Genomic DNA, 72,089 nt, shown 5'->3' on the forward strand with positions numbered 1-72,089 from the left:
GCCAGGTTCCCAAGCACAGTGTCCCCCACTAGTCATGCCTAACAAGGAGTGATGAGAACTTAGTGTAACAGGAGTATGCCACGGGCAGTCTTGCTAAATCATTGGCCTTCTTTTTTGATGTCTCTTTAAGATAGTTATACCCAAAGTCAAGCAACAGCCCTCTGGTTGCATTCTTGACCTGGTGACTGTGACCCTGATGTATTCTTTGCCCTAAAACCTTCTTCTCTTCCCCTCCTTCTCTCTTCTGCCCCCCATCATTTTCTTGGATCTCACACTTTGGGCTTTGTCCCTTACCTTCTACGAAGCAGTTGACTCTGGTTTATTTGGACACAGTCTAATCCTTTAGCAGGGCTATCAGTGGGTTCCTTTGGAGTCAAAGACAACTTGTCATTGAGGACGTATGTATTGTTTGGTAATTGATCTCTAGCCACATTGAAATTTTCCACTTGATAATATTAAAGTGAAAAGAAAAAGCTACAGGACTAGAGTTGTTTTTGGTTTGAAAAGAGAGAGCAGTCTAGGCTTCTGGAAGCCGCTGATGTGCACCGGCATTTTATATCAGAGAATTATGTAGCAAACTGAAAAAAAAATCAATATGCGAGTGTGAAAATGTAACAACTCCGTCTGGAAAATTGCTGTCAACATGAAGTCAGAGATGCATGAGGGCAGTTTAAAGTGGCAGGTTCTCTCTTAGGAGTAAAATTACTGCATATAAGTGACTCCTGTCATTGCTAATGGGCTAGTAAACAGAAGCTCCTTATTTTCTCTCCCAAACTGGAGAAAGCCTGCTAAATACACTTTTTTCCTCAGCATTCTATGAATGCTTTTTTTCTATTAGTCCAGTTTTCATTTGATATCAGATTTTAGTACATATAGCAACACATGCCTACACATTCCTTCCAAACAAAGAAGTCAATAGTCATCCCCCTTGAAACATCATCTAATGACTTGGAATAGTGCATCTTCATTTCCTTGAAGCAGAGAGAATGAATGGCCTGCAGGTCCCCAATACCATTATTGGTGATTGCTATGAATTCCCTTCCCATCATAAGGCTAGCAAGGTGGGGCTTTACTTTAAATCATCCTCAGGACAGTCTTTGACAGCGTAAGCAGAAAAGATTGGGAAAAATGAAATGAATGTAAACAGATATCTTGTTACTGAATTACCAAATAAATTCTAGCACCAAATGATGTTTTCAAGGGAAAAATGTAATTTATTTATCCATCATCACTGGGTGGGAGATAAGACATTGTACATTAGTCAATTTCCCAGCTAACTGAGATTTACCCATTCAAGTGTCAAAAATTATATTTGTTTGAACTATTCTTAAAATAGGAACCATGTGGAAAAGAAAATGAGATTTGGAGACAGATGATCCAGTTTCCAATCCTGGCTTTGCCAACTTATTTCTTGTCATGGTTCTAGAAAATCAATTAAATTCTTTAGGCCTCAGTTTCCTCATGAGGGATGGGGGGGGGGCGGTGTTGAACTCACTGGTCCATTTCAGCTCCAAATCTATTGTCCTATGATTCTTACTTTCTTAAAAGAAGAATGTGATTTAAGCTTTTGTTGGTGACTCAGAGTAGTCATATGAACATGCTTTGTGTCAGGAGGTTTGACCTGTATATGCCCAGATCACCTGAGATGGATGTCCCCTGCTGTCCTGAGTTCCCTTAACAAGTGGCTGTGGGGAGCCTCCTTTGACTGACTGCTCATAACAGGCTGCATCTTTAAAACTGGCCCAACAAGGTAGTTGTTTTCTTTCTTGCTCCTTTCTTGTTGCATCAGAGAGTGAAGGTCGCACACCACACAGGGTACCATAAACTGAACAGGGAGGGGAGAATGGCCTTTCCACCCTTTCTTGTTTTGCCCTTGGTTCTGAGAAATGGGCTTGGAAGTGTTTATTTTGAGCCATAGCAACCTTAGAGTCAAGATTCCAAGCAGGATGGGGCAGCCAGCCAGCCCAACAGGGAATCCTGGAGAAGCCAGGGGTCTGGGACTTGAGTCTGAAGCAGAGGCTGTTTTGGACTTGGAACCAGGGTCATGTACTCTGTAGGAATTGAGCTAAGCTATGAGCTGAATCCCCTTCCCTCTTCTCCCTGACATGCCTCATTCTCAGCCTTCCATTTCTCTTTTGGAATTAATAGACTCACACCAATGACCTCTATCTAAGAAAACACCTTCTCACAGAACCTAATGATGATAAAGCGTGGGGGTTACATGGATCATATTCCCACTTGGGAATAGAAGCAGTTTAACCTCATTAAGTACCTCATGCTTTCTCATTCATATTTACCTTTCTATGCCTCTCTTGAGTCTAAGTTTTCTATTTAACTCTGGTCTTTTCTTCAGGAATGTCTGAAAGTCTTCTATTTTATTAAATATCCATTCCATCTCTGCCCCTGCTCCCCCTCCCCCTCATTGTACTCAGAGCAGCTAGTTTGGTGAAGTGGATCAAGCTCTGGCCCTGGAGTCAGGAAGACTGAGTTCAAATCTGGCCCCAGGCACTTACTAGCTGCATCATAACCCTGGGCAAGCCACTTCACCCTGTTTGCCTCAGTTTCCTTATCTGTAAAATGAACTAGAGAAAGAAATGGCAAATCAGTCCTTGCCAAGAAAACCTCAAATGCAGTCATAAAGAGTCAGACACAACTGAAAACAACAAAAACTTGTACTCAGTCTTGCTGGATTGTAATCTTAGCTCCTTTACTTTCTGGAATATAAGCATACTTTGTTTTCTTGCACTTCATTTTGTTGCACTTTGCAGATATTGCGTTTTGCTTTTAAAGAAATTGAAGGTTTGGGGCAATCCAGCGTAGAGCAATCCTATCATTGCTGTTTTTCCAACACCACACGCTCACGCTGTATCTCTGTGTCACATTTTGGTAATTCTCACAATATTTCACCTTTTTGAAGTACCAATATATCTTTTATGGTGATCTGTGATGTTATAATTGTAATTTTTTAGGCCACATAGATTCCCAAAGTGAGCAATAGCACCGCGGGGGAGAAGCCAGAAGTATCCACTGGTAGCCTCAGATGCAGCTGGGGGCACTAAATAAAAATAAAGGGGGTGGGGACAAACCATAAGGAAAGAAGAGAATTTTGAAAAACCATTCACACATTTCATCTGTTGTTTAACTGAATTAGTCATAGTGATTACATTACTTTCCAAATAAACACACAGAATGCAAGTTATTACTGATCTGTAATCAAGTCTGCCAACAGGTCTTAAATGGCAAGTGTTGGCAAGTCCAGCATGCATTGGCAAGAAAATGTGTGTGTAATGACTTGTTCATGATATGACACTATATGGTTACATGACACAATACTGCCTCATCAAAATTTCAATGCAGGAAAAATCCCACAAATTTACAAGAAATTATTAAATTCAAGCTGTGTTCTTTTTGAAAAAATATTTTTTGAAATGATGCAAGTTTCAAAAAACCTGTTAAAGGGTTAAAGAAAGATTCTGAGGGGTTGCTGAGTAATTTTTATAAAAGGGGGGGCAGTAGACTAAGTAAGTTTGGGAACCTCTGATTTAGGGATACCACAAACTGTACCCACATAAGATGACAAGCTTAATAAATGTTGTGTATTCTGATTGCCCCAGAGACTGGCCTTTCCCCCTCTCTCTCTCCTCATTTTCATGTATTTCTCAAAACACACTGAAATTAGACCAGTTAAGAATCAATCAATGACCACAAACGTCACTGTCGTCTTATTTTAATAATTCAATAATTAGCCACCCTAATCTTCAGCACCTCCCCCCACCAACATCAAGGCAAGACTCTCCACCAGCGGCAAATGAGGACCAGCTGACGGATGAGGGCTAGCATTTTCTAACAATAAAAGACCTTTAAGGCACGTACGGGCTTTCTTCAGACGTAACACGGCTGCGTACTTGACAGACCGCCCCCTAGCGAACCCCGCCCTGTACACGGACTGGGAGATCCACAGTCTGCTTGGCTCTCTTCGCTGGGCCGTCTCCAAGGCGTGCCTGGTCACATTCCCAGTTCTCCCTCCCTGTACGGCGCGGCTAACTCTTACAGGGCCCTGGCAGTGCCTCCAAGGTGGCTGGAGGGTCTCTCCATCCGCTTGGCCGGGAGCGCTGGACTCTGGCTCTACCACCCCTGGCAGCCCTCTGCTTTAGGACGTCTCCCCGGCCTCCCTTTGGGATTCCTTAAACGGTGACGTCGGAAGTTCCGCAACCCTTGGATCCGCTGATGAAGGCTTCCCGGCGGCTCTAACTCTTGGGGAGTCTCTCCCGCATCAGGGGCCACGCCCTTCTCCAGGGTCCCGGCTCACAGAGGGGCACTGAGGCGTAAAGGGCGGCTGGCGTCGCCCCTGGGGCCTGGTCGGATCTCCCATCCTGGGCGCTGCCCACCGCGTGCTCGCGGCCAGACCGACCTTCCTAAGCTCAGGCCCCAGGCTGGGCGGCGCCCCCGACCGCCGGGGCTCCCCGGCCCTTACGGGCGCTGCGTGGCAGGAGGGCGCCAGCGGCTCCGCGAACCCGGCCCTCGCCCCTCGTCTCCGCAGGTCCCTTCCCAGGCTTCCTTCAGGACTTTTCAAGGCGTGGTGATCCTTCACCCTCAATGCCTCAGTTTCCTCATCTGTCAGGAGGAAGGCCAAGGCGAGCCACTCGCGTATCTCCGCCAAGAAAACCCTCGTGGGGTCACGGCACTTTACCGGGAGGGCCCCCCAGGCGCGCGCTCTCCAGCCTCTGGGCATTCGGGAGTGCGGACTCCATTTCCCAGGAGGCCTTGGGAAGGGAACAAGGCGGTTCCTCTACGTCACTTCCGCTCCGTTTCCCCCTCCTTTTTCACCGGCGGCTTCGGGCGGCTTGGGGCTGGCGGCCTGTCGGGCTCTTCGTGGCCTGCCCGAGCTGCACCCCGGGGCGCTGCGGGGCCTCCCCGGGGGCTGGGGCTGATCTGGGGGCAGGAGAAGGGGGCAGCTCTGGGCACCCCGGACCCCACCCCGGGGGAGGGGAAGGAGAACGCAGAAGCCTCAGGCCGCGCGCCTGCGCACTAGTATCCTCCCTTATTGCGTCCCTGCGGGGAGGAGGAGCCAATCAGAGGCTCTGACACCGGCCGGCCCCGCCCCCAGCGTCTGCCCTGGAGCCCCGTGGTCTCCTTCCTCTCCTGCCTACCTCGATGTTCCGGGAATGGGCGCGCTTCCTCAGTGTACCCCCTGGTAAGCCGCGCCTTGGGCCCTTCCGGGCCGCCCTCCAGGAGCACGGCCGTCCCTTCTCCCCAGGAGAGGCCACTGCCCGGCCAGAGGGGCGGAAGAGCGGGTTGGAAGCCATGGCTTCCCAGGTGAGTGGGACCCTGGTCCGGGAGTGCCGGGCCCTCCCCTCGGTGCTGGTCTCGGCGTTCCAGGCCCCGGGGCCATCGCGAGACATGGGCCGGCAGCCGAGGGGCCGCGTCCGGGGTGACTCGGGGGACAGGCCCTGGGACTTCCTGGGGAGGAGAGCGCCTCCTCGGAGCAGGGTCAGGATCTGAACCCAGGGCTGAGAACCCTGCGAGGGCAGCGCTCCCTCCCCCTGCTCCTCCTCCAGGGCCTCCTGGGCCTTGCGTCCTGCCACCCCCCACCCCGGGCCGGGGAGGGGCCGCGGAGAGGCAGGGGGTGGGAGGAGCCGGTGGGCGCCAGGCGCACCCTCACGGCACCCCGCGTTACAGATGAGGCCGCAGAAGGCAAGTGACTTCCCCAGGGTCACAGCGCCGGGACTCACCCCGGCCCCTCCCGATGCCCCCCACACAACCCCGCCTGTCATTCTTGGGCAGAAGCGGGCAGTAAAACCTTAGGGCTCCTGGGAAGGTGAAGCGAGGGGCGCAGCACCCAGCCCCTCCTCGAGATTGGGGGGGCTGGCCCTGGGGTCTCCGTGGGCCCGGGCAGTTTCCCGAGCGTGGAATCGTGCACCACAGGCAGACCGTCCCGCTCCATCCCGCGGAATAAGGAGGACTCCCCAGCTCTCGGAGCAGGAGCTCGTGGCTCGCCCGTATCAGCCTGTCCGGCTCTGCGTGGCTGGTTGGCCATTTCCTTCTCTAGACCATTTAACGGATGAGGAAACTGAGGCAAACAGGGTGAAATGACGTGCCCAGGGTCACCCAGCTAAGCAGAATTGGAACTGCAGGGCGGTGCTCTATCCACTGTCCCACCCAGCTGCCCCGCAGTCGGGATGAGGAAGGTGGAATTCCAAGTTGGCCATGTCAGCAAGCTCTTGGGACAGTGTCAGCAGCCACCACTTCTGGCCAGCTCTGGGTGTAGTTTAGATCATAAGTGTAAACGCTGTTTACAGTGTACTAAGAAGCAGCCCTCAGAGAGGGCACCCCTTTGCCAGCCTAGTAGGCCGGGCCCAAATGGGGGCCAGAGAGCTGGGCAGCAGTCGCAGATCTGGGCTTGCTGGTCTCTGGGGTTGGGACAGTGATCTTGCCCTCAGCCTTGCCAGCACTCATCTGCTCTCTTCTCTGGAAAGGGAAGGATTTGAATGTCTGCACGACCTCCTGCACAAGGAGGTTGTGAGGAAAGTATTTGTAAACCACAGGAGGTTACTGTAATTTTGGATGCTGGTACAAACAGGCATGCAACAGGTACTCAAGAATTATGTGACTGAACCCTCTGAAACCTGAGGATAGTAAGAATCAGTCCCTCTCATTTCCTCTCCTCTGACCTCCTTTCCCATGTCCATCTGAGATACGGACCCTGGCTGAGAACAAATTTATGTGTTGTTTCAGGAATCAGTGACATTCAAGGACGTGGCCGTGGACTTCTCCTGGGAGGAGTGGGGACACCTGCACCCTGCTCAGAAGGAGCTGTACTGGGAGGTGATGCTGGAGAACTATAGGAACCTGGTGTGCCTGGGTAAGGAGGCTCCTCTGGGGACTCAGGCTCTGCCCCTGACAGGGTCCTGCTGGGGGCTGTGTCTAGTGTTCAGCGCTGAGGCTTTGGTCTGTAGAAAACAAGCATTTGTTCATCAAAATGAGGCCAAAAGGTGGGGTGTGTGTGCTCCCTGGTCCCAGCTGAAGGGTGATCCCACTCCAGCTCTCTGTTCCCTCAGGCCAAAGAAGCGTTCTAAAGTCCCAGGGCACTATCATGAAAGGTCCCAAACTCTTCAGGATTGAATGCACCAAATGAACTCATTTCTTTCTGAACCCAACTCCATTCTTTGTCCCCTTCCTGTGTCTTCCCAGGGAAAGAAACCAGATCACCTTTCCGATACCCTTTGTGCCATCCTCTGTACCAGCCCAGCATGCCCACTGTTTTCTGGCAGAGAGAGACAAGGCTGGCCCTCCAAGGTGACTCCATCGCCATCACTTTGCCATTTCTCATCACCAGGCCTTGCAGTTTCCAAACCAGACATGATCTGTCAGCTGGAGCAGGCAGAAACACCTTGGATGCCAGCACACAGAGTCTCAAGAACCAGCTGTCCAGGTGAGTGAGTGAGTGAGTGTGTCCCAGGTGGGTGAGCTGTTGTACAAGCAGCACCTTCAGCACAGGCACTGGAAGCTCTCTTCTCATTCTCCAGGCCTGTGGAGGAAAGCCGAGGTCTCCTCACATGGCTCCTTCTTGGATCCTCCTCTTTATCTCAAGAGTCAGTTTACTGCTCTCCACTCATATTCATACAGTCTCAGAGAAAGAGACTAGATACGTATGCTTAATGGGGATAGGTTTTGATCTTCAGCTGTGTCTTACAGGTCACCTTATCTGAGAGTCCTTGAAGGTCAGAATAGAAAGGAATCTGATAGATCATTAATCTAGTACATCCCTGAGTGGGAACCCCCTTTGTGAACTCCCCAGGCAGAGTCCAACCTCTCCACTTGAAAACATATATTAATGAGCTTAGCACCTATGGTGGGAACCCGTGATATAGAACAGGAGCCTCAAACCAAGGTATCTTCCCCCCAGCTTGACATTTCTGTGGAATCATCACAAGTAACCTCCAGGTTGCAGAGAGCCTGAGTGCTGACAGGCCGGAGATGGGGAGGAATCAAGAAACATTCTAGAGAAAAAGCCACCTGAGGAAACTTCTCAAGGGCAGGTGGGGCCAGGGACATGTTCCATATGGCAGGAGGGTCACCTGTGTGCCACAGAAGAGGTCAGTTCTCTGAACAAAAGAGCCTTGATAAATTTGATACGAAGAGAAGAAACGCTTCCTGCTCTCTTCAGACCCCCCAAGGAAATAGAATGTCAGGTAATAAAGTCCTGAAGTGACCTGAAGTGCTAGATGAAATACACGAGGTTAGGGTCAGCAGGATCTAGCCCACAGATTGGAATTTGGTTGCTGCTGCCTGCTTTTATGATTCTTTATTTAAAAAATATGAAAACCGTTCTTAGCAGTATTTGGCTTCTGAGCTGTGGTTTGCTGACCCCTGCTATGGACAACCTGGACCGAAAGAGGAAACATGAGAAGTCTGGGATACAGAGCTCGAGCGTGGCTTAGGCCTGATATGGAGTCATCTTGGGGGACTGCAGGGGCCCAGACATCTGTCTGCTGCTGTGTTTGCACACTTACACTCTCTGTCTCTGTCCCTGCCCATCAAGGAGCTTACAGTCTCCTGGGGGGAAGGGGGCTTGGAGAAAACCATGTGCACAAATCTGTATATACAAAGCACACCATACATATACATGATAAATAGTAAATAATTAAAAGAGGGAAGGCACTGGAATTAAGAGGGGTTAGAGAAGGCTTCTTGTAGGAGGTGGGATTTTAGTTGGGACTTAAAGGAAGCCAGGGAAAGCAGTAATTAGAGAAGAGGAGGGAGAGCATTCTAAGCAATGAGGGACAGCCAGAGAGAATGCCCAGAGCCAAGAGATGGAGCTTCTTTGCAGAAAACAGCTGAGAGGCCAAGTCAAGGATGCCTAGCACCTCTGGGGTGTTGGGGGTGTAAGCTCAGTTTCATGTGGACAGTCTTGGGCAGGTAAAAGTGAGGACTTCTAAACCTTAGAGTTCTCATGAGGCCCCCCAGGGAACAGCTGGGAATTGAGGTGTGAGACCCAGGCTATCTCGTGCATTTCTGCCTCTTCCCCGTGGGAAACTTGCTGGGGAGAGCATCCCACCCTTGAGATTAATCCATGGTCTGAGCACACCTGTTGTTGTCTAGCTAAGGGCTGAGAGCAGGCACAGTATTCAAGTGCAAACTATGCAGCGGGAGAGCTTAAGTAGGGTCAGGAAAGCCTGAAGGCGCTCTTAGCGCTGAGGGGCCCTTAGAGGGCAGAAGGTCCCTCCCCTCTCCCACTCCCACTCTCTTGCTGTATGATCTTTGCCTCCTTGGGAGGAGGAGGATTCCTCTCTCCTGAGGAAGAATTCACCCTGCACATGTAACCAAGACCCTGAATAAAGCCTAACCCTTGTTCGACTCTGGAAATTTCTTCTTTCACACATTTATCCAGTTTGGCCAGCCGAAGACCTGCGACAGGTAAGGAAAGACGCGGGTAGCCCTTCGGCCTGTAGGCCTGACACTGGGGTGAGCACTTGCTGAGCCCATTTCAAGATTGTTTGTCCATATTTAGTGTTTATCTGGCACTCATCTCTCACCTATGACTCCAAGAGTGTGTAACATGCACAGTGGCCACACCCTTGTAAAACTGCCTTGGCAGTGGTCCTCATATCCACTGGGTGTCTGCTCTAAGCATGTGAAGACTTCCGCCGGTGGAATGAATGGATGACAATAGTTTGTTCCAACATCATGAAGGTGACTAAAGCAGGTGCTATGGAGTGTTTAGAGCTTGGTCAGACATTGAAGATGCTGAAGTCATTCATGACATACCAGGCCATCACCAGTCCTCTTGACTTTTATCTTGCCACTGAACTTAAGGGACTCTGGAAGAGAGAGTGAGGCTGACGACTTTGTGGAGCTCTGCCTCACTTAAAACCAGTTCACAGATGAGTTGAGACATCACCCTGTAATGTCTTTGGTCCTCTTTGAAAACGAAGGACAAACAGTAACAACACATGGTATGGAATAAGGTGGAAGAAGACTGGAAAGGGAGGAGGAGGCCAGATTATGAAGGGCTTTGAATTCCAAAGTGAGCATTTTATTTGTTCCTGGAGGTGATAGGGAGCTACTGAAATTTATTCAGTAGAGACATGAGGTGGTCAGCTTGAGTTTTAGTAAAGTCCCTTTAGTGGTAGAATGGAGGATGGGCTGGAGTGTTCAGAACCTTGAGGCAAGTAGATCCACCAACACCTATTGCAATAGTCAAGGTGTGAGGTGGAGAGGGCCTGTACCAGTGCACCTTTCCAAGGAGGGAAGAGGTCATATTTGGAACATCTTGTGGAGGTGAAGTTGACAAGTTTTGGCACCATATTGGATATGGGGGGTGAGACAGAGACAGGAATTCAGGATGATTCATAAAATGTGAGCTTGAGAGAATATGAGGATGGTGTTATCCTTAATGGTAATAAGGAAGTAGGAGGTGGGGAAGATCTTCATGGGAAAGATAATGAGTTCTGTTTTGGACATACTGAGTTTAAGATGTTTATTGAACATCCAGGGGGAGGTATCTGGAAGGCAGTTGGAGCTGTGATTGGAAGTCAGCAGAGACTGGGACTGGAAAAATCGATTTGAGAATCATCAGCATAAAGATGGCAAGTAAATTTAAGGGAGCTGATGGGATCACCAGGTGGAGTAGTATAGAGGGAGAAGAGAAGAGGCCCCAGGAGAAAAGCCGGAAGGACACTTGTAGTTAGAGGGTGCGATCTGAAGGAGGATACAGCAGAGGAGACAGAGAAGCTGTGGTCAGGTAGGAAGAAAACCAAGAAAAAGTGGGGTCTCAAAAACTTAGAAGAAAATATCTAGGAGAAGATGTGCCAAAGGTCAAGGAGATTGAGGATCAAGAAAAGGCCATTGGATTTGGCATCTAAGAAAGTACTGGTAACTTTGGAGGAACGATAAGGTAAGGGGCCAGATTGAGAGAGGGGTTAAGAAGAAAGTGAGAGTGCACAGCAATGACCACAGTGTGTGAGAGTTTTTTCTGGTAGACTTAGATTTTTGTAATAACACAAGAACTTCTTACAAAAAAAAAAAAAATCCCAATGGTGGATCTCAAGGCAAAATGCCTTCCACACTCAGAGAGAGAAATATGGAAGTCACTCACATAATGTAGCAGATCGTGTTTGTGTATCATGTTCTGATTTGTTATACGATTTCTTTCATTTATCTTAGTCTGACTACATAGCATGACTATAGTGAAAATATACTCAATAGGAAAGTATATGTAGAATCTATACAGAATTGTATGCAGTCGTGGGGAGGGAGGGGGGTAGTGGGGGGTAGGTGGGGGGGGATAAAATCGCAATTGTATGGCAGTGATTGTTAAACATTAAAAAATAAAAATAAAAATAAAAAAAGAAGAAAGTGAGAGGAGAGAAAATGGAAGTACCAGTTAGAGACAGCCTGGTTTTTTTTTTTTAAGAGTTTAACTAGAAAGAATAGAGGAGATAATGACAGCAGGATGAAAGAATCAAGTGAGGGCTTTTTTTTCAGGGTAAGGGAAGCATGGGCATGTTTGTAGGCAGTATGAAATGAACAGGAGAGAGAGAGAGACATTGGAAAGAAGTGAGAGAGGGGGGCAGCCTGTTGAAGGAGAGGGAATTGAATTGGGATCACTTGAACAGGGGTTAACCTTAGGAAGGAGAAAGGCTACTTCATGTGAGAGAAGGCGGAGAGGGTGGCAGAAGTTTTCTGAGTGATGGGAGAGGAGGAGAGGCGGAGAAGAAAGAGCTCATGGCAAATGACTTTAGGTTTTTCTGTAAAATAGGAGGCAGGATTATCAGCTGAGAGAGGGGAGGGAGAGTGCTTTCTTAGGCCACACATTCAGTCCGTTACCAAGATCTTGCCATTTCTCTCTCCACATTATCTCCTCCCTGAGCCCTTCTTTCTACTCAGCTTATTTCAGGTCCTTACTGTCTCTCACCTGGACTGCTGAAATGGCTCCCTAATTGACCTTCCTTATGCAAGTCTCTCCCTACTCTAGTCCATCTTCCACAGACATGCCAAATTGATTTTCCTGAAGCACAGATCTGACCATGTCGTTGCCCTACTCAGTAATGTCCAATGACTCCCTATTTCCTTTTGGGCAGGGATTCTTAACCTGCTGTCCATGACCTTGTTTATTTTACATGTTTTAAATAAATGCATTTCAATATAATTGTTTTTCTCTGTATTGGATGTATTTTATTCATTGTGTATATTTTATTTTATGCCTTTAAGAACATTCTGAAGAGTCCCTGAATTTCACTAGCATGCCAAAAAAAAAAAAAAATACAAAAAGGATCTCCTGCTCTAGGCTAAAATATAAACTCCATTTAGCTTTTAAAGTTCCTAACAACCTTGCATAAAGCTATCTTTCTAGTCTCCGTGTGCCTTTGTGTCTTTACTAAACTCTGCCATTGGGCCAAAGTGACTTTCTGTTCCTCACACAGGACATGCCATCTTGCAAGCGTATGCTTTTGTACTGGCCATCCCCATCCCTGGAACACACTCCCGCCATCTCACAGAATACCTCTCTTCTTTCAGTACAGCTCTCAGACTGCTGTCTGCATAGAACCTTTCCCAATTCCCTGAACTGCTAGAACCCTCACTTCCAGACTACATTATAGGTAACTACTTTGTATTGTGTTTATTCTCATAGTTTTCTGTATATATTTACATATGGACTAGACTTCCTCACTAGAATGTAATCTTGCAAATAAGAAAGTTTTCATTCATTGTGTTTGTATTCTCAGAGCCTAAAACGTTGCAGATGCTTAACAAATACTTATTAACTGATTTACTTTTTAAATCTATATGAAAAATATATATGTATACATAATTCTTTGTTATTTAGAACTTGACAAACACAAACATTTCTATATCCATAGAAGAAAAGAAAAATAGAATTTTATGTGAAAACATATCTATTACCTAAGGCTTCAATTTTTAAAAATTATGTAGATAATAAATTCAGCTTGTTAGTTTTAGAGCTCGCTCTCTTGTATTTGTCTCTCCCTGAACCTTTGGTCCTCATCTGTGCAGTTTAGAAAATGCTCCACTGACTCTCCTCTTTTTAAATTTTTTTTGTATCAGTACTAACCTCGACTCCTTCCTTTAAAAAAAACAAACAAACTGTAAATCTTCTCTTTTAAGAAACAGAATTGAATCAAACAAATCCACACAAATTGCCATGACTAAAAATGTCTTATTCTCAATCTGATTCCATCACCTTTCACATGCTACGTGGCATGTTCTGTAACCTGTCCTCAGGAACAATGTTGGTCCTTGCATTGATCCATGTGTAAATTTTTCTTTATGATATTCTATTCATTATACTCTTTACTTTTCAAAGTAAAATAATAATGCTTTTCTCAGTAGAATACTAAACAAAAAGAAAAATCCCTTCTGAATATACTTCCAAAACTCCTTGTATATCATCTATGAGGAATTGACACAAATTTATTAAAATAAGCTTAAAATATAGAAGCAGGAAGTTCTTGAAAGAAATAGAAAAATAAAACTTGTAAACAACCATGAAAATTATTCAAATTCTTTAATAATTATAGGAATGCAAATTAAACAACACAGAACTACTATGATATGTTCATTAAGTTGGCATAGATATTTAAAGTAGCCATAATTCAATGCTGTTGGCAAGTAAGAATGCCATTACATTGTTGGTTGAGCTAATATTTGGTTTAATCTTTTGGGAAAACCCTGTGGAATTATACAGTATAGGAACTTTTCAACTCGCATTATTTCATTCAATAGTCACACTATAGAAATGTCCTCCAAGTATGATATTCATTTGAATATCATGCACAAAAATATTCCTAGTAGAATGTGGAAACAACATGCCAGAGTGGATAGATAGGTATTGGATGTGGAGTCATGAAGACTTGGCTTCAGGTCTCACATCAGATGCTGAATGACTAAGCCAGGCAAGTTATGCCTCCGTATACTCACCTTCAAAGTCAGAGTTTTGGACTTGATGGCCTCTAAAGTCCCTTCCAGCTCTGAATCGGTGATCCTATGAATTATTCACATGAAGGGGGAGCATAGACAGTTCACGTTTCCATCAAGTGAGCCACTTCAGGAAAAAAAGGTAGGAACAGCTAAATGGTATATAACATTTTACCATATGAGATGATAAATATGAAGAATACAAGAAACATGGGAAAAACGTAAGAACTGATATAGAGTGGATTAGAGTGAAAATGTGCATGGTGTGGCTCCAAGGGAGTTAACAAGAATGCTGAGAAACTATGCCACATGAAAGAGAGTAGGTTCATTGAGAGTTACATGATAATTTACATCGTTTGTTTCTTTCAGATTGGGACACCAGGATTAAATCTACAGAATCAGCTTCACAGCCATGTATTTCTATGGAGGAAACATCCCAGAAAACACTCTCAGAGGATGCTTCTTGTATCTCAAAGATGGGAGGAGCCTGTGAATGTTATGCCAGGTCAAAGGAGGAACAAAGCAATGAGGAACAGTATTTTAGACAAGTAAAAATCACCAAAGGGAAACCTCCTAAGGAAGTAAGAGGCTATCGATATAATAAGTATAACAGAAGATCTAATCTAGAGCCTGTTGTTTTTCCACAAAAAAGGTTATTTGTAGGAAAGAGTCTTCTTCATAAATGTGATACACAGAGAAAGAGCTTCAAAATGTATTCAGACATCCAACAATATAATAGAATCTGTTTAAAGAAGGAATTTTCAAATGATGATAAATGTCAGAAATCCTTTGACTCTAATTTTGATCATATGGACAAACATAGATTACATACTGGAAAGAAACCTTATGAATGTAATGAATGTGGGAATTCTTTCCTCCAGAATACTGAACTTATTCTACATCAGAGAATTCACAGAGGAGAACAGCTTTATGAATGTATTGAATGTGGAAAGGCCTTCCAACAAAATTCATATCTTAGGAAACATCAGAGAATTCATACTGGAAAAAAGCCGTACGAATGCAATGAATGTGGGAAGGCGTTCCATTGGAGAACACAGCTTACTGAACATAAGAGAGTTCATACTGGAGAGAAACCTTATGTATGTAATGAATGTGGGAAGTCCTTTCTCTGGAGCAGTAACTTTACTCGGCACCAGAGAATTCATACTGGAATAAAACCTTATAAATGCAATGAATGTGGGAAGGCCTTTTGCCAGAACTCGTATCTTAGGAAACATCAGAAAATTCATACTGGAGAGAAACCTTATGAATGTAATGAATGTGGGAAAACCTTCCAGTGTAGAACACGGCTTGCTAAACATCAGAGAATTCATACTGGAGAGAAACCTTATGTATGTATCGAATGTGGAAAGGCTTTCCTCTGGAGTACTGACCTTATTAGGCACCAGAGAACTCATACTGGAGAGAAATCTTATGAATGCAATGAATGTGGGAAGGCCTTTTGTAATAAGACACGTCTTACTCAACATCACAGAATTCATGTTGGAGAAAAGCCTTATAAATGCAATGACTGTGGGAAAGTTTTCCTCCAGAACACAACACTTATTCAACATCAGAAAATTCATACTGGAGAGAAACCTTATAAATGTAATGAATGTGGAAAGGCCTTCTATCAGAGGGCAGAACTTAATCAACATCATAAAATTCACACTGGAGAGAAACCTTATGAATGTTTGGAATGTGGGAAGACCTTCTATCAGAGAGCAGCTCTTACCCAACATCATAAAATTCATACTGGAGAGAAACCTTATGAATGTAATGAATGTGGGAAGGCCTTTGCCTGGAACACAGCACTTACTAAACACCGAAGAATCCATACTGGAGAGAAACCCTATGAATGCTGTAAATGTGGGAAAGCCTTTGCCTGGAGCACAGCACTTACTCAACATGAGAAAATTCACACTGGAGAGAAACCTTATAAATGCAATGAATGCAGGAAGACTTTCTATGTAAGGGCAGAACTTAATCAACATTATAGAGTACATAGTGGAGAGAAGTCCTATAAATATAATGAATGTGGGAAGGCATTCTCTCAGAGTACAACACTTATTTGACATTATAGCATTCATACTGGAGAGAAACCTTATTAGTATAATGAATATAGAAATTCCTTCTTCAGCACAGGGTACACTCCAACTGGAAAGAAGAAAGCTTGTGAGTGTAATGAATGTGGAAAGCACTTCTGTCAGAGTAAAAGTTACTGAACATCAATCTCTACTGGAGAAAAACCTAACCAAATATATCATATGAAAATAGTTAGAATGATGGTGAAACATGCCACTTGCCCTTTCAACCAAAATGTAGTGTAGAGGTGCAAAGAGGTACATACTCTCAGACATGGCCAGTGTGTGTGGATTTGTTTTGTTTGTCAAAGCTTATCATAAGGGAGGAGGGAAGTCAGTAGAATGTGGCGATGATGTTAAAGTGAAGAAAAGAACATCCATGAAAGAAAATCCTTTTATCATAGCATGCAGCTCATTGAGTGTCACACTTTCCATGGAAAAGATGTGAAGGTTAGACTACAGTATAGCTACGTGAGATCAGAATTGTTTGAATTCTAGTAGTCATTATTGGTTCAAAGAGTAGTCATTGGTTCAATAAGCAGCTTGAAAAAATAGCCAGGATACAAAATTAGGTAATCTGATTTTTAATTTCAGGAAAGATTAGGGACTTTCCAAGTTGGGAGGGGGAGGATGAACAGGTACAATTCCATGAAATTAGAAAAAAAAAAGTATCCTCCAAGTTATCTGTAAAATAATTAAAGGAATGTGGAAACAGTAATTAGTCAGCATATAGCTGGTTTTCATGTAAGACATATGGGTTACTTGAGATGTATAAGTGTGAGAAAACTCCTTGCATCAACCTTAGGATCTAACTGGTTTTCTGGTCTCTAGTTAAGGGGCTCTAGAGGTGAAGTCCTTGCTCGAGCTGAACTGCCAAGCATTCAAACCATGCTTCAGAGAGTGCAACTCCAAATGGACTGGTCATGTTGTTCACATGCAAAATGTGCACTTGCCAAAAAGGCTATATTATGGAGAACTCACATAGGGCAGGCGATCACATGGTGATCAGAAGAAATGATACAAGGACACTCTCAAGGTCACTCTCAAAAACTTTGGATTTGACTGTACAACATGGGAGACAGTAGTACAACACTGCTCAACATGGCATGCCTACTTCAGAAAGGGTGCTGTGCTCTATGAGCAAAGTAGAATTAAGACAGCACAAAGTAAACTTAGGATGCTCAAATTTGGAGTACCCACCCCAAATATTCACATGGACTATCTGTGTTTAACCTTTGGTAGACCATTCCAAGCTTCTATTGGTCTGATCAGCCACAGTCAGACACACTGAAGCATCACTTTATCATCGTGATGTCATTTTGGTCCTCTTTGAGAATGGACAAAAACCAACCAACCAACCTGTAGGGCTAGGTTCAAACAATGTAATAAAGCTTTTCCTCACATTTCCCATAATTGAGTAAGGTTTTCTCACAAGACAGAAATTGGACTAGACCCATAATTGAATAGAAAGAGATGGGGCAGGTTGGCGGCAGTCTGGAGAGCACTGGCCCTGGAGTCAGGAGGACCTGAGTTTAAATCCAGCCTCAGACATTTACCAGATAAGTCGCTTAACCCCAATTACCTCCACACACACATAAAAAAGGAACTGAGCTAGATATAGAATTGAGTCACAAGATGGAGTCAATGTGGTTTACTCCATTCCCACTATAATAATATTATAGTGCTATAATAATCCCCTCCATTATCTCAGTGGCATGACCAAATCACTGGTGGACAGTATTTAAAAAGATCTTGACAAATCAAATCACCAGTTAAGTATAAGATCAAATAACTAGATTGAGTTAGCAGATGGATTCTAAGACTCAACTTCACAAGTACTAGTTGGAGGAGATAATTCTTCCATCTAACTACCTGGAAAAAATCTGAGGATTCAAACGCTAAAGATGATTTTTTAAAACAATATTAAGTGTTGGAGGGGCTGTAAGGAAGACGTACACAAATAATACTATTCATGGACTTTGTCCAGCTGTTTTGGACCAAAAAGTCACTAAATTGTTTATACCTCAAATCCAGAGATCACACCTCCAGTAGAGTCATGTCAGGAGGTGAAACACATAAAAGTCCTATGCGTACCAAAATATTTACAGCAACCCTTTTTAAAAAACAGGGTGATGATATTGACAAACAGCAGGTTGCCATTTGGGAATGACTGGACAGATGCTGGCATATGAATGTTGTGAAATAATGTGCTACAAGAAACAATGGATGTGGGAAATTCTGAAAAACACGAGGAAGACATAAGAATGTATGTAAATGAAGTAGGCAGACCCATAACAATGTCTATAATTACAATAGTATAAGTGAAAAAACATTAAAAAGCAACTAGGTTCTAATCAATTGCAATGAATGAATGAATGAACTTTTATTAAGCATGTGTATACCAGATTGATTAGTCATTTCTGACTTCCTGACCCCATTTGTGGCTTTCTTGGCAAAGATGCTGAAGTGGTTTGCCATTTCCTTCTTCAGTTGCTGTCAGGGGTTAAGTGACTTGCCCAGGATCACATAGCTAGTGAGTGCCTGAGGCCAAATTTAAACTCTGGTCTTTCAGACTCCTGGCCCAGGAAATAAAGGCAGCATAGAGCTGGGAAAGGAAGAAGGGCGTAAGAATTCATTAAGTACCTACTATGTGCTGGCACTGCACTAAGGGCTTTCCAAATATGATCTCATTTGTTCCTCACAAGGAACCTGGAAGGTAGATACTCTTATTCTCCCCGTTTTACAGTTGTGGAAACGATTATGGGTTACCCAAAGTCATATCTAGCAAGTGTTTGATGTCAGATTTGGACACAGGCCTTTCTGATTCCAGTGTCCCATCTGGCTTCCTCTGTGTAGTGTAGAAAACACATGGGGTTACAGTCGAGATCTGAAAGAGCACTGACAGACTACAGCAGGAGCCAAAACCTAGCCCTCGGCCTGTTTTTGTGTGGCCTGCAAAATAAGAATGAGTCTTACATTTTAACATACAAGAAGACTTTAAAAAAGTGTAAAAAAAATATCCTTAGCTTGAAGGCTGTGGCTGAATGCAGTCCTCTGGCCATGTTTGTTGACCCTTGAATTAGAGCACTGAATTCAAATAAGATTAAAAGGGATGGTGGTGATACTTTTAAATCTTAGGTTCTCAGATTCAAGTTCATTTGTATGAGACAGGGAAGGAAATCTGTAGAAAAATTAGTTCTTAAAAGATCTGTGTTATTGTTTCCCCCCCAAAAGTCCCATAGTTTAGAAACCCTTAATGAAGTGTTCGTCATATCAGTTAGTGATTTCTTCAGGAGACTGTGTCTCTCAATAGAATCAAATGGTGGAATGAGAGAAATGATTCTAAATAACCAACGATTTGGGGAGATCCAGAGTTTCCCCTTTTTCTGTAGTTCTCATTTCAAAGTTCAGTCTCGTGAAGGAAATTACTGATAATAAGATTGAACTAACTCTCCTCAATCTTGGTCAGACCCCTCTCAACCTTACAAGGCATTTAATCCCCTTGTTTTTTTATTCAGGTTTGGGTGGGGATAAATTCTTTGATTAGACTGTCCAAGACTGAGATAACTTAGAAGTAAATGAAATAATCAAAGTTCATTAGTATAGATCGAGTCCCTAATAGTCATTCTTTCTCATTACTTGTTAACCAATCAGAGTTGACTGCTGCCCTCTGAAAAACCCATTTTTCAAAGTCCATATAAGTTTGAGCCCCCTGCCATGAGAGTCTGGTATTTGAGAGTGCCACTGACCTCTTTTGTTAAAATGCTAACTATTAATAAAATGACTAATTGCCCAGAAATTATGTCTCTCAAACTTTTTAAATGTCACAACAGTAAGCTTTTGGCGTTAGACAATTTTTAGCCACATAAAGCTAAATTCAAACAATATTAATAAATAATATTTTTTTTAAAAAAGATGTGTTCCAAAGCATGAAGATCTAAGTAAAAACTATTCAAAATCTATTCAAAAGGCCATAGAAATTCAAAGACATTAGTGCATTGTTAGTAGAGTTGTGAACTGGTTCAACCATCTAGGAAAATAAGGGGGAATTATGCAAAAAAACCCAAAAAACAAGTCAATGACTTGCTTATATGTCTGTCCTAGCAGTCCCAATAATATTCAAGCATCATATGACATGAAAGATATAAAGAGAAGTCCCACATATATGCCAAAATATTCATAACAAGATTTTTGTGTTAACAGAAATGTTGAGCACATTAAGTGGCCATCCCCTCAAGAATTGCTGAATAAATTAGGAGCTATTCATTTAATTAAAGATTATTACACTACAAGAAACAGCAGACAGGAGGAATTCAGAGGATACAAAAACAATGAAGTTATATAGATTGAAATCAGCAAATCTAAGAAAATATACAAGTCGACTATGTAAATAAAAATAATAGTAAAAAGCAAACTAATTCATTACAATCAATCAGTTATAGACCTACCATGTTCTAAGCACAGTTTGGGGGATTCAAAGACAAAAATCAAACAGCCAGTGCCCTCCAGAAACTTTTAATATAACAGACAACACATGCATATGTAAGTAGGAACAAAATATTGTAGTGACTTTTCTAACTTATGAAGTGGCTTTTTACGTCTGTCATCTTGCCATTTGCAGCTTACCTTGATATAGTGCATGAAGTGTTGGTCCAATCGAATTTCTTCTATACTGCTGTCCAGTTTTCCCAGCAAGATCTAATTACATATGTGTGTATGTGTATGTATATGCATGTGTGTATGTGTATGTATATATGTATATGTTTGTGTTCACATGTAGTTGTTTTCATGTTGTTTCCCCCATTGGAGCTCCCTGAGAGCAGGGACTGTATTTTGCCTTTCTTTTTATCCGTAGCACTTAGCATAGTGCCTGGTAGTAGGTGCTTAATAAAAGCTTATTGACTTACCAACTCCTGCAGGTTGGAGACAGGAGCTTGCCCTACAATAAGAATTCCCCTCAGGCCTTGATTGTTATTGACCTCCCTCCCCATGATAATTGCCCCCCCTACTTGCCTTGAATTCTTCACTGCTCCATACCATGCCCCTCTTCTGGGTATCAGTTGCCACCAGAAGCTCTGACTCCTCCCGAGGCTGGATGAATGGTCTCTAAGCACCAAATCCCAGCAGATACCCTACTGGAACGTCTCTGTCCACTTACTGAATATTTATTTCCCCTCTCATGACAGTATTCCTCCCCTTTGTGAATTTTCCCGTTTTATAACTGAACTCCACAAAGAAATAGACAAAAGACCCCTATTGTCGGGATGTCGTGAGGTTGAGTCCATGTTGTTTCAGGCCCTTTCCTCCTCCATACATTCTATTTGAACCCTGCTTTCCTCCTAGTCTCTGTGTGCACATCAGGAAGGAATCTCTTATTGGTCTCTTTGCTATGTTGTCCTCGGTATCGATACTTACTGTCTTGAATATTATTATCACTATTGTTATCTGTTGTCTGAGGTGTTTGAAAAGCAAACAATTTCTTCATGTCTGGTTTTCTTTCTAAGAATGTTTTGAATTCCTATTTATTATTGATTATCTTCTGTAAGTTCCTGTGCCCCATTTTGTATCCCCCACACTTAACACAGTGCCTGGCACAGAGTAGGTGCTAAATAAAGGTTCGTTTCTTGAGTGATTAGCCCTGCTTTGTCCTATAATGGTTGGCTCAGGTTTGCAGGTTGGGTCACGGGATGCGTCCTGATCTTTGCTCTCCACTTCCTACTCCTTTGTCCACACGGCTGCTAAAGTGATTCCTAAATCCACACGGAATGTGACTCCCCTTTTTAGAAAATGCCAATGACCAAGGATCAGGTCGAATCCCAATCAGGATCCAGGACTCTTCTTCTCATTGACCTTGCTGTTCCTCACATGTGACAATGCATCTCTAGCTCCTGTGCCTTTGCACAGGCTGTGCTCCCTGCCTGGAATGCATTCCCTCCTTACCTCTGCCTCTGAGAATCCTTCATTTTCTTTCAAAGTTGAATCAAATGCCACCACCTATGTAAAGTTTTACATGCTGCTTCACGCCAGTTGTTGAGGAGTCCTCTCTTCGATTTCCCACCTGTTATGTGTGTTCTCGGTCTCTGTATCTTTCTGTCTCTCTATAAATCTATATAGAAATACATACAAATATACATTGTTAACTAAAAACAACATCACAAGTTTACACACACACACACACGTACACACACACACATACAGTGTATAAAATTATTTCAAGAGACATGGTTTTGGGGTAAATTATAATCAGTTTTATCAATCATGGTCAGCAAGTGATTGAAAAAAAAGAGGTCCTGATCCTTTCTGTGGTTAAAGAGGAGGCATGGCCACTTCTTGAGGTTTATATGCCCTTGGATGAGAGGTGTTCCAAAAGATGGCAATCACCTCTGATTAGTTAATAAAGAATGGGAGGCTGATTTTACAAGGAGAAGTGAGCTCACTGCAAAGAGAGGCTGAGGGTGACATCATGTTACATCTTGGCCAAAGAGACTATCTCTATACCCACATCACCCAGCCTTAGGCAGTCTGGACAAAGAATCTGTATCCCCACCCAACCCTGAGCTACTTCCACCAGCCCATTGCTGGAGAGATTGGACAAGGAAATAGGACAGGGGGAAAAAAACCTGTTCTCCCCAATTTTAATAATTGATTATTAATATGAGAGAAATAATTCATACACACACACGTCTCCAGGGGCAGAATGTAAAGTCATTGAAGATAGAATGTTTTCTTTCCTTTTGATTTTGTTTTTTTTTTTTTTTTGGATCTCAAGTACCTAGAAACGCACCTGGGATACAGTAGGTAGCAAATGAATGCTTGTTGAGGGACTTGTTGATGGTGAAATTCCTACACTGCTCCAATTTGTGCTGGACCAATTGTGTCAGGTTTTAGAATACAATGAAAGTCATGGTCACTCAAAGTAATGGGTTTATTAACATGAACAACTATGTGGATGAAAATGTTACTTCAACTCAATTCAACTAATGTTTGTTAAGGTCTGTTCTGTTTATCGGTTCCTACCCTCTGGTTGGGGGCAGGGAAGGGGGAATACAACGTTTGTGATAAGTAAATTCAAAATAATAAGTTAGTTACAAGGAAGAAGGGGTGCTGAAATCTGGGAAGCTCAGGGAATTTCCCATAGAGGAGGTAGTGCCTAAGCTGTGAAGAAAGGAAAGGATTCTGTGATACAGAATTGAGGTGGTCAAGGGACCACTGGTGGAAACAAGAAGTCTAGCCTTCTTCGGCTTGAGGATCTACTACTTTTTACTTTTGAGGTGGAGGGCAGATGGGAATGAAATAAATCAGGCTATCGGTGACACTTTCAAGTCACCCAGGCTACAAGCTTCCCTGGAGATTGGGATGTTATATGGATGCTTGGTTGAGACAGGACTTTGAATGGCTAGGCCATTTGGTTGTGTGGGGGCATCTGGATTTGAATCAGGCCATCCAGGATGGATGGAATGTCCATCTCTGACAAGAAGATACTTGGAGAGAGAGAGTCTTACTACACACTTGTCTGAGACAGGACCTTTATTTGTTTGGACGTGAGGAAGTGGGTAGGATGTAATAGGGGTTTGGCCAACAGCACTTAGAAGGGAGTAGTTTCTTGGGTCTTTGGGAGGGGAAACTCTTTGCCTTTGCCCTGCCCTACACCCAATACAGAGGTGTACAGTATGTTCAGGGAGGACCAGTACTTTGGCGTGATGGCTGCTGAGCCTTTTTTGGGGTTCTTTCCACCTCTGGTGTTCACTTGTTCCACCCAACTGTCCCCTGTGTCTCCAAGAAAATGCCGCATGCGCAGCGACCACACTCCGGTAAATCGGTTCAGCAGATGGGCCAAACCGGGCTGAGGGTAACCAAGGGGTCTCAAACCCATTGGAGAGTTGACACCAAGCATGTGAAGACTTCCTCCGGTGGAATGGGCCGATGAGAACAGGGTGTTCCAAGGGCCCCGATGTGGAGCGCTTGCAGCCTGGTCAGACACTGAAGACTCCCAATAGTGACCATTCAAGTGGAGCCATCCATTTGAGCCGGGGTAGCAGCCTCAGAGAGGGAGCACTTGACAGCCCCACCAGCGTTCGGGGCAGTGTGTGCTCATAAGTGGCCGCTATTACCCCCCTACACGCGAGGACACAGCCGCTAAAAGCCACTCTGGGGGAGCAGAGCAGAGCTGCCCCTCTCGACCCTCGTGGTAGCTGCGGCTGCGGGGCTTCTCACCTCCCCTAGCTGGCACAAGGGCCTTTACTGCTCGGAAGAGAGCCGAGGCCGGGGGCGGCTCGGGCTGAGTCCTCCTTCACCTACTGATCGGCCCACGGCCCGCTGGGGACGCGTTGTCCTGAACAAGGCCGTTACTTTTCCCCCATTCACAGCAGCCTTTTCGTGGTGGCGAAGCGCTGGGGGCCGAGCAGCCGCGGCCTGGCGGGGACGGCCCGCCGGGCAGGGAGACTGCGGAGCGGGGCACAGAGCGGAGGGCGGACCGGGGGCAGCACGTGGCCAGCGCAGCCCGCGCCGAGGCCTCGGCCGCACGTGGCCCTTCTCAGCCCCCCTCCCCCCACCCGCCCCGGCAGGCCCAGAGCGCCCCGGGTCCGGGCGCAGGCGCAGGCCTGCCCTTCGCACCCCGGCCTCCCCCGGGCCTGGGCCTTCCGTCACAGCCGGGGCTGATCTGGACACGCCACAGCCTTCGTCAGGCCGCTCCTCGCTTCAGGGAGGGGGCACGCGGAAGCGTCCCGGAACCCACACTTTGCACAATTCGGTGCCCAAAACGCCCGTTACAGAACTGCCTCGACAAACAACGGGCAAAGGGCCATTTTAAACAACACCCTTCGTTCTGGACTCACCAGCTGCCGCCCTCTCTCTTTGCTCCCTGCGGTGTAGACGCGGGGCTGAGTGGTGACCCGAGCACCAAAGCCCGTCCGCCCCATAGGCGTGGGCTAATTGAATTGAGAAGAAAATCCCTGCTGCGCAGCTAGGAAGGTGCCAGCGCGGCATCTGAACTCGGAACCTCTGGCGTCCAGGCCCAGCCCTCTAGCCATTGGCCACCTGCTGCTGCCAGGAGGGGGAGCGGCCGGCGGAGCGGGAAGCCCAGACTCACGACGCATGCGCCTCATCTTCCGCTGCCCTCTGAACTACATTTCCCAGGGTGCACAATCAAGAGTCCTATCCGTGACGTCACGTCCGCTCCCCTGAGTTACTTCCTGCTTCGGCACACAGATCAGGGCTGCCGGCGCTCTCTGAGCCGGAATCCTGCGCCCTGGAGGTGAGACAGCAACAGGTGGCTCAGGGGTCAAGAGGAGAGTGGCCTGCCGGACCGTCCAGTCCCTCGGAGCCTGAGCTGAGGGCCCCCCGGGGGCCCGGAACTTCCGTCTGTCCCTCGATTTTAGCCCTTGGTGGGGAGGAGGGAAGGTGTGCCCTCGCGCTTGCGCAGTTTCTCACCCCTGTCGTCTGTGCACCCTGGGGAGGGGGGAACCTTAGGCTGCCTTCGCTGGGGGGAGGGGCTTCCGGGCATCTTCAGCCAATCAGAGGAGACCCGGATGCCCCGCCCCCTTGGCTCCTCCCTTGCTGTGTCCTCACCTATGAAATGGGCCTGTCCTCCCCAGGGATTCCCTGGGATGGCGCCATGGGGTCCTGGAGGGGGCGCTGCCTCAGTTTACCCCTTGGGAGACGGGGCCAGGGCTGCCTGGGGGTCAGCATCAGCCATGGCAGGAACCCTCAGGATCCCCGCCACTTCCTGGGATCGTGGTGTATCCCAAGCCGCACCTTTGGCTCTGCTGGTCTGCCCTCCAGGAGCACGGCCCTCCCTTCTCCCTGCACCTCTCACGGCACCCTTCTCCTCCCTAGGAGAGGACCCTGCCCAGCCCGAGCGGCAGAAGAGCAGAGAGGAAGCCATGGCCCCTCAGGTGAGTGGGACCCGCCTTTCCCAGGGGCTTTGCCCTGTGCAGTAGGTGACACAGTCATGAACTCTGCCACCTCACCTGTAATAGCTGGGCCTGCAGTCAGAAGGACTGGTATTCGAATCCTGCCCCAGAAACTGGCTAGCAGTTTCACCCTGGCAAGGCACGTGGTCTTCTTCAGTTTCCCCATTTGTAAAACTCGCTTCCCAGATTTGTTGTGAGAATCCAAACGCAAAAATATCTGTAGACCTCTTTAGAAACTTTCCAGCATTTTAGAAGTTCCTGGAAGGGGAAGCAAGGCTCCTGCTCGTGCTACTACTGTTGCTGCCATAGCCACCACCACCACCACCACCACCACGCATGTGTTTTTCCTTCATTGCCAAAGAAGACTATACCATCAGAGAAATGATGACATGACTTGCACTTGACTTTGTTTTGAGTGAGGGAGGGCTGTGCAGGTCACCAGCCTCACTTCTCCTCCAGAGCCATCTGAATCCAGTGATCAGATATTCATCAGGATGAGGCAGTTGGGGTTAAGTGACTTGCCCAAGGTCACACAGCTAGTGAGTGTCATGCATCTGAGGTGAGATTTGAACTCAAGTCCTCCTGACTCCTGCACTGGTGCTCTATCCACTGCACCACCTAGCTGCCCTCAAATACCACTACTACTGCCGTGAGAAGGCACCTCCTGGAGGTGACATCACCTGTCAGACTCCAGATCCCTTGCCCTCCTCCCACACCCAGGACCTCTTTCCTTTGGTGTCATGTCATTCTTTGACTCCTCTGATTCCTCTGACCTTCCTTTGGTCCTTGAAATGTGACATTCAAAGCTCCTGGGGTGTCTTCATCAGGCTCCATGTTGGATGGGCTGTAAATGGAAACAGTTCTGTTTCCAAGAACCAGGATGCATGTCATGTTTTTGGTGTCAGAAAGCTCTCCACAAAGCTTTGCAGGGAAGGGTGCGGCATTGCATCCTTTTTCCAGATGGTGGGGTTGCAGATCATGGAGGAAAAGGAAGATTCCTGGGACCATGGACGCATTGTGTGGTAGCGCCAGGACTTACCAGGGTACTTGAATGTCTGCATATGAATAAGAGATTGCCAGGGAGAAGCTGATGGTTGGTGAGAGTCTATCTGAGTTAGGGATCTGCTGAGGTTCGAGGTTGGATGTGACAGTCATAGGTTTGCTATAATGTCATTTCCTTGAGGGTCTGACTTGGGAAGCAGGCGGCTAAGTTCCCTTCTGCCTCCAGTGGTGCGATATTGTGAGGCTTGGGTAGGAATCCCAGCTTTTGATACATATCTGTGGGACTTGCTAAACTCAGTTGGCTCATCTGCAAAGTGGGGTAAGGAATACCTGCACCACCTGCCTCACAGGTGTTTGTGAGGAAAGTATTTGGCAAATCAAAAAGTGCTCTTTACGTAGGGGATGTTACGGTGATTTTTGACCTGCTTGAGAATCAAGTAGAAGCTGAGTCACTTACGAGGGATAAAATGAGTGTTTGACTTTGAGCTCTCACAGAACTGGACACGAGACTCAATACTTGATGATTTACACATTTCAGTCCTCCCCTAAGGGAGGTCATGGTCACTGGGGAAGCCCCTATGTTTACTGAATGAATGATTGACTTTCAGGTATCAGTGACATTCAAGGATGTGGCTGTGAACTTCACCCAGGAGGAGTGGGGCTGCCTTGACACTTCCCAGAAGGAGCTTTACTGGGAGGTGATGCTGGAGAACTACAGGAACCTGGTTAGCCTGGGTAAGGATGGCTTCCCTTGGGACTTGGAGTCTTGCCATCAAAGGATAATTGTTTTCTCCTTTGGTAAATGTTGGGGGATGTGCCTACTGTTTAGCCATGATTCTTTGGCATGTTGAAAACAGCAATGGCTAAAGAATACTTGTGGCTCAGAGGAAGGATACTCAACATGTCTGTTGTCCACAATACGTTTCTGGAAATCGACTGTTTCATTGTCTTGTGCTTCTCCAAATCTCTGTACCCACAGGCAAGAGGTTCTCCCCTGAATTCCTAGGGCAGGACTTTGAAGTCAGGCAAGAAGTGGGTCATATGAATCAGTTTTCTTGCTAAGCCCAAATCTGTACTGTGCCCTATTGCCCCATATTTCCCAGAACCAGAACAAGATGTCTTTTATACTGTCCTGGACCAGTGTAGCATTTCCACTATTCCTGGAATACAGGGGAGCTAGGATTGAATTCTGTGTCTCTCTTTGCCTACCACTTTGCTTTTTTCATTGACCAGGCTTTGCGGTTGCCAGGCCAGATGTGATCTCTCAGGTGGACCAAGGGGAGCCACCTGGGATACCTGAAGGTCCACTTCCAAGAAGCAGCTGTTCAGGTGAGTGAAGAGAACCTAATCTGTTGTGTTATTGTAATTAATAGCTCCAAGAAACATTCACCAGGAGTGTGGATGGGGAATTATTGATATTAGGGAAATGCAAATTAAAACAATTCTGAGATGTACCACTTTATGGATATTAATTTATATGTATAGACCGTTAAAGTCAATTGATATAATTGGTGGAAAGTAAGCATATGTTTACACTCTTGGAGAGCTCATAAGTGATTGAATCTTTTTAATTTTCAATTGTTTTTAAAAATCAGTACAAATCTGCTCTTTTCTTTCCCCCACCCCCACCCCAAACTGAAAGATAAAAAAAAAGAAAACTCCTGTTATTGTCAAGTAAAACCAGTTTTCTCATTGGCTATAACCAACCAGATTTATATCTCATCACCTCTGTAAGAAGAGGATAACAGCATGCTTTCCCACAAGCTTTCTGGTATTGTAGTTGGTCGTTACACTAATTAGAGTTCCTAAATCTTTTAGATTGGTCTTGACAGCACTATTGCCTTTTTTCCCTGTTTTTGCAATGTATATCTGTTCCCAACTCTGTATATGTGTGTATGTTTATTCTTCACTTCTTTGAGCAGTCCAGATACGAGCGAGGCTCTGGTTTTCTTCATTCTTTCCTCTGTTTATACAGTGTTCTACTTGTGCACCCTGATTATGGGAGATAAGTTTTCCTTTCCTTCTCTCTTTTGCCCTATGGTATATTTCACTTCTCTTTTTATTCTCCCTTTTTCTATTATATCTAAGGCCCTCTCTCTAATCAGGCTCCCTTTGTGACTCCTGATGCTGTGCTGTGGATAGAGCACTGGGCTTGGAATCAGGAAGACTCATCTTCCTGAGTTAAAATATGTCCTCAGACACTAGCTGTGTGACCCTGGGCGAGTTACTTACCCCTGTTTGCCTCAATTCTTTATCTGAAAATGAGCTGGAGAAGGAAATGGTAAACCATTCCAGTATCATTGCCCAGAAAACCCTAAATGAGCTCACACAGAGTCAGACACAACTGAGATAAATGAACAGCCACAATTAATAACAACAAAATATGACTCCTGATGATGATGGGGTACAGAGAGGAATACATGTACCACCCTCCGTGATAGACTGTAAACAGTTTGTTCTTGTTTGGTACCTTATGGTTGTTTACTCTCATTTACATTTTAATGTTTGTCTTGATGCCTGTTTTTGCACTTTACAGTTTTTGTTTTCTTTTTAAAAAATCTAATTCTGTTCTTTTCATCAGTTTTGCTGGGTAATCTTTTCTTGTTTGTAAGTCTCTCTTTTTTGCCTTTTGGAATATCGTATTCCAATTCTGTACTCCTTCTAGAGCAGGAAGGGAGAAAGGTGCTCTCAGTATGATTTCCATTTCCTCTTTTAGAGCTCAGAAGACAAATCTGATTCCTGGAGTTGTTAGGCTTTTGTTCTGTTTAAGAATTATGCTTGTGTCTGCAGTCGAGTTTGAAGTGGTGTTTCATGGGCTAGTGTCAGACCCTTCTTTCTATGACATTTGCCTAGATAGTGACTCTTTAGCCCATTTGAACAGACTTCCAAAACTCCAAACTAATAACTTATAATAAGTGGACACACATTTGTAAGACTACAATCCACTCACCAGTAGATAAGTGGTTTAAATATGTGAACAACCAGTTCTCAAGAGAAAGAATACAATGGAACATGTTGACATAAGAATGAAAAAAAAATGTTAATTTCATAACCAGGGAAATGTAAATTAAAACAACTCTAAGATATGCCACCTTATGTCCATTAAATTGGCATATATAGTAAGTCATACATGATCAATTTAAATGTAAACCAGGAATGCTTTTACACTCTTGGTAGAGCTATTTTTTGATTCAGTGCTTTTGGAAAGCCAAGTGAAAAAGCTTTGCAATCTTTGGATTTTTTTGACCCTGTGATCACATTATTAGAACCTTGGCCTAAGTAGGACATTCATAAGACTTCCCTTTATTCCTGGGTATATTGTTCTTCTAGGCAAGTTACAGTGGGGATTTTCTGAACAAACTGCAGTATTTGAATGTAATTGAATATTATTTTGTCATATGAAATGATATGTATGAAGAATACAAAGAAATATATAAAACCTTATAAGAAATTGATAACAGAGTAAATTAAATACAGTGAAAAAACATAAGTGTTGACTATAACTTTGTTAATAACAACATCAAGAAATTTAGGGAAACTAAGCAGAAAGAAAAAAGAATAGACTCATCTAGGCAAAGGGGATTGTTTACTAATTTCATTTCTTTCAGATTTGGACACCAGGCCTCAGATCAAGGAAGCAACTCCAGAGCTGGAAGAATCATCTAAGAAAAGACTCTCAAGAGATGCTTCTTGGATTTTGACATTGGGAGGTGTCTGGGAATGTTATGCCAAGTTAAAGGAGGAGCAGAGCAATGAGAGTCAACATTTTAGACAACAACGAATCACTGAAAGAAAATCTCACAGTGAAATGAATGGCCCTGCATGTAATAAAAATGGCAGAAGATCCAAACTAGACCCATCTTTTTTTCCACAAAAGAGATTATTGGTAATAAAGAGTCTTCTTCATAAATATGATAGGAGAAAGAACCACAGAAAGTATTCAGATGAGAAACAATATAAAAAACGAATCTGTTTAAAGAAGATATTTTCTGATGATGACAAATGTCAGAAATCCTCTAGTAGTAATTTTCACCTTATTGAAAAATATAGAATTTATAATGGAAATAAACATGAATGTAACAAATGTGAGAAGTCTTTCCTCCTCCACACTAAACTTACTCTACACCAGAGAATTCACAGAGGGGAAAAGATTTGTGATTGCACTGAATGCGGAGAGTCTTTCCAACAGAATGCCTATCTTAGGAAACATCAAAAGATTCATAATGGAAAGAAACCTCATAAATGCAGTGAATGTGGGAAGGCCTTCCACCAGAATTCAAACCTTAAAAAACATCAGGTAATTCATACTGGAGAGAAACATGAGTGCAATAAATGTGAAAAAATCTTCCTTTGCCCTACTGAACTTACTCAACACCAGAAAACACATATTGGAGAAAAACTTTATAACTGCTATGAATGTGGGAAAACCTTCCACTATAAATCACTCCTTACTGATCATCAGACAATCCATACTAGAGAGAAACCTTATGTGTGTAATGAATGTGGAAAGGCCTTCCATCTGAATTCATACCTTCGAAGGCATCAGAGAATTCATACTGGAGAAAAATATGCATGTAATGAGTGTGGGAAGGCCTTCCTACGGACCACTGAACTTACCCAACACCAGAGAACACAGACAGGAGAAAAACCTTATGCGTGCAATGAATGTGGGAAGACCTTCTATCAGAATTCATACCTTCGAAGGCATCAGAGAATTCATACTGGAGAGAAACCATATGCATGTAATGAATGTGGAAAGGCCTTCCTCCGGTCCCCTGAACTTACCCAACACCAGAGAACGCATACAGGAGAAAAACCTTATGAATGCAACGAATGTGGGAAGACCTTCCGCTGTAAATCACACCTTACTGATCATCAGAGAATCCATACTAGAGAGAAACCCTATGTGTGTAATGAATGTGGAAAGGCCTTTCTCAGGAGTACTAATCTTAGTCAGCACCAGAGAACCCATACTGGAGAAAAACCATATGAGTGTAGTGAATGTGGAAAGGCATTTGGTCAGAAAGCACATCTTACTCATCATCATAGAATTCATACTGGAGAGAAACCTTATGAATGCAATAAATGTGGGAAGGCCTTCCGCCAGAATTCGTACCTTAGAAGGCATTTGAGGATTCATACTGGAGACAAACCTTATGTATGTAATGAGTGTGGGAAGGCCTTCCTCCGGGCCACTGAACTTAGTCAACACTATAGAACACATACTGGAGAAAAACCTTATGAATGCAGTGAATGTGGGAAGACTTTTGGTCAAAAGGCAAAACTTATTCAACACCATAGAATTCATACTGGAGAGAAACCTTATGTATGTAATGAATGTGGGAAGGCCTTCATCCGGAGCACTAATCTTAATCAGCACCAGAAAACTCATACTGGAGAAAAACCTTATCAGTGCAATGAATGTGGGAAGGCTTTCTGTCAGAGGGCAGATCTTATTCAACATAATAGAACTCATACTGGAGAGAAACCTTATGTATGCAGTGAATGTGGTAAGGCCTTTTGTCAGAAGGCAGCTCTTACTCAACATAATAGAATCCATACTGGAGAGAAACCTTATGTATGCAGTGACTGTGGGAAGGCCTTCCATTGGAGCACAGTACTTGTGCAACATCGGAGAACCCATACTGGAGAGAAACCTTTTGAATGCAGTGAATGTGGAAAGTCTTTCAGTCAGAGGGCAAAACTTATTAGACATCAGCGATTTCACACTGGAGAGAAACCATATAAATGTTTAGAATGTGGAAAGGCCTTCTGTCAGAAAGCAGATCTTACTTTGCACAACAGGATTCATACTGGTGAGAAACCTTATAAATGCAGTGAATGTGGCAAGACTTTTCGCTATAACTCACACCTTACTCAACATCAGAATATTCATAAAGGAGAGAAACCTTATGAATGCAGTGAATGTGGAAAGGCCTTCTTCTGGAGAACAGCCCTTAATCAGCATCGCCAAATTCATGCAGGGGAGAAAACTGGTTAATGTAATGAATGTTGATGAATTCATTTTCCATGGGCAGATAGCATATAAAAATTCATATAGGCCAGAATATAAGAAGCCACAGCAAGGGTTCAAAATTACTGGACATCAAACAGTTCATCCAACCTATTGGAATCTAAAAATTGAGTTAAGGCTTTTCTCCAGAAATAAACCTTGCTAAATGCCACATTTAATGCTAGAGAGAAACTATGAATGTTTAGCAGTTGGGAATCCCACCTGTGAATCGTGGTGAAGCACAAAGAGGTATCTCAGGAGAGTGTTGGTATAGAATGAAACATTCCCTTTCTGTTATGACCAAAGTATTTCTTTTGCGTGACTATACTTGTTGCATAGGAGAGCTCTGTAGAGAACAGGTGGACCAGTGGGAAATGATAGCAGTATTTTTTAAAGCTTCAATATAATGTAGAAAGCAAATCCTTCATCCAAATCACACAACTTGGTTAAATGTCATGCATACACTCTGGCAACCTGAAGAGAGGTAGACTAGTATCCTGTAGAACTGGGTTTAAGACTAGTTGAATAGCTGTGCCCAAAGAACATGCAGTACTGGTTTAGTGGCAGTTTGCTAGGTGCCCTCTACATAAGTACCTTAGGGATCAGTTCTTGGACCTTGGCTGTTTTACCATTTTTATAAGTGACTCATATAAAGGCATGGATAATATGCTTCTAAAATTTGTAGGTGTCACAGGGCTGCTAAGTGTAGTTAACATACTGAATGACATTTAAGATATGAAAGAACTTTGGTGTGCCAAATTAAAAGATGACAGTGGTGCCATTATACTTGAGTTCTACTAGTCAAGTTCCAAGTACAATATGGGGAAGAATAGTTAGAAAATGGTTTCTAAAAAACCTGGTTTCAAAATGGTAAGGACAGTAGCAGATCTAGTGTTGGAGGAACTATAGAATTCAGGCATTGTTAGTAGAGCTGTGAATTGGTCCAACCATTTGGGGAAATAATGTGAAATTTGCAAAAAACAAAAAAATGTCACTGAACTGTTTGTATGACCAACCTGTTTCAGTCCCACCTCTGTTCACAAAGTTCAGGAAGTCAAAAACATTAAGAAACGCCCCTTATTCTAAACCAAAAGACTCATTTTTATGATAGCTAGTATGTCAAGCACAGCAGGTGCCCAGTGCCTGAGGAATGGCCAAACAAATTTGGGGCTATTTTAGATTATTGTACCACAAGAAACAACAGATATGAGGAATTTAGAGAAGCAGAGAAAGGTATATATGAAATGTTGTAAATTGAAGAATGATCTAGGAGAACACTCTGCACACTGACTAAAATAATGTGAATGAAAGCAATGCTAAGAAGCAGGCAACGTTATTGGCTGTAATCAACAATGAAGTGGTTCTGCACCTACCACATTCCAGCACTGGGCTATGGTTTTTTGGTTTGTCTGACGTCTTCGTGATGTGACTTTTCATACCTTGGTCCTAGTTCCATTTGGGGCTTAGTTTGGCCTAAAGAGTCAGCCGCTGGTCTACTTCTGACTCATCCCTGACAGCCGTCTGGGACAGAGAGTCCCAATCGTTGCGGTCTGTGTTTATACCAACCACTAGGCTACTACACCCATTCTCCTCAGTGTTCCCCAACTCGTTGCCCTGAGTGGTTGGTTTTGGGCCAGAACAAAACCGTTTGGAGAATTTCGGTCCCACAGTTTGGTTTGAGATCTGGCCCTGCTGTGCCCTCTCTCTGTACTTTTCTTCATTACGCCCCTTGAGAGTCTTGGCATTTCTTTTGCCTCCACATCAATTTCATTATTTTCTTCAAGAATCTTTGGCATTCTGACTGTAACCACAAATGAGTAAATGATGTAGGTAATGCCATTTTTACTATATTGACATTTTACTCATGAGCAATTCATATTTTTCTAATTATTTAGGTCTGTCTTTATTTCTGTAAACAGCTATTTGTAGTTAGTATGATTCCATATTTGTGGGTGTGTATCTTTGTAGAGAGACTCCCAAGTATGTTGAATATTCAATAATCAACTGAAATGGAATTTCTCTGTCCTGCCAAGTTTTATGATATTATGTAGAAATGCTAATGGGTTGTATGGATTTGTCTTATATCCTGTAAATTTGCTGAAGTTTTTGTTTAAATTAATTTTTAGTTTACTCTTTAGGGTTCTTTGTGTATACCATCATATTACCTACAGAATGTGATCATTTCCTTTTTTACCTATACTCGTCATTTTGCCTTTCTAGTATGATGTCAGCTAGAAGTGGAGAGAATGGACATTCTTGTTTCACTCCTGATTTTATTGGAAAGCTTTCTAATTTATATACTTTACCTATAATAGTAGTTCTCAGACTTAGTTGTATACTATTTACCATTTTATGAAAAGATACTTTTTATTCCTCAGTTTTGTAATATTTCCAACATATGATTATTGTATTTTGTCAAAAGCTTTTTCTGCATCTGTCGATAAATCATGTACTTTTTAGTTTATTAATTAATATTAAATTTACAGCTTTTTAAAAAAATTAAATTGTAGAATATTATAATATTAAAGTAAGGAAACCTGGGGAAAATTACCTATCAAATACATGGATAGAAGACAAGTTTTTGACTAAACAAGGGATAGAGAGGATCACAGAAGATAAAATGTATAATTTTGATTATATAACATTTAAAAAAAGTTTTCGCACTAACAGTTCTAATAAAGCTAAGGTTAAAAGGGAAACACTGGGGAGGGGGGAATCATTACAGAAAGTTTCTCTGATAAATGTCTCATTTCCAAGACAGATAAAGAACAGATTCAAATTTATAAGAATAGGAGCCATTTCCCAATTGATATATGGTCTGAGGATACGCGCAGGCAGTTCTCAAAAGAAAAAATCCAGGCTACCTATAGCCATATTATAATTTCATAGCTGTCTCTTGCATAGTATCTTAAGCATTGTAAAGCACCTTGCATACGTTAACACTGATCCTCACAACCCTATACAGTAGATGTGATTATTGTCCCCTTTCACAGAGAAACTGATACAGGCAAGTTAAGTGACTACCAAGGGCACACAGCTAGGAAGTATCTCAGGCAGAATTTGAGCTCTGGTTTTCTCAACTTGAAGTCCTGCATTTTGAGATGCCACTTAGCTAGCTAAAACAATCTTCCAATTGCAATTCTACTACTAATTAGAGAAATGTATATTAAAGCAGTTTTGAGATTCCACCTTACACATCAGATGACAAAAAAGGAAAATGATAAATATCAGAAGGGATGTGGCAAAAGAGGCATGTTGGTGCGTTGCTGGAAAGCAATTTGAATTGATGCCCAAAAAAAGTGACTAAAGAGTATGTGCCCTTTGACCCAGCTATCCCACAGCTAGGCCTATATCCAAAAGAAATCAAAGGAAGAGGAGAAAGTCCTGTATGTACAAGCATATTTATAGAAGCTCTTTTTGCAGGAGCAAATGCTCTGAAAATGAAAGATTTACTCACCAGCTGAGGAGTAGCTGAAGGTACGATGTATGAATGTGACGGAGTACTACCATGCTGTAAGAAACAAAAGAACAGATGATTTCAAGGAGACGTGGAAAGGCGTGTCTAAGGGGAAGAACAAGAAGAAAAAGGTTCACTCATCAATATTACAAAAACAATTTTGAAGACTTTTCTAAACTGCTAAAGAACCGTACCGAGAGACTGATTTATATAAACAACAACACTGTAAAATCAAAACAACTTTGAAAGCTGCAAGAGTTGTGATCGTACAGGGACCATCCACACCTCCAGAGGACCAGTGGCGTAACGTACTACCCACTTTCTGACAAAGGTAACAGAGTGCAGAATGAGGCATATAGCCAGCAATGAAATGTGTTTTGCTTGGCTGTCTGTATTTGTAACCCAGAATATAATTTTTTTTAATGTGGTGGAGTGTGGGAGATAAAATATATATTATTTTTTTAATTTAAAATATAAAGTTTTGGGTATTGCTACAGATGTGGAATGTTGCATGTACTTTCACTTGAGGTCACTGTTGTTTATACTTAAATGTTTAACTTTGTACAAGACATCTTTTACAGAATGGAAGTAACCTGTATTAAATGTAACAGATCACCCCAAAAAAATTATTTTTAAAATAACCATAAGAATAATCATCTTCTGAACCACAGATAATGAATAAAGCTAATTCTGGACCTGTAATATGTATGCCCTCATTTGTGTTTCTGTTGGTTTTAAGGAAATTTAAGGAACTGCTTTGTGTTAGGTAAGAAAGGTCCTATCAGAGAATTTAAGAGAAATGTCTTAAAATTCAATTGCATCAGTAAAACTTATTAAAGAGACCCAAGTCTTAGTAAACTATAAAGTCAATATAAGTCATATTGATACAGCAGCCAAAAAAAAGTGAAGTCTTACGATATGTTAAATGAGCTTATGTTATCTGGAACCGAGGATGTAATAGTGTCACGCTCCACTGCCCTAGTTAGACCACCTCAAAGGCACTGTATGCAAGGCTGAGCACCATGTTGTGTGAAGGACTTTGAAAAGTATGAGTGTGTCCAGATTAGGGCAGCCAGAGGAGTGAAGGATCTCAATTTTATTCAGTATGAAGATAATTGCTAGAACTATGGATGTTTAAAATGGATAAGAGATTTAGGGTAGAACATGGTAGCTGTCCTCAAGTGTTTGAAGATCTATCACTTGGAAGAGGGTAAGGGAAGTGGCGAGTAAACATTAGACTCTTAATAGTACCTCATTTCTCACTTGTGGAAACTGAGGTAGATAGGTTAAGTGACTTGTCTGGGATTACATATTAAGTGTTGGAGGTCAGAGTTAAAATCCATCTTCCTGATTCCAGACCCAGCATATATTTAGAGTTAGTTACCCTATTTGGCTGCATAGTGTGGCAGAATTAGGAAAAATTGTTAGATGTTTCTTCTAGATCAAGACTGGCCAGGCTAGTTGGGTAGCTCAGGTTCAAGATTTGGTACAAACTGAGACACTTGTATTCCATCTAACCATGAACAAAAGCATTGTTATTTATTAACGGTGAAGGAAGGGTATTTGTTGAGAATACAGTGCTGATCCCAGCTTTCCTGTTGTAGTTTTGATCATGTGACTCAGACACCCCGGAGAGCAGTCAAGTCTTTCACAGGTGATCATCATTACAATAATCCTGTTACTGCTCACAGTGATCTCCCAGTTCTCTCTTCACTTAGCGTCAGTTCATTATAGGTGCTGCTGATTTTTTTCTGAACCCATCCTCATCATTTCTTATAGCACAATACTCTATCACAATCAGATGTCAAAATTTACTCAGGTATTCTTTAACTGAATATCTTCTCAATTTCTAATTCTTTGGCAGTAAAAAAGAGCTGATATAAATATTTTTGAACAGATAGGTCCTTTTCCTTTCTCTGATCTCTTGGGGCATATACCTAGTGGAGGTATTGCTGGATCAAAGGGAATGCATAGGCACAGTTCCAAATTGGACATAGTTTGTCAAACTCCTGCTAAGCTAATGGCCATCTATGTGAAGGATTGAGCTACTAGGCTCTGAGAAATTTATGGATAAATGGTAGGCAGAATCTACTCAAGGCCATGAATGCAAGCCCTTATCTAACTGGCAAATGAAAAATTTGTAAAGCTAATTATGGATTAAGACTGCAACCTCTTCCATCTGCCCTAACTCCTTTCCTTATTATATTTCCTTCACCTTTTATACTAATCCCAATGCTCAAAGATGTACTAAGCATAGATCTGGAAGCAGAAATGATGGATAACTGTCACCTCACCAATTTCTATAGTGGAATCCCAGGAAAATGGGGGAAACTGAAGTATTACTAATACCTCAGAAATATGACCTTTTGCATCTAAAAGGGAAAACCTGGAGTGCTCTATGTGGTACTGTCATTCCTATGAATTGATTTGAGAATGAGCATCCCTCTGCTTTCCACATGGATAGTGGGAGACCCAACTTGAGATGCAGACTAAGGGAACCTAAGCACCACTTATCTTCAGGCCTTCTCAGACTTCCACCAGCTATCAAGAAAACATCCTTCACAAAATTTCAATATGCAAGCTTTATCTATAAACCATTTTCCCCTTTATATGATTGCTGCCTTACCATGAAGAACATGCAGAGCTAAAGGGTAGTGGGAATTGGCAGAAGAGACTGACTACATCTTTTCTTGTGTACTCATGGATTCTATCACAGCATGTAACCTTCACCTGATTAACATGATACTCCAACCATTGATCAACCTGTGCTAGATAGCAAATGAAATTGATCTCTGGGAAGCTTTGTACCTTGAAAAAAATTATTTCCCTCTCCCCTCCCTTGCTGAAAAAAAAATGCTAGACTTACACCTCTTAAATATTTCTACCAGTAGCATATCTATAAATAGCAACTTCCCTCAGGAATATGAGGTCAGAGTGGAACAAAGGACCAGGGATCCTAATTCCCCTATTAGGAAATCAAGCAAACCCAGAGCAATGAATCCAAGCAAACCTTGAAAGCCAAGTAAAGAACAGGGATTGGCAGAGGCCATCAACTCTAATAAAGAAATTGTCACCCACTCATGTCTGCCCATCCTGAGTGGCTCTTGTCTGTCCAGAAGTTTACCACATGGAATCCATCCAACCTACTAGAAGCTTTCCTTAATTACTCCTAACATCATTGGGGTATCAGTGGGGCACACAGGGTGTTGACCTACGTTATATTTTATGCTACTCCATGACTAAACTGTCTACTTTCTGAAGCAGAGATTTCCGTGATGGCATCTTACTCTTTTCTTTTTCATCAATGCTTGTTTTAGGTTGGAGTATGCTCATAACCAACACACACATCTGTTTTCCTGTGTGAGGGCAATCTTCCACTGGATTGAAGGAATTTCAATTCAATGCAGGATTTTCAATTTTTCTAAGATGGTTATATCCTGCATCTTTAAGAATTATAACACTGATGTATTTATTGAAAATATAAGCTTGTATTTCTAGGAGTCTGAAGTCATTGAAAAGAACTTAGCAATTTCCTGAAGGGATTCCAGACTCTTATTTTACTCTTGTGTAATTTTAGGCCCAACATGTCCAACTGAACTCTGTTACATATATATAAACACACATATACGCAAAAATATGTAGGTAGCTCTATGCATACACACATAATGATGGACAAGCTCTACAGGTTTTCCATCCAACTAAATGATGTAATATGGGCAGTAGAAATTTTTCACTTTTTTTTTCTATTTGGCATTTAGTTGGGGGTCAGTGTTCAGTTTTTGTTATCTAGGTTGGCTTTTTGTTTTAGTTGCATGGCAAATTCATTATTTTTTTACTGACAAAATTATTTAATTATATAAATTTTCTACCATGCTATCAGAGAAATGATGACTTGACTTGCACTTGACTTTGTTTTGGGTGAGGGAGGGCTGTGCAGGTCACCAACCTCACTTCTCCTCCAGAGCCATCTGAATCCAGTGACCAGATATTCATCAGGATGACTGGAGATGACCCAAGATGAGGCAATTGGGGTTAAGTGACTTGCCCAAGGTCACACAGCTAGTGACTGTCAAGTGTCTGAGGTGAGATTTGAACTCAGGTCCTCCTGACTCCTGCACTGGTGCTCTGTCCACTGTACCACCTAGCTGCTGGGTCATCTCTAGCGCTCCCTCACTCAAAACAAAGTCAAGTGCAAGTCACAGGTAAGAAGCCTAGATTGTTTGCCTTCTGCAATATCATATTCCATGTTCTACCTGGTGGCTGCTAAAGTATGATCTTGACATGGTTCTGTGATTCTTGAATTATTTCTCTGAGGATGTTTGCAGTTTTTTTTTTTAAACCTAGGAGCTCTAGATTTTGGCTACGATATTCCTAGGAGTTTTCATTGTAGGTCTTCTTTCTGTAGGGGACCAGTAGATTCTACTTCCATTTTACGCTCTGATTCTAAGAGATCTGGGTAGTTCTAAGATTTCTTCAAATGTGCTATCCAGGCTTTTTAAGTCATTGTTTGTATGTAATCCAATAACTGTGGATGATTTCAAGGCCATTTATTTTTGCTACAAGATACCTCACATTTTTTCCAATTTTTTTCAGTCTTTTCATATTTTCTATTTCTTGATGTCTCATGGAGACATTAGCTTCAATTTAACCAATACTGCTTTCCTAAGCTGGAAAAATGACTGACTATAACCTTTCTTGCATTTTTATAAAATGAAAATTTGGTCTCTCAGTGCATTTTTTAGGTCATCATGGAGGCTGAGTGGGTGAGCTAGCCAGTTACTGTTCTTCCTGTTACTCTATTACCTTGGCTCCACCCCCTGAATCTTCTAATGCTGAAAAAGCTACGTGCTCCAGGAAAATACCTTTTAACATTCTTTTATTAACCAATTTTCTCCCTTGCATGAATTTGCTGGTGCCAATTAATAGGTTTTGTTAAGGAAACAATTTTTCTACATTCATTGCATTCATGCAGTTTTCTGTCCTGTATGAATATTTTGATGTTGAATAAGGTGAGTATAGCAAAAGGCCTTCCCACATTCACTGCACTTATAAGGTTTTTCTGCAGTATGAATCTTATAATGTATATAGTTGGATCTGTTTTCTGACCAAAGGCATTCCTACATTTAAAACACTCAGAAGGTCTCTCCAGTATGAATTCCATTAGTAAATTAGTAATAGTAAAAGCTGCCCTCTGCCATTAGGCTTTCAACATACATTGTTCTCAAGTATGAATTCTATGGTGCTAAGATTAGTGCTCTGGACAAAGATCTTTCCATATTCATTACATACATAGTGTTTCTATCAAGTATGAATTCTATGATGTGGGATAAATAGTCTTTTGAATGAAGGTCTTCCCATCTTAACTGTATTCATAGAGTTTCTCTCCAGCATGTATTCTCTGATGTTGAATAAGTTCAAGAGACCAGAGAAAAGTCTTTCCACATTTGTTACATGCATAAAGTTTCTCTCTAGTATGAATTCTCTGGTGTCTCCTAAGGTATGAATTCTGACTGAAGGTCTTCCCACATTCATTGCATTCATAAGGTTTCTCTCCAGTATGTGTTCTCTGGTGCTGAGTAAGATCTGCTCTCTTGCAGAAGGCCTTCCCACATTCATTACATTCATATGGTTTCTCTCCAGTATGAATTCTCTGGTGATGACTAAGATTAGAACTGCAGACAAAGGCCCTGCCACATTCATTGCAGACATAAGGTTTCTCTCTAGTATGGATTCTCTGGTGGTCAATAAGGTGTGATTTACAGCGGAAGGCCTTACCACATTCATTGCACATATAAGGTTTCTCTCCAGTATGTGTTCTCTGATGCTGACTAAGATTTGTGCTCCGGACAAAGGCCTTCCCACATTCAGTACATTCATAAGGTTTCTCTCCAGTATGAATTCTCTGATGAACTATAAGGTATGAATTTTGGCGGAAGGCTTTCCCACATTCATTGCATTCATAAGGTTTCCCTCCAGTATGTGTTCTCTGGTGTCGAGTAAGTCCAGTGGACCGGAGAAAGGACTTCCCACATTCAGTACATTCATAAGGTTTCTCTCCTGTATGAATTCTCTGATGTCTTCGAAGGTATGAATTCTGCTGGAAGGCCTTTCCACAATCATCGCATTCAAAAGGTTTTCTTCCAGTATGTTTTCTCTGGTGTCGAGTAAGTCCCGTGGCCCTGAGGAAAGTCTTCCCACATTCACTACACATATAAGGTTTCTCTCTCAAATGAGTTCTCTGATGCTTAGTAAGGTGTGAATTACAGTGGAAGGCCTTCCCACATTCATTGCATTTATATACTTTCTCTCCAGTATGAAGTCTCTGATGTTTTTGAAAACATGAAGTCCGGCGGAAGACCTTCCCACATTCACTGCATTTGTGAGATTTTTCTCCAATATGTATTCTCTGGTGTCGAATAATTTCATAGCCCCTTAGGAAGGCCTTCCCACATTCATTACATACAAAAGGTTTCTCACCAGTATGAATTCTTTGATGTTCAGTAAGCTGTGACCTCCAGTAAAAGGCCTTCCCACACACATTGCATTTACAAGGTTTCTTCCCACTATGAATTTTCTGATGTTTCCTAAGATATGACTTCTTTTGGAACGCCTTTCTGCATTCAGTGCATTCATAAATCTTTTCTCCTCTGTGAATTCTCTGGTGCAGAATAAATTCAGTGTCCTCATGGAAAGTCTTCCCACATTCGTTATAATTAGAAAATTTCGTTCCAGTATTTACTTTATGTTTTTCAATACAGTCAAAATTATAGCTAAAGGATTTCTGACATTTCTTGTCATTAGAAAATATTTTCTTTAAACAAGTTCTATGTTGTTTTACATCTGAATATTTTCTGAAGCTCTTTCTCTGTCTATTATATTTATGAAGGAGATTCTTTCCAACAAAAAATCGTTTTTGTGGCTGCGGAATAGAGCTTTTGTCATTTTTATATTCATGGACACTCACTTCATTGGGGGATTTCCTTTTAGTGGTTTTTATTTGTCTTAAATGTTGATCCTCCTTGCTCTGCTCCTCATTTAACCTTTCATAACAGTCCCAGCCTCCCCCCAACATCAAGATCCAAGGAGCATCCCTTAAAAGTCTTTTTGTGGATGATTCTTCCACAGTGAATCCAAACTCTGGAGTTGATTCTGTGATTTGTGGCCTAGTGTCTGAATCTGAAAGAAATAAAAACAGTAAATAATCTCTTTTCCCTAGATGAAATCTTTTTAAAATTTCTTCTTGCTTCCTTAATTTTCTTGATATTATTAGCAACAAAGCTGTAGTCAATGGTTATATTTACTCAGTCTATTTAATTTACTCAGTATCAATTCTTAGGAGTTACATAATTTTTTCTGTATTTCTATTTATCATTCTTTATGGCAAGATAATGCTACAGTTTATCCAAGTAATCCCCACTGTAGCCAGCACAGGAGAACAAAGTAGCCAGGAAGTTTTCTGCAGTGAAATTTTATGACTTTCACGCTTAAGGTAGAGTCTTTTATCCCACAGGGTAAAAGAAAATGAAGGATTTTAAAGTGCTTTTATTTTGCTTTCAAAAAACGCTGCATCAAGTGACTGGTCTACTAAGAATATGAATTCATCCTGGGTTCCAACAAAATTTCAAATGATTACATTCAAAAATCCATGTATGCTAATTTGGAGGGGGTAGAGTTGTTTTAATCTGTAGTTCCCTGATAAATTAACACGTTTTCATTAGATTACTGATGGGTTCTGGTGTCTTCTTTTTATCAAGAAATGCCTGTTCAAACCATTCTGGAGAGCAATTTGGAACTATGCCCAAAGGGCTACAAAAATGTGCATACCCTTTGACCCAGCAATATCGCTACTAGGACTATATCCCCAAGAGATCATAAAAATGGGAAAGGGTCCCACATGTACAAAAATATTTATAGCAGCACTCTATGTAGTTGCCAAAAACTGGAAGTCAAGGGGATGTCCATCAATTGGGGAATGGCTGAATAAATTATGGTATATGAATGTAATGGAGTACTATTGTGCCATAAGAAATGATGAACAAGAAGACTTCAGAGAGGCCTGGAAGGACTTATATGACCTGATGCTGAGTGAAAGGAGCAGAACCAGGAGAACTTTATGCACAGCAACAACCACAGTGTGTGAGAGTTTTTTCTGGTAGACTTAGATTTTTGTAACAACACAAGAACTTCTTACCAAAAAAAAAAAAAAATCCCAATGGAGGATCTCAAGGCAAAATGCCTGCCACACTCAGAGAGAGAAATATGGAAGTCACTCACACATTGTAGCAGATCATGTTTGTGTATGTGTATGTGTTTGTGTATCATGTTCTGATTTGTTATACGATTTCTTTCATTTATCTTAGTCTGACTACATAGCATGACTATAGTGAAAATATACTCAATAGGAAAGTATATGTAGAATCTATACAGAATTGTATGCAGTCGTGGGGAGGGAGGGGGGTAGTGGGGAGTAGGTGGGGAGGGATAAAATCGCAATTGTATGGCAGTGATTGTTAAACATTACAAAATAAAAAAAAAAAAAAAAGAAATGCCTGTTCAGGCAGAGCCAAGACAATCAAGAAAAGGCAGGAATTTGCCTGAGCTCTCTTCACAATCCTTCCAAAGACCTTTAAATATGGTCCTAAAACAAATTTGGGAGCAGCAGAATCCACAAAAGGATGGAGTGAAACAATTTTCTAGCTCAAGACAACTTAGAGGGTTGTCAGGAAAGGTCTGTCACACTGTAGTAACAGTGGAACACAGTTTAGTCCAGGCCCTGCTAGCACAAGCAAACCAGGAGTGGGCTTTGGGAGCCACTGAATCAATAGTGGTTGTGGCTGCTTCCAGAGCTCTCAGCTCACAGACAGAAAGGTGGTCAAGCAACTTGTCAGGAGATTACAGGAGTTTCTTTGTTGGCACTGGAGGCAGGACTCTGTTGCTTTGCCCATACTCAGAGCTGGGTATCAGTCCTGGGTGGCAGTCCCAGGGTAAGAAGGAATACTAGCACACCAGAGCTTATAGCCTGAGTGGAGCAGGAATCCTCATCACAGTTCCAGGGCAGAAAAGAGTACCTGTGGTCACTCACAGACCAGAGCACAGGCCAGAAGAGTAGTAAACACACCTTTCCTTAGATCATATCACCTTGGAAGAAATGAAGATTTACAGGTCCCTAGAATTATCTCTGAAAAGAGCTGCACAAAACCCCAGAAGCTTGGGACAGTGCACCCTCTGTCCTGGATGCAGAGCCTACTTTAATAAAGAATTAAAAGTCAAGAAATAGACTGGAAAAATGAGCAAAAAACAAAAAAATTCTCACCACAGAATGTTACTATGGTGACAAGATCAAAACACACTCAGAAGGAGATAGTAAAGTCAAAACTCCTACATCCAAAGCCTCCAAGAAGAATATGCATTGGTCTCAGACCATGGAAGAAATCAAAACGGATTTTAAAATCAAGAGAGTTAGAAAAACATTTGAAAGAGTAATGAGAGTGATACAAGAAAATCATGAAAAAAGAGTCAACAGGTTGGTAAAGGAGACACAAAAAAATACCGAAGAAAATAACACCTTAAAAAACAGACTAGGCCAAATGGTAAAAGAGATCTAAAAAGTCAGTGAGGAGAAGAATGCAACTGGCTAACTGGAAAAAGATATAATTCCTAAAAAATCAAACTTGAGCCAGTGGAAGCTAATAACTCTATGAGACATCAAGAAACAATAAAACAAAACAAAAAATGAAAAAAAAAGAAGACAAGAAATATCTCATTAGAAAAATAACTGACCTGGAAAACAGATCCAGGAGAGCCAATTTAAAAATCATTGGACTACCTGAAAGCTATGATCCAAAAAAAAAAAAAAAAAAAAGCCTAAGATACCATCTTTTAAAAAATTATCAAGGAAAACTACCCTGTTATTCTAGAACCAGAGGGTAAAATAGAAATTGAAAGAATCCTCAAATGAGCCTGAAAGAGATCCCAAAATGAAAACTCCCAAGAATACTATAGCCAAACAGGAGAGAATACTGAAATCAGTCAGAAAGAAACAATTCAAGTATTGTGGAGTGATAACACAAGTTAGCAGCTTCTACATTAAAGGATCAGAGAGCCTGGAATACGATATTCTAGAGGGCAAAGGAGCTAGGATTACAACCAAGAATACCTACCCAGCAAAACTGAATATAATTCTTCAGGGAGAAAAAATGGCCATTCAATAAAATAGAGGACTTCCAAGCATTTCTGATGAAAATACCAGAGGTGAACAGAAAATCTGACTTTCAAAGCACAAGATTCAAAAGAAGCATAAAAGTATAAGCAGGAAAGGTAACTCATAAAGGACTGTATAAGGTTGTTTACATCCCTGCATGGGAAGGTGATATTCGTAACTCATAAGAACTTTCTCATTAGTTGGAGCTAATTAAAGGTAGTACATATAGGGCAGTTAGAGGTAGTATGTATATAGACAGGGCACAAGTGTGAGTTGGATATGATTGGGATGATATCTAAAAAAAAAAACAACTAATGAGTGAGAAAGAGGAACGTACTGGGAAAAAAGGAAAGTGAGAGGTAGTATGGGGTAAATTATCTCACAAAAACGAGGCAAGAAAGAGCTTTTACATTGGAGGGGAGAGGGGAGAGGGGAGAGGTGGAGAGTGAATGAACCTTAGTCTTATCAGAATTGGCTCAATGAGTATATAACATACGTATTCAAATGGGCATAGAAATCTATATTATGTAGAGCAACCATTATGTAGAGTATAATGTAGAGCAATTTGGAACTATGAACAAATATTTATAGCAGCTCTTTTCTGGTGATAAAGAACTGGAAATTGCAGGGATGCCTATCAATTGGGGAATGGTTGAACAAGTTGTGGAATAGGATTGTGATGGAATACTACTGTGCTATAAGATGATGAGCCAGATGCTCTCGGAAAAAGCTGAAAAGACTTACATGAACTGATGCAGAATGAAATGAGTGGAGCTAGGAGAATATTGTACACAGTAACAGCAATAATGTAAAATGATTAACTGTGAATGACTTCGCCATTCTCAGTAATACAATGATCCTAGATAACTCTGAAGGACTTATGATGAAAAATGCTATCCATCCCCAACTATAGAGTGAACACAGATCAAAGCAACCTTGTTTTAAACTTTATTTTTCTTGGGTTTTTATTTTGGTCTGTTTTCTTTTACAACATGACTAATGTGGAAATGTTTTGTATGACTACACATGTATAACTTATATCAAATTGCTTACATTCTCAATGAGGGGGGTGTTGAGGGAGGGAGAAAATTTAGAACTCACTTTTAAAAATGAATGTTGACAATTGTTTTTACATATAATTGGGGAAAAATAAAATACAAGATTTAAAAAAAAGAAAGAAAAAAGAAATGTCTGTTCATGCGCTTTAAATACTTAACTACTGGTAAATGGACGGTAGCCTGATTTATTTTTGTCCACTTATTACTCATTATTAGCCTGGGGTCTTGGAGGTCTATCCAAAGGGCTTTATAGTGAAAAGTAAAAGGTGACTATCCAGCTAGATATCCTAGACAGAAACACATCACTAGTCCATCAAACTCCTTCAATATCAAACTGCAGGACTAATCAGACACAGGTCTAATTCTTTACCATGTCTCAAAAAGCAGCTGAAGGACTGAAGGAACCAGATTGTCTTCTGAGCTAATAAAGAAAAAAGGAAATGGCAACCACTCTGGGGCACTTGTGTCCCCTTAGCTCTTCTTCTGGCACCAACTGGTAAGAATGTATCCTTTACATAAGTTGTTCATTAGAAAAAGCAAGTGATGGAGAAAGAGGGATGCCTCAGAAATCAATCCTAACCCTGCTCCCTTTTCAGGAAGAGTGGGCAGTCTGGGATGGACCATAAGTGAGTACAAGAGACACCTGAAAGATGGTGGACAAAGGGTCACTGAGCAGATATTGGGTTTAAGAAATTGGTTCCTGTGACCTCAAAAGCTCCAGACTTGAAACACTTCCACTTTTGGAGTGCTGTGTCCCAATTCTTTGGGAATATAATGTATATTATATATATTATATATTATACACAGTAGCAAGTCCAAAAGAGATCATAAAGCCTTTGAACTAGTGATGTTACCATTAGGATTGGAGTCAACTTCAAAGCTATTGTTTGTACTAACAAAACTGCAAATAAGCCGGAGGTCCAATGTCTGGGTTACAGCTGGACAAAGTCTGGCATATGAAAATAATTGTGTTTTCCTACTAAATTCAATGGAATAAGAATCGTACAGGGAGAAGGATGGCATCATGAGAAGTACAAGATCAGAAAAAATGACTGCACATGGCAAACAACTAAGCATAGAATACTAAAAGAACAGAGAGAAGGAACAGAGAAAGATACCGCAAGGAGATGCAAAGGAAAACAGGACACATTTCTTATTTCCTTCACGTTAACATTTAAAAGAGAGAAACATAACTGACCTCATGAGAAGCAAGGCAGGCAGGGTTGAATACACTCTGAGTTCTGGATGGAGAGTTTTCAACAATCATAACATATCTAAGGTTTCTTTGATACAAACTGACGTTGAGTCCAATGCCTTCTCAGGATGAAAAACTAGATTCAACCATTTAATTCTCATAAGCTTTCTCTCCAAAGTTTTGAGTCTGATGGCAAATAACACATACTCTTTTAGAGAAGAAATTCCCAGATTAATTATGTTTTTGAAGTTTCTGGCCAACATCTCTCACTTCACATCATGAGAAAACAAAGGGATCTGCCACCTTCACTTGGCTTCCACACCACGCGGTTATCATTTTTATTCTATTTTCTTGTACTGGAAAAGAGCTTGAAGCTCTTTCTAGGTGGCTCCCATTTGTGGAGACTCTTCTGTACAGATAACTATAAGACAGTACCTTCCAAATTGGAAAGGACATAGAGGACATGAAGCACAGTACGATGGCAGCACTCAAGTCTTGTCCACAATCACATGGCTAAGCCATGGGAGGCACTGTTAGCATCCACCTACGTATACACTGCTCCATGGAGCCCGTCAATCAGTCTAATAATGGCAGTACACCAAAGCTTCTTCGACCTCCAGCATATGCATGGGCACTCACTTTGGTGGGAGGGATCCTTTTGTAGATTTTGACTTTTCAACAATGTTCCAACACATTGCTCTCATGCTTCTCCAACTAGGCTTCCCCAAACTTACAGAAGAAAACGAACTAATCTCTTATGAATCTTCACTGGGATGGTTCAAACATAAAAATATCCAGTTAAGTTGTTTGGGCCTAGTCTCTCACTCAAGAGAAAAACAGAAAATGCCCTAGTCACCCTGCTGTACCCATTAGACTTGGTTGGTAGAGAATGTGTTTGCTTTACTGCAGATTTTCTGTCAGGGAGCCTGGGGAGTTTCTTCCCACCCAGGTGGGGACCACATCCTTTTCTGCTCTGACATTCAAGGATACCTCGATAAAGTAATGACTGAAGAATGGAAGGAAGCAAAGAACCATCCCTGACTGAGCTTCCTGAGACCAGAGGGACAAGAACAGCCAGCTCCTTAAGACATGGCCCTACGGAGGGGCTCATGACAAACAACCTCAGCTGTTCTTCCCAGGTGGAGAGAACTGGAAAAGAGCTCCCTGTCTACACACACCAGGAAGGACTCTTGGAGCTACTGCATAATACAATCCAATCAACTGGTTTTTACTCACTCACCTGGACGACTGCTTCTTGGAAATGGACTGTCAGGTATCCAAGGTGCCTCCCCTCGCTCCAAATGAGAGATCACATCTGGCCTGGCAACCACAAAGCCTGGTCAGTGGAAAAAGCAAAGGTGGGGGGAGAGAGGAAGAGAGCAAGAGAGCGAGCGAGAGAGAGAGAGAGAGACAGAGAGAGACAGAGACAGAGAGAGAGAGAGAGAGAGAGATCTCAGAATTCTATCCTAGCTCCCCTTTCTTCCAGGAATAATGGGAATGCTAGGATGGTTCAGAGGGACTTACTATACAGATGGTCTGGTTGATGTTCCTAGGAAACAGGGGGAAATGGGGCACAGCTCAGAAAGAAAATTGGTGCATATAACACACCTCTTGCTAAGATGACCTGGAACTTTCCTATCTTCAAAGACCTACACTGGAAATTTAGGAATAAACTCTAGTCTGAGGGTACAGAGACAACGTACCTACAAGACAATGAAATGGTCGGTTTTATTACAAACCCAGAACCATACGGTGGACAACAGATATGTTGAGAATCCTTCCTCTTGGCCATAAAAGCATCCTTCAGCCATTGCTGTTTTCAACATGCCAAAGAATCACGGGGAGGAAACAATTACCCTTTAATGGGCCTATCCTGAGTCCCAGGGGGAGCCTCCTTACCCAGGCTGACCAGGTTCCTATAGTTCTCCAGCATCACCTCCCGGTAAATCTCCTTTTGGGAAGTGTCCAGGCAGCTCCACTCCTCCCAGGTGAAGTCCACAGCCACATCCTTGAATGTCACTGATTCCTGAAAGAGTCAATCATTCATTCAATGGGCTTCCCTGGGCACCATCTGATGAACCTTGGGGATGGGATGAAATGTGCAGGAATCCTGAGTCTCACTGTCTAGCTCTTTGAAGGCTCAGTCCCAAACATTCATTTCATCCCTCCTAAGTTACTAAGGTTATAGTATTTTCTGAAAACGGGTAAAAAAAAAGACCACCGTAACATGCCAAGAACCTTGAATGTCATGATAAATGGAGGCCCCAAGGAAGATGAGAAGAACCAGAGAGGGAGAATGGTCCAAAGTGGGGCTGACAGCGAGGGAAGAGGCCCTGGGGTGTGGGTGGAGGGGAAGTACTCTGGAATCTCGTAGGCAATGTCGCCTCCAGGAAGTCCCTTTCTTTCTCAGAGCCTCGTCCAAGATCATGGCCCCATGGATTAGATCTGGCTGCGACCCAAGAGGCCATCCATGCCTGGGTGGGAAACTGAGGCCCGGGGGCTTCCATGGTTGGCCCAGGTCACACAGGTGGCTGGGCTGGGATTCAGACCAAGATCTTGCATTTGTATTTCTGTCGCCAGCCCAGAGCACATGGCCTGGCACACTGTCGGCGCTTAAGCAGTGTACATGGAGTTATGGATGGGGTCAATGGCTGTGCCTGCATTGGGGAAGGAGGGTGGTCCTACTCACCTGGGGGGCCATTGCTTCCTCTCTGCTCTTCTGCCCCTCAAGCTCGGCAGGATCCTGGGGAGGAAAAGAGAGCCGTGAGAGGTGCGGGGAGAAGGGAGGGCCGTGCTCCTGGAGGGCGGACGGGCAGAGCCAAAGGTGCGGCTTCGGGGAAGGAGAGCCACACTAGGAGCCAGGAAGGGGCTGAGATCCCGAGGGTGCTTGCTGCGGCTGATGCCGGCCCCAGGCTGCCCTGCCTCTGTTTCCCAGAGCCCGTCCAGGAGGTGCAGGCCCCAGGGGACACTGAGGCAGAGACATGGCCAGGAAGGGATGGGGGAGGGACAGGAGGAATCTGGGGCAGGAGGGGCAATGGGGGGAGGGCAGCAGAGTCACCTCCCATTGGCCCAAATCCTGGGAAGAGGGGTGTGGCCAGAGGACGGCCAGGGAGCCTCCCCGGCGGCCAATAGGCGCCTCTTCTTGCGGAGGGGGCGGAGAAAAGGAGAGCTGGTGGAGGGGGGAGGAGGGGGAGGACAGTGCGCAGGCGCAGTGAGCCCCCTTCTTCCCTCTCAGCAAACCCAGGCACAGGGACGGACAGAGGTTCAGCGCGCCCGGGAGCGGCAGCTCAGGCGGGCCCCGAGGGGCGAACGGTCTGTCAGGCCGCTCCCCCTTCCCACTCGTGGGCCAAGTGCCCCTGCCCCACCTCCAGCGCGCAGAGCCCCCTCTCTGGGACCCCGCGCTGGACTGCGGTGACCGTCGGGACAGAAAGTAGCCTGGTAAACGGAAGTTACGTCATCCACCGACAGCGCCTTCCCGCTGCGCCTTCTGGGAAATGTAGTTCGGAGAGCGGGAGAAGTTGATACGCATGCGTACTGAGTCTGGGCTTCTCAGGCGGTCACCCCCAAGCCGGGCTGCCACCAGACTGAATTAAAGTGGAAACCCTGAAGCTCCCCGAGACTCCTGCGTGTCTCATTTCTTCTCACTCCATGGCCCGAGCCTTTCCTGCCTTACTGGTGGCTCCAGGTCTGGGTTTAGGGGCACGAGGTCCTGAGTTCAAATGCAGCAGAGGTCCTTCCTCAGCCTGGTGCCTGCCTCAGTTTCCTCGTCTGTCACATGGGGTCTGTATAATTACAGGACCTGCACATCAGCCTTGTTCTGGATGTATTGGTATGCGTGGGAGCTGTCCAGCCCTCCAGCCTCGGGCCCTGTGACCCCCTGGTCAAACGCATGGCTTGTCCCTCCTCGGCCATCCAGCATTTCTTTTTTTTTAAAAATTATTTTTAACGGTTTACAATCGCTGCCATAAAATTAATATTTTTATCCCCCCCCACCTACCCTCCACTACCCCCTCCCTCCTCACCACACTGTATAGGTTCTACATATACTTTCCTATTGAGTACATTTTCACTATAGTCATGCTATGTAGTCGAACTAAAATAAATGGAAGAAATCATCTAACAAATCAAAACATGATACACAAAAACACACACACACACAAACATGATCTGCTACATTCTGTGAATGACTTCCATATGTCTTTCTCTGAGTATGGAAGGCATTTTGCCCTAGAAAACCACCATTGGGATTTTTTTTTTTAAATAAGTTCTTGCCTTATTACGAAATTCCAAGTCTACCAGAAAAAACTCTCGCACACTGTGGTCGTTGCTGTGCACAAAGTTCTCCTGGTTCTGCTCCTTTCACTCAGCATCAGGTCATATAAGTCCTTCCAGGCCTCTCTGAAGTCTTCTTGTTCATCATTTCTTATGGCACAATAGTACTCCATTACATTCATATACCATAATTTATTCAGCCATTCCCCAATTAATGGGCATCCCCTTGACTTCCAGTTTTGGGCAACTACAAAGAGTGCTGCTATAAATATTTTTGTACATGTGGGACCCTTTCCCATATTTATGATCTCTTGGGGACACAGTCCTAGTAGCGATATTGCTGGGTCAAAGGGTATGCACATTTTTGTAGCCCTTTGGGCATAGTTCCAAGTTGCTCTCCAGAATGGTTGGATGAGCTCACAGCTCCACCAACAATGAATTAGTGTTCCAACTCTCCCACATCCTCTCCAGCATTTATCATTTTCTTGTTCTGTCATGTTTGCCAATCTTATAGGTATGATGTGGTACCTCAGAGTTGTTTTGATTTGCATCTCTCTAATTAAAAGTGATTTAGAGCATTTTTTCATATGATTATAGATATCTTTAATTTCTTCTTCCGAAAATTGCCTGTTCATATCCTTTGACCATTTATCAATTGGGGAATGACTTGTATGATTATACATTTGAGTCAGTTCTCTATATATTCTAGAAATGAGACCTTTATCCCTGAGCTTAGCCATAAAAATTCTTTCCCAATTTACTACATCCCTCCGAATTTTGGTTGCATTGGGTTTGGTTGTGCAAAAACTTCTCAGTTTAATGTACTTAAAGTTATCCATTTTGCATTTCATAATGCTTTCTATCTCTTCTTTAGTAAAAAAAATTCTTCCCTTCTCCATAAATCTGATAAATACACTATTCCTTGCTTCTCCAGTTTTTTCATGGTATTAATCTTTACACCTAAATCATGTACCCATTTGGACTTTATTCTTGTGTACGGTGTCAGGTATGGGTCTATGCCTAATTTCTGCCACACTGTTATCTAGTTTTCCCAGCAATTTTTGTCAAACAGTGAGTTCTTTTCCCAGAAGCTGGGGTCCTTGGGTTTATCAAACAGGAGGTTGCTATATTCTTTGCCTACTGTATCTTGAGTACCAAGTCTATTCCACTTGTCTACCTCTCTGTTTCTTAGCCAATACCAAGTGGTTTTGATAATTGCTGCTTTAAAGTACAATTTGAGGTCTGGTAGCGCTAGGCCACCTTCCCAAGCATTTCTTTTCATTAGTCCTTTTGATATTCTGGACCTTTTGTTCTTCCAAATGAATTCTGATATTATTTTATCCAGCTCTAGAAAGTAATTATCTGATAGTTTAATTGGTATGGCACTAAATAAGTAAATCAATTTAGGTAGAATTGTCATTTTTATTATATTAGCACGGCCTACCCATGAGCAACTGATGTTTTTCCACTTACTTAAATCTGACTTCATTTGTGCAAAAAGTGTCTTGTAATTGTGTTTATATAATCCCTGGGTTTTTTTTGGCAGGTAAACTCCTAAGTATTTTATAGTGTCCACTCTAGCTTTAAATGGGATTTCTCTTTCTATCTCTTGCTGTTGGACTTTGTTGCTAACATATAGGAATGCAGAAGATTTGTGTGGGTTTATTTTGTAACCTGCAACTTTGCCAAAGTTGTTTATTATTTCAAGTAATTTTTTACTTGAATCTCTGGAATTCTCTAAGTAAATCATCATATCATCTGCAAAGAGTGATACCTTAGTTTCTTCTTTGGCTATTCTTATTCCTTCAATATCTTTATCTTGTCTAATTGCTACAGCTAACATTTCTAGTACCATATTGAATAATAGTGGTGATAATGGACATCCTTGTTTCACCCCTGATCTTATTGGGAATGAATCTAGCTTATCCCCATTGCATATAATGCTTGCTGATGGTTTTAGATAAATACTGCTTATTATTTTATGGAAAGTTCCCTTTATTCCTATGTTCTCCAGTGTTTTTAATAGGAATGGATGTTGTATTTTGTCAAAAGCTTTTTCTGCATCTATTGAGATAATCATGTGGTTTTTGTTAGCTTTGTGTTGATGTGATCGATAATGCTAATAGTTTTCCTAATATTGAACCAGCCCTGCATTCCTGGTATGAATCCTACCTGATCATAATGTATTAATCTCATGATAAGATGTTGTATTCGTTTGGCTAAAATCTTATTTAAAATTTTTGCATCTATATTCATTAGGGAAATTGGTCTATAATTTTCTTTCCCTGTTTTGTCTCTTCCTGGTTTGGGTATCAAAACCATATTTGTATCATAGAAAGAATTTGGGAGGACTCCTTCCCCAATTTTCAAAAATAGTCTATATAGTATTGGAATTAACTGCTCTTTAAATGTTTGATAGAATTCACTTGTGAATCCATCTGGCCCTGGAGATTTTTTCCTAGGGAGTTCATTGATGGCTTGTTCAATTTCTTTTTCTGAGATGGGGTTGTTTAAGTATTCAATTTCCTCTTCTGTTAATCTGGGCAATTTGTATTTTTTAAAATATTCATCCATCTCGTTTAGATTATCAAATTTGTGGGCATAAAGTTGGGCCAAGTAGTTTCTAATTATTGCTTTAATTTCCTCCTCATTGGAGGTGAGTTCACCTCTTTCATTTTTAATATTAGTAATTTGATTTTCTTCTTTCTTTTTTTAATCAAATTGACCAAAGGTTTATCAATTTTATTAGTTTTTTTTCATAAAACCAACTATTGGTTTTATTTATTAATTCAATAGTTTTCTTAATTTCAATTTTATTAATCTCTCCTTTGGTTTTCAGTATTTCTAATTTGGTATTTACTTGGGGATTTTCAATTTGTTCTTTTTCTAGCTTTTTCAACTGCAAGCCCAAGTCATTGATCTCCTCTTTCTCTATTTTATTTATGTAGGCATTCAAAGATATAAAACTTCCCCTAAGAACTGCTTTTGCAGTATCCCATAAGATTTGATATGTTGTCCCATTATTGTCATTCTCTTGAATGAAATTGTTGATTGTTTCTATGATTTCTTCTTTAACCCATTCCTTCTTTAGGATTAGATTATTTAATTTCCAATTGATTTTTGGTTTATCTTTCCATGGCCTTTTATTACATGTAATTTTTATCGCATTATGATCTGAGAAGGATGCATTGATTATCTCTACCTTTCTGCACTGGATTGTGAGATTTTTATGTCCTAGTACATGGTCAATTTTTGTAAATGTTGCATGTACTGCTGAGAAAAAGGTATATTCCTTTCTATTCCCATTCAATTTTCTCCAAAGATCTATCATATCTACCTTATCCAGAGTTTTATTTACCTCCTTAACCTCTTTCTCATTTATTTTGAGGTTAGATTTATCGAGTTCAGAGAGGGGGAGGTTGAGGTCCCCCACTAGTATAGTTTTGCTGTCAATTTCTTCTTCAGCTCCCCCAACCTCTCCTCTAAGAATCTGGATGCTATACCACTTGGAGGATACATGTTTAGTAATGATATTGCTTCATTGTCTATGGTGCCTTTTAGCAGGATATAGTTTCCATCCTTATCCCTTTTGATTAGATCTATTTCTGCTTTTGCTTTGTCTGAGATTAGGATTGCCACTCCTGCCTTTCTTACATGAGCTGAAGCACAATATATTCTGCTCCATCCTTTGACCTTTATCCTATGTGTATCCCCCCGTTTCAAATATGTTTCTTGTAAGCAGCATATTGTTCCACCCAGCATTTATTAAGGGCTGTTCAGAGTCAGGCAGGTGCTGCAGTGTGGGGGAAGAAGACCCAGAGCTGGAGGACGTCTCCACGGAAGCTGCTCAGGGCTGAGGGACTCGCAGTGTGTATTTTATTCAATGAACAAGCCCTCGGATTCTAACTTGACAGAAACCCCCACTCTTTCAGAGAGCTCCTGCCCCATGAGAATAAATATAGAGGAAAATCCTCCAGGCAACAAACCTGGTCTTTGAACTTCTGAGACCCCCAAGGCCAAGACATTCTCCTCAAAACCTCCTGACGACTTGTCCTTGGCACTTCACCTCCACGACGTTCACTATTTCCTATTTGTTTGTCTGTCTCCCCCATTAGATAGTCAGCTCTAGAAAACAGTACATCTCTTGCCTTTTTTAGTAGCCGTTTGCTAAATGTTTCTTAATTGAGCAGCCTCACCGGGCAGCCTCCTTTACCACTACTAATGTTGCCCCAAGTTGTGGAAAACTCCATATATAGGTGAATCTCCCTTGGTTCCTCGGAGTTGCTAGCCACTTGCCAACTGCCCATCAGCCAATGCTAGTTTTGCATTGATTGACCTCTAGTCAAACTGACCAAGGTGGGGTGAATTACTTTCCAGGAAAATCTTAGGGCCTTTAGGTCAGGCCCCCCTTTTTTGAGGCTGGAAGGCAAGGAAGTTGGGGTTAAGTGACCTACCAAGGTCACACAGCTAGTGTCAAGTGTTTGAGGCTAGATTTGAATTCAGATCCTTCAGATTGGGCCACCTAGCTGGTCCCTAGGTCAGTGCTTCTTAAACTGTGGGTCATGACCTCTCATAGGATCCTGAAAAATCTGGCAACAGTAAAAGGTTTCTGAAGACACAATGACCAAAAATTAACTAAAAATCAAATATAAGGAATCTAAGGAGTTTTTGGCAGAGATTGCCTGTGTTGCATTGGGCAACTTCACTGCAGCCTAGGTTCTGAACACAAGGCATGCACACTTTGCACTGTACATGACCTGAGGCCATGAGAGGCCAACAAACACTGCAGAAACTCAAAACTCTGTCCACAGTGGAAAAAGTTTAAGAAGCCCCACTCTTGGTTGAATACCCCCCAAATGCCAAGCTCTCAGAACACAAAGAAAGGTAAAAGAAAAAATTTCCTGGCCTGAAGGAGTTAACACAGGGAGAAGAAGGTTTAGGACAAAACTCTAGGACTATCCCCCAGTTAATAGGTGTTACCAGGCACAGCAACCAATAGTCCAGAAGGAGGAGATGAGCATTTCCACTAAGGTATTAACAGTATCAGTCCAGGAAAGAGGGCCTATGTGAAAGATGCTACAGAGACAAAATCAATAGGCCTTAGCAATAATAAGTAAGAAAGTATGGGGGTGAGAGGAGTGAGAGATAGTGAGGAATCTAGGTTGATATCTAGGATGTGTGCCTGGAGGAATGCTGTGACCCCAACAGTAATAGGGAAGTTTGGAAGGAGGGAAGCTGTGAGGGGAAAGATAATGAGTTCACCTTGGGATGTGTGGAGTTTAAGATGTCTACAGGACACCCAGGTCAAAATGCTCAGTAGTGTCCAGAGTTGGAGATGTGAGACTGGAAGCCAGCAGAGCAGTTAGGACTGGATGAGTGGATCTGGAAATCTTTAACACAGAGATGACAATTGAGTTCATCATAATTGATGCAATCAACAAGTGAAACAGTATATAGGGAGAGAAGAGGGCACCACAATTAGCAGGCAGGACTTGGATAAAGATCCAACAAGGGAGACTGAGAAGGAATGGTCCAATAGCTAAGAGAACCCCCAAAATGGTAAAATACAAACATTAAGAGTGGGGAGTATGAAGGAGGCTGATCAACCAAGTCAAATATGCAGAGAGATCGAGAACAAGGAATGAGAAAAAGCCAATGGACTTGGCCATTAAGAGATCATTGAAACTTGGGAGAGAACAGTTTCAGTTGGATGATGAGGTTGGAAACCAGACTTTGGAGAGATAAGTAGAGAGTGAGATGAAAGGCAATGGAAGCACCTATTGTAGATCAACTGCTCAAGGAGTTGAGGCCCAAAAGGCCAGAGAGATATGGGGTGATAGTTACTGGGGAAGCATGAATCAAGTGAATGTTTCTGAAGAAGGAGACATGTAGACAATGGAAAAGCAGTCAGCAGACCAGAAGATAAGAGATAGAATGTGATCACTTATAGAGGCATTGACCTTGGCAGGAAGGGAGGGAAGGAAGGAGGAAACAGTGGCAGAGGGCATCTGAATGACATAAGACCAAGAGGAGAGGAGGAGGGGATGGCCTCATAAGAGTCAAGGTTCTCAGCTGAGAGGGTGAGAAGAGGGGGGAACCTTTGGAGGTCTGAGAAGGGTTGAAAAGGTTTGGAAAAACTCCTTGCTATCCTAAATAGGATAGCAAGTTCATCAGGGAGGTGTAAAAGGGCTGCCCAGCAGCAGAGAGGGCCATAACATCACTTTGTAGTGGACCAAGGTCAGGAGGATGGTATGATGTTCACCTTTGTGCAGCAGTGGGTATATGGTGGGAATGATCTGAGGCTTGGCAGATCACATTTGGTGATATGATAAAGAGACAAGGGACTCGAGAGAAGAGAACAGTGTAGAGTTGAACTGGCTCATCAAAGGCTCAAGATGGGAACAGGAGAAGGGTATTGCTAGTACAAGAGTGATGACCTGGAAGAGATGTGAGGGTTTGAGGGACTGGAGGTGGCAGTGTGGATGAAGACCAGGGTGTGGTAAGGAAGACACAGACAGAGGTGGAAAGTCAGTAGACTGATCAGATAAGGGCTCTTCAGAGTTCTTGAACATTGAAGTGGTAAATACATGGGTCATAGCAAGATAAAAAAATGCCCATCTTTGTCTGTGACTGGTTAAAGAAATGAGTGTCATACTCATTAATCTGGCAAAAAAGAAAAGAAAAAAATATGGGAGAGATTTCAGTTCTGGAAGAGAAGTATAGAGACAGATACAATGATTCATAACTGACAGAATAAAAAATTGTTAGCATCCTTTGGAAGAATAGTTGGGCTGTAGGCAGGAAAAGTTGCATTTAGTTCATGAAAGAAGTATTTATTCAATACAATACACAATACAAGTCTCTACTGAGGATTAGGCTTACAGACAAAAAAGAAATAACTCCTTATCTCAGAAAGCTTACGTACTAATGGAGGAGCTGTCATACACAGAAACAAGTTAATTAAAAATATAGACATAACATCGTTTTGGGCAGCACTAACAACTGAGGGAAGACATCAAGAAAGATTGTCTCTAGGAAGTCAACCTTGAGACAAAATTTGAAGGAAGCTAGGAATTCCACAAGGCAAGAGCAAGGCAGAAAAGCATTTTGGGTATGTACAGAGGCATGGAGGAAGATGGCAGGATGTCTGTCATACATGGAAAAAGCAAGGTCCAGCAAGTTTGGCTGGAATGGAAAGTGAGGGGGAAAGATGGGGTAGAGCTAGGAAGGGAAAGACTACAACAGCCAGACACAAGTTTGTGTTTCATCCTAGAGGCAACATGTTCATTACTTAGCTTGAGGTGGCTAAGTGGATAGAGTACTGGATGGAAAGTCAGAACAATCTGAGTTCAAAACTTGTCTCAGATAAGAGAGTGGTATGACTCTGGACAAGTCACCTTTTTCTGCCTTTGTTTCCACCTCTGTACAATGGAGATGAAAAAAACATATGCCTCATAGGGTTGTTGTGGGGATCAAATATGAGAAGTTTTTAAAAGGGTTTTGTAAATCTTATGGTGCTAGATAAATCCCAGTTATCACCATCACCACCAACACCACCACTGCCACCATCACTACTGATGAGGGCTGGAAAGATAGAGGAACCCCAAGATTGCAGTTCCCTGCATGGGCTGTCTGGAAAAGAATTCACAGACTCAAGCACTGTTGAGGTCAAGGTGGTAAAGATTAGACTTTAGGGATCACATTTCTCCCTAGCCTCAAAACACTAGGGACTTGGGCTATTTCCCCGACAAACTCTGGGTAAAATACCTGCGCAGTAGATACTAAAAGTACATGTTCCTTTAAAAACTAACCACTCCCTAATCCCGTCCTGAATCACCTAGGTAGTATGTTTGGCACATGTCTTACTATAGAATATCCTGTATAAACTTTAACTGTACCCCTCTAAAGGAGAAATGTGATCCCTAAAGAGAAATGTGATTTTAGGATTGGGGTTCAAATACAGGCACCCCATCACCACCACCACCAATACCATCACCACTATCACTGCTGCCAATACCACCATCACCATCAATAACACCATCCATACCATCACTTCCACCACTTCCATTACTACTACACTGTCAGGGTTTTACCATCCCAAGACTTTTCTTCTATATGAATTCTAACCAGAATGCAACTATGAATTGTAGTTAGAGAATCTGAGTTGGAGAAGATCTCGAGGACATTGTAGTGTAATGTTGACCTAAAAAAGAATCCACTGCATACAATTCTGAGAAAGGCATCGAAACCACCCTAAGCTTGAGAACATAGACCTGAGAAGAACCCACTACCACCCTTAGGAGTCTATCAGACATTTAGATGTTTCCTTTAGGTACAACGTTTTTCCTCACCTCAAGTCGAAATTTGTCTTTGCAATTTTTTGTAAAGAGAAATATCAGCTGGTGTGTCCTACTACATGGACTCAGCTTGCATTTCCTAAGGCTCTAGCCTACAAAAGCCAAGCTGTTCGTTTGTTTGTTTTTTTAAAGTTATTGAGGGCAGAGCCAAGATGGTGTTTTAGATGAAGCCAGGAGGTGCATGGATAGAGCGCAGAGCCTACAGTCAGGAAATCTGAATTCAAACCTATATTCAGACACTTATGAGCTGTGTGACCCTGGGCACGTCACTTCACCCTTATTTACCTCAATAATGTGTGTCTTATTCTACACTTTAACTCTATTTGTCAGAAAGTGGATAGTATGTTACACCATTGGTCCTCTGGTGTCATGGATAGACCTTGTACTCATCACAATTCTTACAGCTTTCAAAGCTGCTTGCCTTTTCAGTCTTGTTTGTAACAACTGGCCCCCTAATTCTGCTCCTTCTTTAGCACTTTATAAAAGTCTTCAAAATTGCTTTTATAATATTGATGTGAATGAACATTTTTCATGTTCTGCTTAAATAAACCTTTCCATATCTCCTTGAAATCATCTGTTCTTCAGTTTCTTACAGCATGGTAGTACTCCATCATACTCATATACCATGCCTACTTCAGTCAGTCCTCAGTTGATGAGTAAGCCTTTCATTTTCAGAATTTTTGTTACTGCAAAGAGCCGCTATAAATATGTTCGTATATATAGGACCTTTTCCTCTTCCTTTGATTTCTTTTGGACATAGGCCTAGCAATGGGATAGCTGGGTCAAAGGGCACATGTGCTATAGTAACTTTTTATGTGTGTATCAATTCAAATTGTTTTCCAGAATGGTTGTACCCATTCCCTGGTCCACCAGCAATGCAGCAACATGTCTCTTTTGCCACATCCCTTCTGATATTGATCATTTTCCATTTTTGTCACTTAATGAGTATGAGGTGGAATCTCAGAACTGCTTTAATACGCATTTCCCTAATTAGTAGTGGGTGGCTCAGTTTTGGACATGTTGATTGTAAGGGATCTTCTGGACATCCAGTTGGAGATCTGAGACAGGTAGTCAGCAGAGAGAGATTGGGGCAGGTAAGTGCTACCTGAGAATCATCCACGTTGAGGTGTAAATAGAGCTGGTTCACTGGACCTGGGTTCCAGTTCTCACTGAGCTAACCCATGTTACCTTTGGGGATGTCCTTGTCCTGCTTTGGGCCACAAATCTAGCATTTAGCAAGAGGGTCCTGGACCAGGTGCCTAAAGTTGGCTTCAGGTTCTTGATCCTGGATGCTTGACTGACCACCTTCTCTCTCTGGTGAGGTTCCCCAGAAGCCTTCATTTTGTGAAAGGAAGAACCCAGGACAAGGCATCTTGTACCTTTTCACTGACTTTCTGGACTTCCACCTCAGATCCTTCCTCTCCTCCTCCCTGGAGGAGTCCCCAGTGTGGCACTCAGTAAGCGCCTCCTCCCTTTCTAAGCCTGATAAAGTCGGGGATCAGTTTTGCTACTTGGGATCTGCCCCTGCAGGGCTGGGAGAAGAAGTCCGGGTCTGCTGCCTGGTGCACCGTCCCCTGAGGGACGAGCTTCTGCACGAGGTCCAGCGGCTGGAATCCACTCTACCTTGCCCACAGCCCCATATCTGGAAGGCAAAGCCAGCAACATTGGGCACCCACGTGACTTCCCTTCCAGATCCGGCCCCGCCCACCAGGCGAGGGGCGGGGAGCAGGAAAAGCCTTTCGGGGATCCGAGGCGAGGGCCGAGCCCACTCGAAAGGGTGGGGGAGGGGCATTCTCCCACGTGACTTCCGCTGCACCTTAGCCATTGCTTCCGGGCCACCTTTCTGGCGGGCCGCCCCCTCGGCTCTTCTTCGGTCTCGGCTGCGGGAAGCCGAGCCCGGGGTCGGGGTGAGGAGGAGCCGAGGGCCGGGGTGGGGTCTGGGGCGTGGCTCCCCGGGGCGGTCCCGCCTCCCAGGAGTGCGGGGCTCCCATTGGAGGATCGAGGAGCGGCCGGAGCCAATCAGAGGCGCCGCTTTAGGTCGCTCTTTATCTCCTTGTGTAATTGACTCTGTGCCTGGTGCTTGGGCGTGTTGATTCCAGTGCTTCGCACGTGTCTGTTGTCTTGAGTGGGACTTCATGTTCTGTTATTGCCTCCTGGATTTAGTTCGGCCTCGGTTCTCCAAGAGGACCGGGACATCAAATGCCGTTGGTTTTTAAGGGTTGATTTTATAGCCTGTGACTTGCCAGAAGGTAATGCTGATTCCCTAGGATTTTCCACGTGAATCATCCCTTCGTCAGCCACAGGCATAGTTTTATTTCCTTTTTGCCCATCCATCTTTGTGAAATCAATTTATTTTATGACTGCTATGACCAGCCTTTCCAGAATTATGATAGTGGAGGCATATGGGACCTTTGCTGTATTTATTGGGAAAGCCTCTAGTATAATTCCATTATATGTAAAGTTTGCTTTTGATTTTAGGTAACACTTTTGGTCATGTTACAAAAAAGGTCCTTCTGTGCCTACACTTTGTAGAATGTTTTTTTTAAAAAATTAAACAGCAAAAGTGAATGTTGTACTCTGTCAGGGGCTTTTCCTGCATCTGTGGAGATAATCACCCTGCTTGGGATATTGTTTTTTGTATTGACAGTTTTCCTAATGATGACCCAATCGTCCTTGTATCCTTCATCTAAATCAAACTTTGTCATAATGAATTTTTAAAAATACAAATTCCTGTAATCTTTTTGCCAAGATTTTGTTCCCCATTTTCAAATCAATATTCATTCATGGTAGTAATGTGTAATTCTCTTTCTTTGTATTATCCTTTCCTGGTTTGGGCTTTACAGCCATCATCTTTTGCCGGACCCACATCTCTTCTCACCTAAGCTATTCTGTAGCCTCCCATGGTCTCCCAGTTCTCAGGTTTTCTTCTCTCTAATCCATCCTGAGCACAGCTGTTAAAATAATTTTAAGGTCCAGGTCTGACCATGTTCCATTGCTCATCATACATATCTATGGCTCCTTATTATGCCTGGGAACGAAATGGGATCTCAGCTACTCTTCCCTGAGGGCCTATCACCGTCCACTTCTCCTGGCTGTGCTGTCCTTGCTGTCCATATTCCCCATAACTGCCACCTATACCCTGTGTTCCAGTGAACCTGGGGCAGCTGCTGTTGTCCCAAGTCATGTGCCATCTCCAGCCTGTTTGCCCAAAGCACTCTACTATCCTTTCCTGAATTCCAGGGCTTCTTCCTCCAGGAAGGCTGCCCTCATTCGCTACTTGTCCTCCCTTGTGATCCCTAGCTCTCACTGGGTTTTCTTACCTAGGACATTGTACCTTGCCCTGTGTAGTAGTCAGTGCTAATCACTGTTTATTGGATGGAATGTTGAGAAAAGCTCATCACTTTTCCAGGGACTTTGTGGGTTTTCTAGCCTGGGGGTTTGAAAGCCCAAAGTCCTTCCCCAGTTCTCCTTTGTGAAGACCTTAGTCTTCTCCAGGAAGTGGGAACATTGAGAAGGAAGGAATGGCCCCCTGTTCTCCTGACCTCCAGGGTCCTGCTGGTGAGTGAGGGGCAGCGAGATCAGGGCCCCAGGGGAGGCAGGGAAACCAAACTGGAGGAGTAGGCTGGGAGGGGACAGAGAGTGAGGAGGGGATGGAGGGTGAGTGAGAACACCAGGATTGAGTGCCCCATGGGAGGCGGTGCCCCAGCAGTAGCAGGTAAGTTCGGAAAAGGTGAAGGTTTGAGGCAGGCGGAGGTAATGGATTCTGCCCTGATGAGCTCACGATACCTGTAGGACAGCTGGGCAGAAGTAGCTGGATTCTCGATGTGAGGAGAGCTCAGAAGGGAGACAGACTGAGGCTGGGTGTAGACTTCTGTACAGAGATGAGCCGCCCCCAAAGAGGAGGGTATGTGTGTATTGAGAGAGCATCTATTGAGCCCTTATATGGCCACCCTGTGCTGAGGGCTGAGAATACAGATACAAGTGTGTAAGATAGTCCCTGGTCTCCAGCAATGTACATCCTAGTTGGGGAGACAGAGGACAGAAAGGATCCCAAAGCTGGTTGGGGATGACTGAGGGTACATGGCTGGTGGCATGGACTCCTGGTGCCCAGCAAGACCCCAGGCACCTGGGTCTGTGTCCGTGGGTGTGGTGAGAGGGAAATCAGGATGGTGGCAGGAGTCCAGCTGGTCTAGTGACAGGCAACCTGGTGATCTTCCAGAGCCTGGCAGTGTCTGGAGTCTAGGTAGTGTGGCAAGGAGGGTAGAGTAAACAGTTTGGGCTAGGGTGGAGCCTTGAGAGACACTCAGAGGAATGAACTGAGAAGGGAGGAGGAGACTATGTCATGCAAACCCAGGAAAAGGGCGTGGTCACCAGTGTTGGAGGCAGCAAAGGGGTCAGAGGATGTGGACTGGCAGAGGCCTGGGGGTCTGGGCAGCTCCAGGGCAGTGCTGAGGTTGGAAGCCAGATGGTGGAGGAGGGGCATGGGGTCAAGGTTCATTTTTTACAAGTTTCCCCAAGAACAGGAGGACAAAAAGTGCTTGAAGCATCCAGGTCTCCTGTGTGCTTGTTACTGAATCAAACTCCTAGGTCTTCCTCTGCTCACGGTTGACCAGATACTCTCCTGATTTCGTGCAGGTAAGAGCATCTTTCTGCAGGCAGTGACCTGAGGTGAAGAGGGGATGCCCAGACCCCAGTGATGGACAAGGAGGTTGTAGGGGGTCCCAGAATATGTAAACAGCCAATGAGTAAGTTAAGAATAGTCTGGAACTTTAGACCTGTTAAGTGGGAAAGCCGTAAAAGGAGGCTCAGGCTTTCAAAGCTTAGGTGTCACCTGGAGGCAAACCCTGCCACAAACCACATGGCTGTGCTCTGAGATCCAAGGAGGCATGGGCCCCTCCTTTTCCGCTTCATTTCTGACTCTGGAGAACACATGTAATAGCCCCTAGGAGGGTGACCCTCCCCAGGAGCCTGGCCACTGATGGATACAGGTGGTGGTGGATAAGTTCTTGTTTTCTCTTTAAAATTTATATTGATCCTTTTTTTTTTTTTTTTTACATTACCTCCATTGCCCATGGGAGAAGAAAAGCCATTTGGTAAAACTAAATATCATGTCAGTCACATCTGACCGTCACCACTGTATTCTGCCTCCTTGGTTTTCCCCTCTACTGAGAAAGGAGGTGAGGCATTCTCCCATCTTTCATTATTGGAGTACTTGTAAGTACTACATAGGACCTGGAGAGGAAAAGAAGAAATAGGCCAGGGTTTGGGCACCAGATCTCAGGCTGGGGTCAGAGAGGACATCAGAGACTTCATACTGGAGGGAAGGTAAATGAATGTTATGATTGAGAGGAAGCTTTCTTTCAGGCAAATACCTAACTCAGCCTCCATTCACACTGAACAGGGAAGCCTTAAGAAAGGCATGATCATGCATGGAAAGCATTCAGCCAAAACACATAACACAGTTGCACAGGAGGTTGTCTCCTGCTATCTATGTCTTTACTGAAGCACTGTTAAAGTAATTGAAACAAAAGCCATCAAGTCAGGTGCAGATCCCAGGAATGCTCCACTTGAGAGACCCCTTTGTGTGTTAAATTGAACCATGAATGTCTACTTGTGGAAGTCAGTGATTGTTACATTTAGAATCCACCGAATTGTTTAGCCCATGTCTCCTACTTTTCTACAAGTATATCATGAAAGACCAAGTTCTTTGCTAAGTTCAAGATGAAACGTAGGTGAAGAATTTCCTTGGTCTGCTAATTGAGAATTCCTATCAAAAAAAGGAATTGGGACCAGTTGTAGTGAATAGATTTTTCTTAACCCTTTCAATAACAGCTAATCATTTTCTATGATTCTGAGTTTTGAAGTAGGTGTAAGTTTCTTGCACCTGGTAGATTAAGTTTCTTCACTGGAATGGCCTTAGAACAATGAAATCACAGGTGCAGTCAGAAAAATAGAGACCCTTAACACAGAGTGCTGTGTCAAAGGGCACTGGCAGTATAGAGGTCTAATTGCTTTCCTCAAAGATGGCACCAATTTAGATCTCCTTAGCAGTATAATCACTTGCCTGTTTAGCTCTAAGTTCCTCTGTCCTTAAAACCTCCTTTAGATCCTCCCATCCCCTCAAACCATCATCCTATACCTACTTTTCCTAGTCAAACTCCTGGAAAAATCTGTCTCTACCATCTGTAGTTCCTCTCATGCCTCAGCCCTTTGCAGTCTGACTTCCAACTTTACCCATGCAATTGCTGCTGCTCTCTCCACAGTGACCAGTGATCTCTTAATTCTAAAATCTGATGGCCTTTTTTCTCACCCTTGATCCTTCTTGAATGATCTATTGCTTGAACCAAACTGCCAAACATTCAAACCATGCTTCGGAGAGCACAACTCTGATGGGCTGGTGACATTGTTCGAATGCAAAATGTACACTTGCCAAAAAGACTATTTTATGGAGAGCTCACATGGGGCAGGTAATCACATGGTGGCCAGAAGAAGTGATACAAGGACACTCTCAAGGTCACTCTCAAAAACTTTGGATTTGACTGTGCAACATGGGAGACACTGGCACAGGACTGCTTAGCATGGCGTGCACACATCAGAAAGGGTGCAAGTGAGCAAAGCAGAATTGAAACAACTCAAAGAAAATGTAGGATTCACAAATTTAGAGTATCCACCCCAAATGTTCACATGAACTATCTGTGCCCAATCTGTGGTAGAGCATTCCGAGCTCATTGGTCTGATCAGCCAGTTGAACACATTGAAACTTGACTTTATCATGGTGATGTCATTTTGGTCTTCTTTGAGAATGAAGGACAACAACCTTTGCATTTACACTCTTGATGGCACACTCTCCTTTCCAGTTTTTTTTATTGTCACTGTTCTCTCCTGGTTTGTCTCTTACCTGTCTAACTACTACTCAGTTTCCTCTGTTGGTTCATCATCTACAACACTCCCTCTGAGTGTTCCCAAGCTTCTATTCTGGGCCTTCTCTATTCTCTTAGTAACCTCATCAGCTCTCATGGTGTGAACTGTTATCTCTGTGCAGATGACACCCAGATCTTTGTATCCAGCCCAAGACTGTCATCTGAGTTTCAGTCTCACAACACAAACTGGATGTCCTGGAGGCATCTTAAATTCTACATGTCTCAAACAACTCATGGTCTTCCTCCAAACCCAAGTCTTTTCCAAATGTCCTTATTTCTGTTGCAGACATCATCCTCTTTCCACTCTCTGAGGGTCATAATCTTGCCATTTAACTTGGATTCTTCACTCTATCACCTCACAAAATCAACTGCTAAGTCTTGCCATATTTGTCTTATTTTTAAAATGTTTTTTAATTACATGTAAAAACAATTTTAAACATTTAAAAAAAATTTAGAGTTCCAACTTTTTTCCCTTTTTCCCTCCCTTTGCTCCTCCTTGAGATGGCAAGCAATTTGGTATAGGTGATACATGTTCAATAATGCAAACTGTATTTCCATATTAGTCATGTTATAAAAGAAAACACAGATAAAAAAATAAACAAGAAATATAGCTAGCTAGATAATCTTTTTGGAGGCAGTCAGAGTTAAATAACTTTCCCAGAGTCACACAGTTAGTAAGTGTCTTAGGCCACATTTGAACTCAGGTCTTCCTGACTCTAAGGCTGGGTAGTCTATCCACTGCACCACTTAGCTGCTCTGAAAGTTTTAAAAAATATGCTTTGATCTTCGTTCAGACTCCATCAGTTCTTTCTCTGCAGGTGGATAGCATTTTTCATCATGAATCCTTCAAAATTTTCTTGGAATCCTATATTGTTGAGAATAACTAAGTCATTCACAATTGATCATCATACTATTACTGTGTATAATGTTCTCCTGGTTCTGCTCACTTCACTCTGCATCATTTCATGTAAGTTTTTACAGGTTTTTCAGAGAGTACTGTGCTCATCATTTCTGAGACCACAATAGTGATAGTGTTGGATCATAATCATATTCACACAACTTGTTGAGTTATTCCTGCATTGTTGAACATCCCCTCAGTGTCTAATTCTTTACCAGCACCAAAAGAGCCGCTATAAAGATTTTTGTACATATAGGCCCTTTTCCTTTTCCTTTTTTTAATCTCTTTGAGATACAGACCTAGTAGTGGTTGTGCTTGGTCAAAGAGTATGCACAGTTTTATAGCTCTTTGGGTATACTTCCAAACTGCTCTCCAGAATAGTTGAATCAATTCACAGCTCCAACAGCACATTAGTGTCTCAATTTTCCCACATCCCCTTCAATATTGGTCATTTTTTTTTCTGTCATATTAGCTAATCTGATTGGTTTGAGGTGGTACCTCAGGATTGCTTTAATTTTTACTTCTCTAATCAGTATTAATTTAGAGCACTTTTTCATATGATTTGATAGCTTTTATTTCTTCATCTGAAAACTTCCTGTTCACATCATTTAACCATTGATCATGACTCATTTTTATAAGTTTGACTTCATTCTCTATGTTTGAGAAATGAGGCTTTTATTAGAGAACCCTACATCCTTTCTTTTTCCAGTTCATCATTCTCTTTTTTTCACCCTGTCCATCCTCAAAAATGTTTTGTTTCTGACTACCGCCTCCCCCAATTTGCTTTCACTTCTGTCACTCTCCCCAACCCTGCATCCCTTTCCTCTTCTACTTTCCTGTAGGGTAAAGTAAATTTCTGTATCCAACTGATCTTTGAGCTAATTCTGATAACAGCAAGGTTCACGTATTTTTCTGTGTCTCTTTTACTAAGCTGTGGACTCTTGTTTTTTCATGTTTTTCTTACATCAGTGTCATTTTTTTTGGCCTAATTTTTCCTCTAGCTTATTTGATTTTCAAAATCCTTTATGAGGTCTTCCAGGTATTCTTTTTTTGGGCCTGAGATCAATTCATATTTTTCTTTGAAGCTTTGGTTGTATCTTTTTTGACTTTGCCGTCTTCTTCTGAGTTGTGTTTTGATCTTCCCTGTCACCATAGCAATTTTCTGCAGTCAAGTTCTCTTTTTGTTGTTTATTCATTTTTCTAGCCTGTTTTTTTACTGTTAACTTTATGTCAAAGTTAGACTGCTCCCAGGTTGGAGGGGGCACTGTCCCAAGTTTCAGATTTTTTGTGCAACTGCTTTCAGAGCTAGCTCTGGGGGGTCTATAAAGCTTTTAGTTCTTCCAAGGTTGTATAATCTGAGGAGAGGTGTTTGCTACTCTTTAGCTTGTGCTCTGGTCTTTCAGCAACCACATGCACTCTCTTTTGCCTTGGTATTGAATAAGCTCACCGTTACAGTGTAAAGCTTTCCCACATTCATTGCCTTTAGAAGATTTCTTTCCAGTATGAATTCACAAGTTTTCTCTCCACTATGAAGTTTCTGATGATGAGTAAGATGAGACCGTTGTTGGAAGGCCTTCCCACATTCACTGCATTTAGAAGGTTTCTCTCTAGCATGAATTCTCTGGTATTTAATAGTCCTGGGACAAGGGACCATCTTGCTTAATGTTCTTCTAAAATGCTGCACCTCTTGCATTGGTTGTTGAAATAACTATTTTTTGTTGTTAAGTGTCATTGGGATAAGTTCTTCTGTAGGCCAGGTGGAACAGCTGCAGTAACCGGAAGCACAGCAGGGATGGCCTCACTGTTTCCATCATCTCCTTTTCCATTTTTGATGGGATTCAGATGGAAATGGTTCAAGGAGAAGTGGCATGGCTGCTGTTAGTCTTTTCTGTGGACTCAATCACATGACTACTTATTGTAATTGAATTCAATGTAAACTTTTCTTTAGACTCAGAAAACTTTTATGTGATGACTGCAGGAACAGGAAGGACCCCAGGGATGGCCTGGTCCTTTCTGAAAACTTTTCATTACATGTACTTTGGAGATTATGATTATTTAGTATGTGTCAGCTGTTAAAATATGGGCAAATGTTATGTGACACTGGTTGGCATCTGGTCTCAGATCTACCTATGTGACCCTTGGCAAGTCACTTATCCTCTCTCTGCCTCAGTTTCCACAACGGTAAAATGAGGACAATAGCACCTACTCTGCTGTGCTGCTGTGATGGTCAAATGAGATGACATTTGTAATAGTGCTTACCACAATGCCTGGCACATAGTAGACATTTAATAAATCCTTGTTTCCCTTCACTTCCCCCTATAGGCAACAGTTTTGCCAGAAATGATACACCTTTTCCAGTTCAGTGTGTTTGCTAAATTCTCAAGGAAAACTTGGGGCAGCTAGGTGGTACAGTGGATAGAGCACCAATGCAGGAGTCAGGAGGACCTGAATTCAAATCTTACCTCAGACACTTGACATTCACTAGCTGTGTGACCTTGGGCAAGTCACTTAACCCCAGTTGCCTCATCCTGGGTCATCTCCAGTCATCCTGATGAATATCTGGTCACTGGATTCAGATGGCTCTGGAAGAAAAGTGAGGCTGGTGACCTGCACAGCCCTCCCTCACTCAAAACAAAGTCAAGTGCAAGTCATGTCATCATTTCTCTCATGGCATGGTCTTCTTCGTCAACAAAGGATGAATACACACACACAAAGAAAACTTGTGGTCTTTATCTGTAGTATAGAAGATAATGGACAGTAATAGTCTAGTGTATTATCTTGAC

General features: G+C 42.7%; 2 protein-coding genes and 1 long non-coding RNA gene across 6 annotated transcripts; 1 reads left to right on the forward strand and 2 right to left on the reverse strand.

The window, feature by feature from the left end:
• Window positions 1–5,154: 5,154 nt before the first annotated feature.
• On the forward strand, window positions 5,155–32,951 carry LOC140502134 (uncharacterized). Its single transcript, XM_072606483.1, is given in 5 exon segments — window positions 5,155–5,316; window positions 6,736–6,862; window positions 7,337–7,432; window positions 14,308–16,044; window positions 31,006–32,951. Coding segments are annotated over 5 exon segments (4,068 nt in total).
• LOC140502837 (uncharacterized) lies at window positions 20,275–25,916 on the reverse strand. Its single transcript, XR_011966587.1, has 2 exons — window positions 24,857–25,916; window positions 20,275–22,128 (listed from the first exon to the last, which is right to left on the reverse strand). It is a non-coding gene; the product is annotated as an uncharacterized lncRNA (long non-coding RNA).
• Window positions 32,952–33,905: 954 nt separating the features above from the next.
• On the reverse strand, window positions 33,906–52,347 carry LOC140502814 (uncharacterized). Of its 4 annotated transcripts, none has more exons than XM_072606824.1 (5): window positions 52,225–52,347; window positions 51,549–51,602; window positions 50,759–50,885; window positions 50,100–50,179; window positions 33,906–43,581 (listed from the first exon to the last, which is right to left on the reverse strand). In XM_072606824.1, exon 5 carries the CDS (start codon window positions 43,475–43,477, stop codon window positions 41,765–41,767), a length of 1,713 nt encoding a protein of 570 aa, XP_072462925.1. In that variant the 5' UTR covers window positions 43,478–43,581; window positions 50,100–50,179; window positions 50,759–50,885; window positions 51,549–51,602; window positions 52,225–52,347; the 3' UTR covers window positions 33,906–41,764. The 4 variants fall into 4 exon arrangements, with proteins under 4 accessions (XP_072462925.1, XP_072462922.1, XP_072462924.1 ...); XM_072606821.1 differs by having other exon boundaries at window positions 50,100–50,195; window positions 52,225–52,328; XM_072606823.1 differs by having other exon boundaries at window positions 51,918–52,306.
• Between the last annotated feature and the right edge of the window lie 19,742 nt (window positions 52,348–72,089).

The sequence above is a fragment of the Notamacropus eugenii genome, chromosome 4 (genome assembly GCF_028372415.1).
Source record: "Notamacropus eugenii isolate mMacEug1 chromosome 4, mMacEug1.pri_v2, whole genome shotgun sequence".
Classification (NCBI taxonomy): domain Eukaryota; kingdom Metazoa; phylum Chordata; class Mammalia; order Diprotodontia; family Macropodidae; genus Notamacropus; species Notamacropus eugenii.

Excerpts from the sequence above, each read along its gene's own strand:
- LOC140502814 (XM_072606821.1), bottom strand. Across the intron at positions 50,196-50,758 it reads TAGGAACCTGGTCAGCCTGG|GCTTTGTGGTTGCCAGGCCA; the intron begins GTAAGGAGGCTC and ends TCCACTGACCAG. Across the intron at positions 43,582-50,099 it reads TCCAAGAAGCAGTCGTCCAG|ATTCAGACACTAGGCCACAA; the intron begins GTGAGTGAGTAA and ends TATTTCTTTCAG.